This window comes from Bos javanicus, chromosome Y, assembly GCF_032452875.1.
Source record: "Bos javanicus breed banteng chromosome Y, ARS-OSU_banteng_1.0, whole genome shotgun sequence".
In the NCBI taxonomy this organism is placed as follows: domain Eukaryota; kingdom Metazoa; phylum Chordata; class Mammalia; order Artiodactyla; family Bovidae; genus Bos; species Bos javanicus.
Window position 1 is genome coordinate 2029354 of NC_083898.1, and position 68652 is coordinate 2098005.

Below are 68652 nucleotides of genomic sequence, written 5' to 3' on the forward strand. Positions count from 1 at the left end.
GTCCGCTGTCCCCAGACTGATTGTTCTTACATGTGGCTTTTTAAAGCAACCCTGCTCAAGAGTGAGTGTGGCTAAAGAGGAAACATCCAGGTCTTGGGGTTAGGGCTCTTAGTTAGTACTTCTGTCCCCCCATTTTGCATAAAAGACCAGGTTTTATCCAGTCTCAGAGTTTCAGAACATTCAGGGTTCCCCTTTCAGGTGTGGTCACATGCTCAAGGTTTTTGACTTACCTGTTCAATACCTTGAACAAGGATTGACTTCGTGTTTTCATTGACAGTGACTTCATACCTCAAGCGTGAAAATCACTTTATGTATGAAATAGAAAATTCCATATTTTGTGTAGGAAAATCGAGGCCAATTCTTTCAGTTGTTACATATACAGTGTTCTGTAACTCATAACGCAAGTCAGCACACAGATTTTCAAATGAGAAAGATGAAAAATTCCGTATTTCGTGTTACCTTGTTTATGCGCAATTCAACGTGAAATACCAGAATTTCATATTTCGCGGGGAAAAGCTCCGTGCCTGGAGTTTCAAATGCCGACGTAGAGAAACCCATATTCAAGGCAGGAAAATCGGTGCCCGGATGTTCATTCATTAAATACAGAGAACTGCATGTTTCATGTAGGAAAATCACGACCCAGATTCTCCTACATGAAATATAAACAGTTCATTAGCTCATGGACTAAGTCTCTGCCACGATTTTCTTACAGAGGAAAGATAAGGACATGTAAGGAAATCCGTACTCAACAGAGGAAAAATCAGTGCCCCGGATTACATACGTAAAGTCATCAAAATTCCGTATTTTGTGTGCTAAAATCAGTGGCCTGATGTTCCTAAGTTTAATACACGACATTCCAGATTTCATGTGCAAAAGTCAGCACCCAGGTTTTCATACGGGAAATACACAGAATTCCAAATTTCATGCCGGCAAATAACACGTGCACCCATGATTCATATAACATATAGAGAATTCCATTTCCCTTTTGGGAAGTTTGTGGTGAGATTTTCACAGGTGAAACAGAGAGAATGCCACATTTCTTGGCAGAAAACTTAATGCATGTATTCTTTCGGGAAATAACGAGTTCCGCGCTTCACGTAAAAGACTGTTGCCCACGTGTCCAAATGTGACACAAACCTGGACTTCTCTGTGTAGAGAGAGATTTAGAGACGAAACATCTCTCAATCCGGAGATGCTAAGAACAGTGTCCCGCTAAGAGCCATGACTCACCAGTGTCAGAGGAATTGAAGTCTGCGCATTTATTGTACAGAGGCGCTTTCAAAGTAGCTCTGTTCTCATCCAGCCCCCAGGTGAGAACACACGCCAGCCTACCCCATCAGCCCAGGCCTGTGGGACTGGGACAGGTGAGAGGATCAACCTAGGACACCCTTTTAAGGAGTGATGTTTCAAACTGGCAAAGGCTGCACGTAGCAGCGCTAAGTGCTGCTACAGTTCCCAAACCTTAGAGAAAAGGGCAAGCTGTGTTCATATGGCTGGTCATGTCGGGGAAAGAATGCTCCTTCACCTGAGGACAGAAAACCCTTTGTGGCCGGGTGTCCTAAGGGCTGTGCGTAGCCCCTCTTCTGTGCCGGGGAGTCTGGCCCACTCTGGCTCTGCTCCTTAGCATCCTCCCTGACTTGCCTCAGGTGCTTTTGGCCTGCCTCTCCTTTCTCCTCAGGGATCCGTGTTTACACTTACATGCCTGTTTACATGTACAGCTTGCTCCGTGGGTGAGATCCCTGGGCTTTTCTCCAGGGCTTTTCTCCAGTGTTTCTGCCGCCCCAAGATCGTCGTACTTTACACAAGCTCTTTCATGTTTTCAGTGTGCATTCTTCCATCCCCCAGCCAGGCCAGTTCAGAGAGTTCACACACACATTTTGCCCAGCGCACATGTGTTTGCACGCGCGTGCACGCACACACACACTCATACACACACTCACACACTCACACACCAACAATTCTGAAAAGCAACTTGCACACATGCGGAACTTTGGTTTACTGATCCAGGATAATGGACTTTGGTAAGCACCGCTCTTTTTTTTTTTTTTTTGCCCCGGTTGATGTTTTCACTCGCTAATTGATCAAGTCAGTGTCCTCTTCTACTTCTATGGTATATCGTGGAAGGTGAATGGGAATGGCTCATGAGTGGGACTGATATCCAAAGAGGTTGGCAGGGTTGGAAGTCCTCACTGTGGACAGCGGAGTGACCTGTGCCTGTGTTCTCTACTCCTGTTGCCTTGGACTGGTTCACCGTGCCAGTCGGGTTGGTGTGATTCCATTCCCTGGGCTTTCCTTCCAGAAACGACACAGAAATAGCAAGGGACTTTGAACTTGAAATTGATCTCGCACCGCCTTTTCCCTAGGCTATAGAAGGTCACTGAGGACAAGAACTCTTTCACAACTTTCTCTGTACAGAAAGGCAAGCCCCAATTCCTATCACCTGGGTGATGATTTACTTACAATCATGAAGAAATTCTGCATGGGCAATGCCAGTTGAATGATCAACACAAGGACACATGGGTAGGGGTAAACGTTAGTGTATTTCAACCGTGCGGTGCTGTTTACAGAACACTTAACAAGTCAACCCCAAACCGTTCCTGACAGAGAAAAAAAAAAATTTCCTGACATATGCATTCCTGCAACATCTTTGCCCTCTGTGATCCTAATCAATATTCTCCCTGCAATGAGTGATATTCCTGCACGTCGGGCATTACTGTAAGTGTGTGGGTATTCTTGTTTCCACATGTGGGTCACTGTTAACTATTCCTGTGATAAAGCATTTCTTGATGTGCACAAATATCATGGAAGTCTTTCAAAAAGTCACAATTCAAGATGTTGGAAGCATTTGATCCAGGAAGGAAAGAATAGGTCCAATTCACATGCAGTCTAACAAAGATACGCAAACTTAACCAAAGAAGGAGTGAATACGAGCAATACCACGCATGTAGGTTGAATAGGGACGTGCAAGAACTCAGACAGATATGGCAGCAGAGCTGTGCATAATGGCACAAGCATGGGTGCAACATGAAAGAGGACAGGAGGCATAGGCAGACCCACAGGAAGAAACATCAACTCACATTCATGGGCAAACACAATGGAGACACCCAGTCTTCATTCTAAACAGAGGAAAACATGAACACATCCAGGGCACAGGAAGCAAATGCAGCTCAGGCTGGTGGAGCCAGAATGCGCGTGAATTCATCACTAAACCGGCGAGTCTCACACGCATCGATATTCGGCGGAAGAAAACCTTACACGACACATCCAAGTGTGCAGTCAACTCTAAGAGCACCTAGCCTTTAGGGCCCAAATGAAAGCCCTAGAGAGCCTGGGACACAAGTCACGGCAAGTCTCCAGAGGATGACCATCCAGTCAACGAAGACTATCTCTGCACTCCACTCGAGGACAGGTCAGAGCTAATGCCAACCCTGGTCCTGAAGCACTGGCAGGAAATATTAGGCACTGGGGGACCCTGTCCTAAACTTTTCTTGTCTTTAACTTCTTTGCAATGCCTTACGGAAACTTCTGAATGTGGGTAAATGCCATGCAGTCCCTAGAATGAGCCCAGTCTAAGGTCCCGAAAACCATGCCCCAGTATGCCATCTCACACCCGCTGTCGAGTTATCACACCATAGTTTCTGCTTTGTTTTGTTTTGAACTAGGACTGGGAAAGACACGTACCAGCCTGCCGGAGCCCCACGGATTCTTGGACGTTGACAGATTCAGAAAGTAAGAAGACATGTTTCCAGTGTCTCCTGGGCTGCTTGTTCAGAAAGCACCCAGAGACGGCCAAGCCTTGCCTTCTAGCGCTGTAGATGCGTCTCTGGAGAAGGGGCAAAGCTGGGGTGTACATGGCCAAATGCAAAAGCTGGCCCTGGGCAGGAGATCTCATGCAGGGCACCGTGAAGAGGACATCCATAAAACCTGTGAACTTTACCCTTTGCCCTCAAAAGAGATGCTGCTTCAGGGAGAAAAGTTGTAGAGTGAGAACTTCATGCGAGACAGAACTTCATGTGCGACATCACCCTCAGGCATGCCCACGGTGGAGCCCTTCTATCTGGGATGAGAGGACAACAGTGGGGGGACAGACGTTGAACTCTGCCTGCTCCATTCGTGCCAGTCTGTCTTTTGCTCAATCCAGAGGTGGACGCGATTCCAGAAAGCAGTCATCTACTTCAGAAGGACCACCCTAAGTGCCGACCAGTCCCTCAGTGAGCTCCATATGCTCCAGCTGTTCCCACTGGCCCTTGGCCCACACAGTAGTGGCAAAGCCCTAGATGAAGGACAGCTCCTTTGTGGTTGAAAACATTCTGTGCTGAGCCATTCCACAAGGAAGAGAAACTGTCACCAGAGGGCTGGTGAGAAAAAATGCTTTTTCTACAGCTTGGCCTGACAGAGGGCCTTGGGCAAAGACCTTAAGCCTTCCTGGAAAAAGGGATATTGACCCCTGAGCTGCAGCAGCAGCAGCAGCAGCAGCAGCAGCATGGGACACAGACCACATGGCTGCATAGGCTCACCCTAACAGCCTCTTTCCCCTCACTTCTGCCCCTGGACACGCTATACCGAAGCTGAGTTCTTGGAAAAAATAACAGAGTTCACATGAGCTCTAACATCTACGATGGGATCTGTTTTCCTTTATCTGATTCCTTGCAATTTCTCTTTTCCCCTGGTCACCTTTGCCAGAAACTAGTATCCTCACTGCCTTCCCACCCCTCACTTTCTCCCTAGGCCACAGCCCCCTCCATATACCTTATACACAATGCCCTAAGATGTTACCTGGAACCCTAGCTCTGGGAAGCAGACTCTCAGCAAAGCTGACCGTGCACTCATATACACACTCATACACATGTGGCCTTCGAGGTTCATAGCGAGTTCAATGATAAGGCTTTTCCTTTGTTCTGTACCCTTATTAAAGTGTATGATGATAGGCAACAGAGAAGATACCTGGGCCACCACCTTCCAACAGAATTGCATTCCACTGTCTCAATCTCTGGCCCTTGTTCACCAGACCCTTTCCACGAACAGCCACATTTCCCTTGTAAAATTGCCAGACCCACAGTCAATAGGCCCCTCATCTTCCTTCTCCGTCCTCCCCGACCCCCACCCCACAGGAAGAACGTCACCCCCTGACACAACCCCAACATACGACTTAGCCCCCTCTATGAATCTCCACAGACTGGTAATTCCCACGCGGTGAACTGACACTCGTACATGCAGCTGAAGTGTTTGTCCTGAGGACCTGCCCAAACAATACACGCACACATGCAGCTGATGCTTTTTATTTTTCCTTTGCAATGAATTCAGGGTTACTGGTGTCTCACTGTCGATCCACTTCAGCACCAGACCACTCTTCACTACTTTCCCGTCCAAGAGAACTATGCTGGCCATTGGTCTTCACGTGAAGCAGCTTCTTCGGTTTTCTGTTTTAGGTGAAGGGGGGCACGCCATCGTTAAGTGTCTCAAAAGCTGGGGGGATCGGGTTCCTTTCAAAACAGAGAGACAGAGATATGTACACTTACCCTCCCCGGAAACTCTAAAGACAGCTTGATTCTTTCAAGTCAGTTCCCAGGGGTGTGTCTGTGAACGTTTACATGCCCTAGAAGCACAGAGTAAAAAACAGGTATCCCAGTCTTCAGCGTAGAACTATTTACAATAGCTAGGACGTGGAAGCAGCCTACGTGTCCATCAGCAGATGAAGGGATAAGGAAGTTGGAGTACACATACACAGCGGCGTCTTACACAGCACTAACATGGAACGCGTCCATGTCAGTTCTAATGAGATGGAATGAACGTGGAGCCTACTATACCGCGTGAAGTAAGTCAGAAAGAGAAAGACAAACCCTGTCCGTTCACACAAATATATGGAGTTGAGGACCTTGTACGTGGTGCTGAACATCCAACATGCAGGGCAGCAAAGAAGTAACAGACATATAAAGAACAGACTTTGGCCTCAGTGGGAGGTGGTGACGGTGGGTCAATGTGAGAGAGTAGCCCCAAAACGTTTACATTAGCTTATGCACAACAGATGACCAGTGCGAATTTGACGCGTGCAGCAAGGCAACCAAAGTCATGTTGTGGGGCAACCCAGACAGCCAGGCAGGGGAGGTCGGTGGGTGGCGGGTTCGGCATTTGGGGGGACACGTGTATCCCTATCGGTGATTCATGTTGGCCCATGTACAGCAAAACCTGTCACGGTATTGTAAAGTCATGATCCTCCAGTTAAAATAAATAAAAGAGGATTCTCCATAATCCTGCAGAGCGGTCAGTATGCTGAGAATGAGGGTGGCAGGAAAAAGATGCAAACGCAAATTAAAAACCAAAACGAGCGTGGTGATCAGAATCGAATCAAATGATGGGTCACTGGGGGAACCGCCTTGCACAAAGGAGACTCACAGGCCTTTTTGGAAATGGGACTTCATGAGGAAGAGCAGGTGGGTCCCAATTTAAGAGGAGCCTGAGGCTGGACTTGTTGGCCATGGAATGACGGTTCAGCGATGTGCAGCTGCCTCAGATATAAACTGCAGTGGCTTTGGCCTGTCCAGGCCACTTCATCCACCTCAAGCTTCTCTACTTAGAACCTGTTCTTCACCCCAGTTCTCTACCCTTGCTGTCCCTTGCTGATTCCCTCATGCCCTGGTGTCACTGTGTACTCCACGGAGTCTCAGTGTCTTCACAAGTGGAATAAATGACCCAAGTTTCTGGACAACACTTATGCCAGTGCTCGGCCGCTGGGTGCCTCACCTCTCGTTCTCCTGGTACCTTTCGTGGTGCAGCCTTCCTCCTCACATAGTACTGCAAAGGATTGGGCCACAGATCCCTTATGATGATCTGCCAGGGAAATGAGCAAGGTCAGCACAGGCCTGGCCAGACCATGAGCCCTCCCGTGCACGGCCAACAACTCCGACATAAGTCACCCGTTCTGGCCCAGTGGCCACGTGGGACCCCACCTCAGCAATCCAGTCAGATCCTGTGAAATTGTGGTCAAAGAACCAGTTGAAGAAGTTAACGCTGCTGTCGTGGTGCCTGCGCCTGTATGCCTTCTGTTCAAAGCCCTGGTGCCACTGAACTGGAGTGGAACGAGATGCGTGGTATCCTGCAGGAAAAGCAGTTTGGGAGAAAGACCTAAATCACTTTTCGATTCAACCTAGACTTTTCTGCCCCCAACCACCGGGCCACCGCCCGCCACCCCTACCCACCCCCGCCCCCACCCAAGATCCAGGGAGCAGCTTCTCACCAGTGACCTTCATCAGGTACTCCTTGACAATCACTTCATTCTGGAAATACCTATTCCTCCGAAAGGACAATGTGATCTTGCAGTGACGAGTGGGATGCCTGAATTCCTCCACCTGCCAGGACAAAGTGTGCGGGGTGGGGTGGGTGTGAAACCTCTTTACAGAAGAGCTGTCCTTTCCTGTGTTAGGGATAGACCATGCCCTCTCCCCTCCCCAGTCACCTCCCCTCCACAATCATCAGTGTCCCCTGCCTGACCTCCAAGTTGGTCATGAAGTGAAGCATGTCTGCATCTTGCTTGCTCATCAAAACTGACATTTGGGGGTGGTTCATAAACTGCTTTAGGTCAAGGAGCCTCTAGATGCTAGAGGTAAAAGTGCTGGAAGAACAAAGCTAGCCTAAAGACTAGAATGGCCCTCCCTGTTTGACTTCAACTTGCTACTGGTTAACTCGTCACATTTCGGTTCACGCGGGCTATATGAATGCCGCACAAGGTCCAAGGCTGTGCCCATGAATGCCCTACCACGAGGAGGTTCTCTTCCTAACCGGATAAGCTTCATCTCAGCCCCTTGAAAGTTAGCTTACTTCGGGAAAACAAGCACTCCTAGCTAGAACCCGTAGGACCGCTTACACTTCCCCACCCCTCCCCCATTCCAGACAAGCCTCTCCGAAGAGACCCTGGTGCTAATGACAATTCTGATTGGGACCTCTCAAAGTATAGCCTAACTATCAATTTGGGCTAGCCAGAACAGCAAGGACATCACACCTACGATCAGGAACAGATATGCAGGACGGTAACCAATACCCACCATCCAGAAAAGTAAATACGGTACCAGAACTGCCAGATCTGTAAACTGTTCCTGCCATAGCCCGGCTTAAACAAACAAACAAACACAAAACTCACAAGCACCACACCAAGGGATACAACTTCGACCCAGAAGCCACGGATGCCCTGGATGATGGCGCTTCTGTGTTCTAGATGCACCTTCCGCCGCTGACTGGTCTTATGTTTCAGGCGAGCATGCGCCCTTTGGGCTTTCTGATTCACGGGCTCCAGCTCCAGCTGCAGGGCCGCCAGCGCCTCCAGTGCAGGCCGGTCACTCAGGGCTCCGGGCCTTGGATGGTCGTGGACATGCTCCTCCGAGGACACCTGCTCCTGCTCCTCGTATGCCACCACCTCCACCTCCTCCATGACGTCCAACACCAGCAGCTGGAACTCCTGCCCGAGTCCCGCCACCTCTCCCTCCTCCACAGCCGCACCTTCCTCCACTGCCTCCACCCAGAAGAGGGCGGCCTCCTCGCCTGGCGCACCACCTGCGGCCTGCATCGCCTCTGCCGCCCCCACCGGACTGGAAGGCCCCAGGGCCCCTCCCTCATGAAGACCCGGGCTCACAACTAAGATCCAGGATCCCGGAGTGCTGCCGCCTTCCTCTGGCCCCGTCTCACTCTCCATGGTATTCTCGCCGAAGCCCGGAGCTGCAAACAAGCTGGACGCTAGAGCACGGCAGACGGCCCTCACGGGCCGCCCGCCGGCCGCAGTCTACGTGGTCCTATTACCGACGGGTTACTGGGCAAGAGCCAGGGAACGGCGAAAGGGAGAGACGCATGCGCAGAACCCTGTGCCACCAGGCCCGCCTACTATGGCGACGGGAAGGGGCTGAACTCTCCACCCTGACCTCCTGACCTCATCCCAGAACCAATCAAATGGAGTCTAAAGCGGTTCGCTCCTGGGACACGCCCCTTGGAATCCTGGGCCCTCTGCCAGCCTGTGACAGGCGGCCAATGTCGGCCCAGCGCAAAGTGGGCGTGTCCTGGCAAGCCTTTTGCCTGCCTAGCAGTGCAGCCGCGCCCGAGCAGCGACTGGGAGAGCCAGGACCACCTGAAGCTGCAACAGTCCTCAAGCTTGAAGTTGCCCCTGGGGCAGCGCGCCCGTGTGCTCAGGGACCCACTCAGGAAGACAGGGTTCCTGGGTACCTCAGGGACAGAGTTGCTCTCCTCCGATCCAAACCGCAAGCCACGGGGTGGGGGTGGGGGGAGTAGGAGGGAGGCGGGCAGGGTAGGGGGGTTTGGGGGAGGAGTGCGCGGTGGAGGGGGATGGGGAAGCGGGACGGGGGCCCGGGTGGGGGCGGGCTTACGCCGACCTCACCCATGTGCACCTGCTGCAGAGTCACGGCTAAACTTGTGCCTTAGGCTTGAGCAGTTGTCAGGAATGCAGCCCTCCTCTGAGGAAGAGGTAGAGCACTTTCCTCGGCTAGCTGTCCAAGCCCCACGATGCAGCCCCAAGCCCAACCAGCCTGGAGCCCCTGGCCTACGGTCTGTCAGCCCTCGGCCTTTCCCCCGGCCCGTGGCTTAGAGCAGGCGCCCACGTAGCTAAGGATGTGCGCCTGCAGATGCACTTGCCAGAGGCACAGAGCTGTTCCTGCAAGTGTTTCAAGTGGACCAAAGTGCTCCTCCTGACCATTAGTTACTCCTACGTCCGGGCCGCCTAGCTCAGGTGGGCACACTCAGGTTAAGTGCCTGGACAGTTTCCACTGCTCACGCTCTTTCTCCTAGGATGTCTGCTGTTTCACACTGAGCACCTACCTCCCTTAGTCCTGACACACGCACAGACCCACCACACCCCACCCCCCACAAACACACACAAACACGTGACACAAGTACACCCATGCGTGCAACACACAGAGCCACAAATGCCAACAGGTGTTTCAGAGACTGAAGAACCAGTGGATCGCATGAAATGCATAGATGTCTTTATTTCTAACGGGAAAATGTTCATTCTGATCTTCAGATGTGAAATATAGAGAAGTCCATCTTCCATGAGGGAGAATCATGCCTAGATTTGGATACAGGAAGTATAGAGAACTCCTTATTTCATGGTGGACAGTCCTTGATTTATACATGAGAAATACAAGGAGTTAAGTATTTCACGAAGAAACAGTGGTGCCCAGAATTTCATTTATGAAATAGAGATAATTCCAATTCCATATTGGTTTGCCAGACCTTAATTTCACACTTCATGTCAGTAAAATTTCATTGAGATCTTCATATCCGAAATGTATACAATTTCAGGATTCAAGAAGGCAATTGTAGGCTCAACTTTTCATCTCTAAAATATATAGAATTCCCCACTCATGTAGGAAAACGTGTGCACAGATATACGTCTGGGAGACACAAAGTTCCACATATGATGAAGAAAATGATGCAAGTCGATTTTCATACATGAAATACCGATTTCCTATTTCAGGTAGAAACCTCTGCACCCATGTTCTCACATGTGAAAGAAGGACAATTGCATATTTTATGCAGAAAATTCATCTTTCTGGTTTTCATCTGCATGAATCAGGGAATGCAGAGCAAGTGCTCTGGAGCAATCCCGAAGAATAGCGTAGGCAGGGATGTGGGAGCGGCTCCAGGATGGCTGGGACCCCTGTGTACTTATGGCTTATTAATGTTGATGCATGGCAGAAGCCATTACAATATTGTATCATAATTAACCCCCAGTTAAATTTAATAAAAAGAAAAAAGTACTATGTTTTGAGAAAAGTGAAAGAAGAAAGGGACTCGACTGCTCTGTGGTGGCCTAAATGGGAAGGAAATCCAAAATTGACGGGATACACGTACAGCTAAAACTTGATTCACGCACAGCAGAAACCAAAGAAACACTGTAACGTGACTATGGCCCCAAAATAATGGTTGGAAGTACATCACATGTCAAGTATAATTCCGGCAGTGAAAAAATAAATGGTAGCCCCGTTTGCAATACATGTTCTTGAGGAGAGTATGCTGAGTTAAATACTTGAGTTCGAGGAAGATGAAGGCTTTTACATCACACGACATTGTCACGTTGAAAGCCCTGCGTTTTAGAAAGAGAGTAGGATGTGGTCATCGGGCCAGTGGAAATGGCCCCCGATGGTCCACGTTACCATCTTTTAGTCACAGGTTGACTCAGCTCATCCAGGAAGACACTGTAAAAGAGGCAGGATGGAAAACGGAGCTGCAGGCCTCAGCCCAAGACCATTAGGGAAGTTCGCAAACCCAACACCACCAACAGAAAGCCTCTCAGCTGAATGCACTGAGAGAGATATCAAAGCCTTCCCACAGGGCCTTCCAGGCCCTTGGGCCTTGGGCTGGGTAATGAACTGTGGCGCTTGGACAAGCGTGAGGACAGGCTGTGTCTTGCAGAGTCCCGGAGCCCTTGCTGGAGCCACTCAGCGGCCTGGCCCAGGTTTCAAAGCAACGGCCACCGTGTCCCATGCCCACCTCCATGTCCGAATGGTTGTGGCAATGTCCATGGGTCACAGTCTACAGGACCGAGCTCCCCATTTGGGTAGACGGAGGAGGCTGAGGGTCAGCTGCGTGCTGGGTACCTGGCTCCCTCATGGCAGGTGGCCGGGCAGTGTGTGGGGGCCTTGGTAAGAGGAGGGCACAGAGAACTGAGACCTGCCTCTTCCAGCTGGGACTACCAGGCTATACGGGGACCCCCTTCTCGCAACCTGGACCTTGGAGGGTGAAAGTCAATCTGGGGAATCTCCTTTCAGGGGATAGGGAATCATACTTGTTTCCCTTGAGGATTGCAGGACACAGTTAGCTGGCCACCAGCTCACCTCAAGAACACAAGATGTGACCGCAAGAAGTTTGCACCGGCTTATCACACCCCTCCCTCACGTTTCCTGTGTGTGGCCTTTGCTGAAAGCCTTGACGGAGTTTGCCATTTCTCTTTCCACTGGCTTAGGCTTTTATTCTTTTCTAATACAAGCATTTAAAATTATAAGCACGTCTAGATCTGCATCTCACGAATTCTGATACGCTGTGTTTTTATTCTCACTCGTTTAAAGTATTTTCTGCTCGCTCTTTGTTATCCTGTACGTTTTTTAAAAAGTTTAGTTTAATTGGAGGTGAGTTACTTGATATTATTGTGGTGGTTTTTGCCATACGTTCACACGAATCAGCCGTGTACATGCGTTCCCCATCCTGATTCTCACTCCCCATCCCATCCCTGAGGGTCATCCCAGTGCACCAGCCCTGAGCTCCCTGTCTCGTGCATCGAACCTGGCCTGGCGATGTATTTCGTATGTGATAGTATACATGTTTCAATGCTATTCTCTCAAACCATCGCACCCTTGCCTTCTCCTACAGAGTCCCGAAATCTGTTCTTTACATCTGTGTCTCTTTTGCTGTCTCGCATATAGGGTCACTGTTAATTCCATCTGTCTCAATTCCATATATATGCGTGGGTTTTTCCTTCTGACTGACTTTTCTCTGCATAAGAGGCTCCACTTGCGTCCAGCTCATTAAAACTGATTCAAATGCATTCTTTTTAAGAGCTGAGTAATATTCTACTGTCTATATCTACCCCGGCTTTCGTCTCCAGTTCGTCTGCCCATGGACATCTAGGCTGCTTCCACGTCCTATCTGTTGTAAAGAGAGCCGCGACGAACACTGGGGCACGAGAGTCTTTTAATTCTGGTTTCTTCGGTGTGTATGCCCAGCAGAGGGATTGCTGGGTTGTATGGCAGTTCTAATTCCAGGTTTTTGAGCAGTCTGTACGTTGTTCCCATAGTGGCTGTGCTAGTTTGAAATTCACACAGACAGTGTGAGAGGGTTTCTTTTTCTCTGCCCCCTCTCAAACATTCATTGTCTGTAGATTTTGGACAGCAGCTATTCTGACCGGCCTGAGATGGTACCTCGTTGTGGTTTCGATTTGCGTTTCTCTGATAGTAAGGGATGTTGCGCATCTTTTCCTGTGTTTGATAGCCATCTGTATTTCTTTTGGAGAAATGTCTGTTTAGTTCTTTGGCCCATGATGATGATGATTATTTTTTTGGCCTGGGTCGCCTACTTTTCTGGAATTGAGTGCAGGAGTTGCTTGTATATTTTTTAGATTAATTCTGTACGAGTTGCTTCATTTGCTATTATTTGCCCCCATTCTGAATGCTGTCTTTCCACTTTGCTTGTAGTTTCCTTCGTTGAGCATAAGCTTTTCAATTTAAGTAGGTCCCATTTGTTTTAGTTTTGCTTTTATTCCCATTATTCTGGGAGGTTCGCCAGAGAGGATCCTACTGTGCTTTACACCAGAGAGTGTTTTGCCTATATTTTCCTCCAGCAGTGTAATCGTTTGCGGTCTCATGTTTAGATCTTCGATCCATTTTGAGTTTATATTTTGTGTGCGGTGTTAGCAAGTGTTGTAGTTTCATTCTTTTATGCGTGGTTGCCCAGTTTTCCCAGCGCCCCTTGCTGAAGAGATTGTCTTTTCTGCATTGTACATCCTCGTCTGCTTTGTCAAAGATAAGGTGTCCGTAGGTGTGGATATGTATCTCTGGGCTTTCTCTTTTGTTCCATTGACTTATGTTTCTGTCTTTGTGCCAGTACCATACTGCATTGATGACTGTGGCTTTGTAGTATAGCTTGAAGTTAGGCAGGCTGATTCCTGCAGTTCCATTCTTCTTTGTCAAGATTGCTTTGGCTCTTCCAGGTGTTTTGGATTTCCATACCAATTGTGAAATGACTGGTCCTAGTGCTCTGACAAATACTGCTCGTAGCTTTATAGGGACTACACTGACCCTATCGATTGCTTTGGATAGATTTTAGTCCTCTATTTACTATTGCAGGAGGGCCAAATGTCCAGCATGAACTGACACCAACACCAATGTGTACACAAGGAACTGGGGTTTTAAAGGGAGAATTTGGGAATAGGCAAGGGGAATCATGGGAAGTCTATAGAGTCAGAAAATGACAGTTTGACAGAACGTGCGCAGGGGGTGTTGGTCCATGCGGAATATCTGGGTTTGCTAACCCTGTTACCTCTTAAAGGCAGGCTTTCTGCCCTCCCGTAGAGACTGGGCAACGGGCCCTATCCTTAAGTGTTGAGTGGAGCACATAGTCACTTCTACTGGCAGCCTTGAGTTTTCGTAGGTGGGGACTTTAAAGGGGTGGGGGTCATCCAAGGCATGCAGCCTTGAGCTGTTGGAAACTTAAAGACCCAGGTGCAGGCCTTACTGAGAAAGGGCTCCGTGGAGCCTTGCTCAAATTTGGCTAAGGTGAGAGTCGTTTTCCCTTGAAAGCAGAGAAACTCGAAGAGTGTGGATTGGGCCCTGCTCCCACCGCCGCTTGGAGCTGGGACAGCCTTCCCCAGGCGGTGGGGAGACCAAGCACATTTGCTTTTTCAGGTGTCCAGCAGAACGAGATCACACAGAAGCCATCAACCTCCACCATCACCCTGGTGACCAACACGGATTCGTCGCCCCTGGTCCCCAGCTCAGGACCCACGAGCACCCTTGCATCTTCGGTCAGCCTGCCCATCGCCACCGCTTCAGCTGATGTCGCTGCAGGCACCGCCGAGTACGCTAGCAGAGTGAGTGCCCGTGGTTGGATTGGGGAAGCCCAGCTTTGGGTCTTTCCAGGAATTAAAGGGGACCAGGAAGTGGTGGAATCCCTCCCCAACTCGCCTGTTCTCTTGGCCTGGTCCTTGTTAGGGATGTGGTGGCCAGGCTTGCCTGCTCTGTGTTCACTTGTGGGCACACTCTCCATTTAGGTTCTGTCTTCTGTCTTTTAAAATTTATTTTATTGAAGTATAGGTGATGTAGAAGGGTGTATTAATTTCGACGGTACAAGACAATGATTCAGTTATATACACGCATACTTTTTCATATTCCTTTCCATTATGGCTTACCACAGGATATTGATTGTCGTTCCCTGTGCTACACAGGAGGACCTTGTTGTTTATTTTACGTATAAGAGTTTGCACCTGGTAATCCCAGATTCCCAAAGCGTCCCGTCCACCACCCCAGCCCTCCTCTCTACTTCTCTCTTAATTTGCCGAGTGCTTTCATGCTCACTGTCTAATCCGGGCAAGTAAAGCTTGCTGTCAGATGAGGGTGCTCTGGAGTGATGTGCAGGTTCATGTCTGGAGGACCCGGGGAGTGAAAATCACCACCAGAATTGCAGCTCTCTGGGGAGTCCCTTCTGCTCCCTGCTGGGGCCTAGAACAGGAGTTGCTACACAGCTGTAGAATGAAAGTGGGTTTTTGAGTGAACACCTAATGTCTTTTGAGAGAAAGCCTAATGTCTCATTGGGCTTCATATCAGTAACACTTTTGTTTAATGTGTACAATTTGTAAGGTCTTTATTGAATTTGTTGTAATATTGCTGTACTTTCCTTCTTTCAAAACGTTTTGGTGTCGTTGACTACAAGGCTTGGGGAATCTTATCTCCCTGAGTAGGGAATCAAAACCGTACCCCCCACATTGGAAGGCTAGGTCTCAACCAGTGGGGTTTCATGGACGTCCTCACACCCATGTTACAGATGAGCACACTGAGATCTGGCCAGGTCAAACAGGTTGTCCGGGGTCACATAATCCGTGAATGTCTAATTGGCATTTGAATGGTAGCAGCCAGGATCTAGAATCCCCGCTTGACCTGCCTTAGAGCTCGCTTGTGAATTCACACCAGGCCGGCTGACCACGGCTGTCCGCTGTCCCCAGACTGATTGTTCTTACATGTGGCTTTTTAAAGCAACCCTGCTCAAGAGTGAGTGTGGCTAAAGAGGAAACATCCAGGTCTTGGGGTTAGGGCTCTTAGTTAGTACTTCTGTCCCCCCATTTTGCATAAAAGACCAGGTTTTATCCAGTCTCAGAGTTTCAGAACATTCAGGGTTCCCCTTTCAGGTGTGGTCACATGCTCAAGGTTTTTGACTTACCTGTTCATCACCTTGAACAAGGATTGACTTCGTGTTTTCATTGACAGTGACTTCATACCTCAAGCGTGAAAATCACTTTATGTATGAAATAGAAAATTCCATATTTTGTGTAGGAAAATCGAGGCCAATTCTTTCAGTTGTTACATATACAGTGTTCTGTAACTCATAACGCAAGTCAGCACACAGATTTTCAAATGAGAAAGATGAAAAATTCCGTATTTCGTGTTACCTTGTTTATGCGCAATTCAACGTGAAATACCAGAATTTCATATTTCGCGGGGAAAAGCTCCGTGCCTGGAGTTTCAAATGCCGACGTAGAGAAACCCATATTCAAGGCAGGAAAATCGGTGCCCGGATGTTCATTCATTAAATACAGAGAACTGCATGTTTCATGTAGGAAAATCACGACCCAGATTCTCCTACATGAAATATAAACAGTTCATTAGCTCATGGACTAAGTCTCTGCCACGATTTTCTTACAGAGGAAAGATAAGGACATGTAAGGAAATCCGTACTCAACAGAGGAAAAATCAGTGCCCCGGATTACATACGTAAAGTCATCAAAATTCCGTATTTTGTGTGCTAAAATCAGTGGCCTGATGTTCCTAAGTTTAATACACGACATTCCAGATTTCATGTGCAAAAGTCAGCACCCAGGTTTTCATACGGGAAATACACAGAATTCCAAATTTCATGCCGGCAAATAACACGTGCACCCATGATTCATATAACATATAGAGAATTCCATTTCCCTTTTGGGAAGTTTGTGGTGAGATTTTCACAGGTGAAACAGAGAGAATGCCACATTTCTTGGCAGAAAACTTAATGCATGTATTCTTTCGGGAAATAACGAGTTCCGCGCTTCACGTAAAAGACTGTTGCCCACGTGTCCAAATGTGACACAAACCTGGACTTCTCTGTGTAGAGAGAGATTTAGAGACGAAACATCTCTCAATCCGGAGATGCTAAGAACAGTGTCCCGCTAAGAGCCATGACTCACCAGTGCCAGAGGAATTGAAGTCTGCGCATTTATTGTACAGAGGCGCTTTCAAAGTAGCTCTGTTCTCATCCAGCCCCCAGGTGAGAACACACGCCAGCCTACCCCATCAGCCCAGGCCTGTGGGACTGGGACAGGTGAGAGGATCAACCTAGGACACCCTTTTAAGGAGTGATGTTTCAAACTGGCAAAGGCTGCACGTAGCAGCGCTAAGTGCTGCTACAGTTCCCAAACCTTAGAGAAAAGGGCAAGCTGTGTTCATATGGCTGGTCATGTCGGGGAAAGAATGCTCCTTCACCTGAGGACAGAAAACCCTTTGTGGCCGGGTGTCCTAAGGGCTGTGCGCAGCCCCTCTTCTGTGCCGGGGAGTCTGGCCCACTCTGGCTCTGCTCCTTAGCATCCTCCCTGACTTGCCTCAGGTGCTTTTGGCCTGCCTCTCCTTTCTCCTCAGGGATCCGTGTTTACACTTACATGCCTGTTTACATGTACAGCTTGCTCCGTGGGTGAGATCCCTGGGCTTTTCTCCAGGGCTTTTCTCCAGTGTTTCTGCCGCCCCAAGATCGTCGTACTTTACACAAGCTCTTTCATGTTTTCAGTGTGCATTCTTCCATCCCCCAGCCAGGCCAGTTCAGAGAGTTCACACACACATTTTGCCCAGCGCACATGTGTTTGCACGCGCGTGCACGCACACACACACTCATACACACACTCACACACTCACACACCAACAATTCTGAAAAGCAACTTGCACACATGCGGAACTTTGGTTTACTGATCCAGGATAATGGACTTTGGTAAGCACCGCTCTTTTTTTTTTTTTTGCCCCGGTTGATGTTTTCACTCGCTAATTGATCAAGTCAGTGTCCTCTTCTACTTCTATGGTATATCGTGGAAGGTGAATGGGAATGGCTCATGAGTGGGACTGATATCCAAAGAGGTTGGCAGGGTTGGAAGTCCTCACTGTGGACAGCGGAGTGACCTGTGCCTGTGTTCTCTACTCCTGTTGCCTTGGACTGGTTCACCGTGCCAGTCGGGTTGGTGTGATTCCATTCCCTGGGCTTTCCTTCCAGAAACGACACAGAAATAGCAAGGGACTTTGAACTTGAAATTGATCTCGCACCGCCTTTTCCCTAGGCTATAGAAGGTCACTGAGGACAAGAACTCTTTCACAACTTTCTCTGTACAGAAAGGCAAGCCCCAATTCCTATCACCTGGGTGATGATTTACTTACAATCATGAAGAAATTCTGCATGGGCAATGCCAGTTGAATGATCAACACAAGGACACATGGGTAGGGGTAAACGTTAGTGTATTTCAACCGTGCGGTGCTGTTTACAGAACACTTAACAAGTCAACCCCAAACCGTTCCTGACAGAGAAAAAAAAAATTTCCTGACATATGCATTCCTGCAACATCTTTGCCCTCTGTGATCCTAATCAATATTCTCCCTGCAATGAGTGATATTCCTGCACGTCGGGCATTACTGTAAGTGTGTGGGTATTCTTGTTTCCACATGTGGGTCACTGTTAACTATTCCTGTGATAAAGCATTTCTTGATGTGCACAAATATCATGGAAGTCTTTCAAAAAGTCACAATTCAAGATGTTGGAAGCATTTGATCCAGGAAGGAAAGAATAGGTCCAATTCACATGCAGTCTAACAAAGATACGCAAACTTAACTAAAGAAGGAGTGAATACGAGCAATACCACGCATGTAGGTTGAATAGGGACGTGCAAGAACTCAGACAGATATGGCAGCAGAGCTGTGCATAATGGCACAAGCATGGGTGCAACATGAAAGAGGACAGGAGGCATAGGCAGACCCACAGGAAGAAACATCAACTCACATTCATGGGCAAACACAATGGAGACACCCAGTCTTCATTCTAAACAGAGGAAAACATGAACACATCCAGGGCACAGGAAGCAAATGCAGCTCAGGCTGGTGGAGCCAGAATGCGCGTGAATTCATCACTAAACCGGCGAGTCTCACACGCATCGATATTCGGCGGAAGAAAACCTTACACGACACATCCAAGTGTGCAGTCAACTCTAAGAGCACCTAGCCTTTAGGGCCCAAATGAAAGCCCTAGAGAGCCTGGGACACAAGTCACGGCAAGTCTCCAGAGGATGACCATCCAGTCAACGAAGACTATCTCTGCACTCCACTCGAGGACAGGTCAGAGCTAATGCCAACCCTGGTCCTGAAGCACTGGCAGGAAATATTAGGCACTGGGGGACCCTGTCCTAAACTTTTCTTGTCTTTAACTTCTTTGCAATGCCTTACGGAAACTTCTGAATGTGGGTAAATGCCATGCAGTCCCTAGAATGAGCCCAGTCTAAGGTCCCGAAAACCATGCCCCAGTATGCCATCTCACACCCGCTGTCGAGTTATCACACCATAGTTTCTGCTTTGTTTTGTTTTGAACTAGGACTGGGAAAGACACGTACCAGCCTGCCGGAGCCCCACGGATTCTTGGACGTTGACAGATTCAGAAAGTAAGAAGACATGTTTCCAGTGTCTCCTGGGCTGCTTGTTCAGAAAGCACCCAGAGACGGCCAAGCCTTGCCTTCTAGCGCTGTAGATGCGTCTCTGGAGAAGGGGCAAAGCTGGGGTGTACATGGCCAAATGCAAAAGCTGGCCCTGGGCAGGAGATCTCATGCAGGGCACCGTGAAGAGGACATCCATAAAACCTGTGAACTTTACCCTTTGCCCTCAAAAGAGATGCTGCTTCAGGGAGAAAAGTTGTAGAGTGAGAACTTCATGCGAGACAGAACTTCATGTGCGACATCACCCTCAGGCATGCCCACGGTGGAGCCCTTCTATCTGGGATGAGAGGACAACAGTGGGGGGACAGACGTTGAACTCTGCCTGCTCCATTCGTGCCAGTCTGTCTTTTGCTCAATCCAGAGGTGGACGCGATTCCAGAAAGCAGTCATCTACTTCAGAAGGACCACCCTAAGTGCCGACCAGTCCCTCAGTGAGCTCCATATGCTCCAGCTGTTCCCACTGGCCCTTGGCCCACACAGTAGTGGCAAAGCCCTAGATGAAGGACAGCTCCTTTGTGGTTGAAAACATTCTGTGCTGAGCCATTCCACAAGGAAGAGAAACTGTCACCAGAGGGCTGGTGAGAAAAATGCTTTTTCTACAGCTTGGCCTGACAGAGGGCCTTGGGCAAAGACCTTAAGCCTTCCTGGAAAAAGGGATATTGACCCCTGAGCTGCAGCAGCAGCAGCAGCAGCAGCAGCAGCATGGGACACAGACCACATGGCTGCATAGGCTCACCCTAACAGCCTCTTTCCCCTCACTTCTGCCCCTGGACACGCTATACCGAAGCTGAGTTCTTGGAAAAAATAACAGAGTTCACATGAGCTCTAACATCTACGATGGGATCTGTTTTCCTTTATCTGATTCCTTGCAATTTCTCTTTTCCCCTGGTCACCTTTGCCAGAAACTAGTATCCTCACTGCCTTCCCACCCCTCACTTTCTCCCTAGGCCACAGCCCCCCTCCATATACCTTATACACAATGCCCTAAGATGTTACCTGGAACCCTAGCTCTGGGAAGCAGACTCTCAGCAAAGCTGACCGTGCACTCATATACACACTCATACACATGTGGCCTTCGAGGTTCATAGCGAGTTCAATGATAAGGCTTTTCCTTTGTTCTGTACCCTTATTAAAGTGTATGATGATAGGCAACAGAGAAGATACCTGGGCCACCACCTTCCAACAGAATTGCATTCCACTGTCTCAATCTCTGGCCCTTGTTCACCAGACCCTTTCCACGAACAGCCACATTTCCCTTGTAAAATTGCCAGACCCACAGTCAATAGGCCCCTCATCTTCCTTCTCCGTCCTCCCCGACCCCCACCCCACAGGAAGAACGTCACCCCCTGACACAACCCCAACATACGACTTAGCCCCCTCTATGAATCTCCACAGACTGGTAATTCCCACGCGGTGAACTGACACTCGTACATGCAGCTGAAGTGTTTGTCCTGAGGACCTGCCCAAACAATACACGCACACATGCAGCTGATGCTTTTTATTTTTCCTTTGCAATGAATTCAGGGTTACTGGTGTCTCACTGTCGATCCACTTCAGCACCAGACCACTCTTCACTACTTTCCCGTCCAAGAGAACTATGCTGGCCATTGGTCTTCACGTGAAGCAGCTTCTTCGGTTTTCTGTTTTAGGTGAAGGGGGCACGCCATCGTTAAGTGTCTCAAAAGCTGGGGGGATCGGGTTCCTTTCAAAACAGAGAGACAGAGATATGTACACTTACCCTCCCCGGAAACTCTAAAGACAGCTTGATTCTTTCAAGTCAGTTCCCAGGGGTGTGTCTGTGAACGTTTACATGCCCTAGAAGCACAGAGTAAAAAACAGGTATCCCAGTCTTCAGCGTAGAACTATTTACAATAGCTAGGACGTGGAAGCAGCCTACGTGTCCATCAGCAGATGAAGGGATAAGGAAGTTGGAGTACACATACACAGCGGCGTCTTACACAGCACTAACATGGAACGCGTCCATGTCAGTTCTAATGAGATGGAATGAACGTGGAGCCTACTATACCGCGTGAAGTAAGTCAGAAAGAGAAAGACAAACCCTGTCCGTTCACACAAATATATGGAGTTGAGGACCTTGTACGTGGTGCTGAACATCCAACATGCAGGGCAGCAAAGAAGTAACAGACATATAAAGAACAGACTTTGGCCTCAGTGGGAGGTGGTGACGGTGGGTCAATGTGAGAGAGTAGCCCCAAAACGTTTACATTAGCTTATGCACAACAGATGACCAGTGCGAATTTGACGCGTGCAGCAAGGCAACCAAAGTCATGTTGTGGGGCAACCCAGACAGCCAGGCAGGGGAGGTCGGTGGGTGGCGGGTTCGGCATTTGGGGGGACACGTGTATCCCTATCGGTGATTCATGTTGGCCCATGTACAGCAAAACCTGTCACGGTATTGTAAAGTCATGATCCTCCAGTTAAAATAAATAAAAGAGGATTCTCCATAATCCTGCAGAGCGGTCAGTATGCTGAGAATGAGGGTGGCAGGAAAAAGATGCAAACGCAAATTAAAAACCAAAACGAGCGTGGTGATCAGAATCGAATCAAATGATGGGTCACTGGGGGAACCGCCTTGCACAAAGGAGACTCACAGGCCTTTTTGGAAATGGGACTTCATGAGGAAGAGCAGGTGGGTCCCAATTTAAGAGGAGCCTGAGGCTGGACTTGTTGGCCATGGAATGACGGTTCAGCGATGTGCAGCTGCCTCAGATATAAACTGCAGTGGCTTTGGCCTGTCCAGGCCACTTCATCCACCTCAAGCTTCTCTACTTAGAACCTGTTCTTCACCCCAGTTCTCTACCCTTGCTGTCCCTTGCTGATTCCCTCATGCCCTGGTGTCACTGTGTACTCCACGGAGTCTCAGTGTCTTCACAAGTGGAATAAATGACCCAAGTTTCTGGACAACACTTATGCCAGTGCTCGGCCGCTGGGTGCCTCACCTCTCGTTCTCCTGGTACCTTTCGTGGTGCAGCCTTCCTCCTCACATAGTACTGCAAAGGATTGGGCCACAGATCCCTTATGATGATCTGCCAGGGAAATGAGCAAGGTCAGCACAGGCCTGGCCAGACCATGAGCCCTCCCGTGCACGGCCAACAACTCCGACATAAGTCACCCGTTCTGGCCCAGTGGCCACGTGGGACCCCACCTCAGCAATCCAGTCAGATCCTGTGAAATTGTGGTCAAAGAACCAGTTGAAGAAGTTAACGCTGCTGTCGTGGTGCCTGCGCCTGTATGCCTTCTGTTCAAAGCCCTGGTGCCACTGAACTGGAGTGGAACGAGATGCGTGGTATCCTGCAGGAAAAGCAGTTTGGGAGAAAGACCTAAATCACTTTTCGATTCAACCTAGACTTTTCTGCCCCCAACCACCGGGCCACCGCCCGCCACCCCTACCCACCCCCGCCCCCACCCAAGATCCAGGGAGCAGCTTCTCACCAGTGACCTTCATCAGGTACTCCTTGACAATCACTTCATTCTGGAAATACCTATTCCTCCGAAAGGACAATGTGATCTTGCAGTGACGAGTGGGATGCCTGAATTCCTCCACCTGCCAGGACAAAGTGTGCGGGGTGGGGTGGGTGTGAAACCTCTTTACAGAAGAGCTGTCCTTTCCTGTGTTAGGGATAGACCATGCCCTCTCCCCTCCCCAGTCACCTCCCCTCCACAATCATCAGTGTCCCCTGCCTGACCTCCAAGTTGGTCATGAAGTGAAGCATGTCTGCATCTTGCTTGCTCATCAAAACTGACATTTGGGGGTGGTTCATAAACTGCTTTAGGTCAAGGAGCCTCTAGATGCTAGAGGTAAAAGTGCTGGAAGAACAAAGCTAGCCTAAAGACTAGAATGGCCCTCCCTGTTTGACTTCAACTTGCTACTGGTTAACTCGTCACATTTCGGTTCACGCGGGCTATATGAATGCCGCACAAGGTCCAAGGCTGTGCCCATGAATGCCCTACCACGAGGAGGTTCTCTTCCTAACCGGATAAGCTTCATCTCAGCCCCTTGAAAGTTAGCTTACTTCGGGAAAACAAGCACTCCTAGCTAGAACCCGTAGGACCGCTTACACTTCCCCACCCCTCCCCCATTCCAGACAAGCCTCTCCGAAGAGACCCTGGTGCTAATGACAATTCTGATTGGGACCTCTCAAAGTATAGCCTAACTATCAATTTGGGCTAGCCAGAACAGCAAGGACATCACACCTACGATCAGGAACAGATATGCAGGACGGTAACCAATACCCACCATCCAGAAAAGTAAATACGGTACCAGAACTGCCAGATCTGTAAACTGTTCCTGCCATAGCCCGGCTTAAACAAACAAACAAACACAAAACTCACAAGCACCACACCAAGGGATACAACTTCGACCCAGAAGCCACGGATGCCCTGGATGATGGCGCTTCTGTGTTCTAGATGCACCTTCCGCCGCTGACTGGTCTTATGTTTCAGGCGAGCATGCGCCCTTTGGGCTTTCTGATTCACGGGCTCCAGCTCCAGCTGCAGGGCCGCCAGCGCCTCCAGTGCAGGCCGGTCACTCAGGGCTCCGGGCCTTGGATGGTCGTGGACATGCTCCTCCGAGGACACCTGCTCCTGCTCCTCGTATGCCACCACCTCCACCTCCTCCATGACGTCCAACACCAGCAGCTGGAACTCCTGCCCGAGTCCCGCCACCTCTCCCTCCTCCACAGCCGCACCTTCCTCCACTGCCTCCACCCAGAAGAGGGCGGCCTCCTCGCCTGGCGCACCACCTGCGGCCTGCATCGCCTCTGCCGCCCCCACCGGACTGGAAGGCCCCAGGGCCCCTCCCTCATGAAGACCCGGGCTCACAACTAAGATCCAGGATCCCGGAGTGCTGCCGCCTTCCTCTGGCCCCGTCTCACTCTCCATGGTATTCTCGCCGAAGCCCGGAGCTGCAAACAAGCTGGACGCTAGAGCACGGCAGACGGCCCTCACGGGCCGCCCGCCGGCCGCAGTCTACGTGGTCCTATTACCGACGGGTTACTGGGCAAGAGCCAGGGAACGGCGAAAGGGAGAGACGCATGCGCAGAACCCTGTGCCACCAGGCCCGCCTACTATGGCGACGGGAAGGGGCTGAACTCTCCACCCTGACCTCCTGACCTCATCCCAGAACCAATCAAATGGAGTCTAAAGCGGTTCGCTCCTGGGACACGCCCCTTGGAATCCTGGGCCCTCTGCCAGCCTGTGACAGGCGGCCAATGTCGGCCCAGCGCAAAGTGGGCGTGTCCTGGCAAGCCTTTGCCTGCCTAGCAGTGCAGCCGCGCCCGAGCAGCGACTGGGAGAGCCAGGGCCACCTGAAGCTGCAACAGTCCTCAAGCTTGAAGTTGCCCCTGGGGCAGCGCGCCCGTGTGCTCAGGGACCCACTCAGGAAGACAGGGTTCCTGGGTACCTCAGGGACAGAGTTGCTCTCCTCCGATCCAAACCGCAAGCCACGGGGTGGGGGTGGGGGGAGTAGGAGGGAGGCGGGCAGGGTAGGGGGGTTTGGGGGAGGAGTGCGCGGTGGAGGGGGATGGGGAAGCGGGACGGGGGCCCGGGTGGGGGCGGGCTTACGCCGACCTCACCCATGTGCACCTGCTGCAGAGTCACGGCTAAACTTGTGCCTTAGGCTTGAGCAGTTGTCAGGAATGCAGCCCTCCTCTGAGGAAGAGGTAGAGCACTTTCCTCGGCTAGCTGTCCAAGCCCCACGATGCAGCCCCAAGCCCAACCAGCCTGGAGCCCCTGGCCTACGGTCTGTCAGCCCTCGGCCTTTCCCCCGGCCCGTGGCTTAGAGCAGGCGCCCACGTAGCTAAGGATGTGCGCCTGCAGATGCACTTGCCAGAGGCACAGAGCTGTTCCTGCAAGTGTTTCAAGTGGACCAAAGTGCTCCTCCTGACCATTAGTTACTCCTACGTCCGGGCCGCCTAGCTCAGGTGGGCACACTCAGGTTAAGTGCCTGGACAGTTTCCACTGCTCACGCTCTTTCTCCTAGGATGTCTGCTGTTTCACACTGAGCACCTACCTCCCTTAGTCCTGACACACGCACAGACCCACCACACCCCACCCCCCCACAAACACACACAAACACGTGACACAAGTACACCCATGCGTGCAACACACAGAGCCACAAATGCCAACAGGTGTTTCAGAGACTGAAGAACCAGTGGATCGCATGAAATGCATAGATGTCTTTATTTCTAACGGGAAAATGTTCATTCTGATCTTCAGATGTGAAATATAGAGAAGTCCATCTTCCATGAGGGAGAATCATGCCTAGATTTGGATACAGGAAGTATAGAGAACTCCTTATTTCATGGTGGACAGTCCTTGATTTATACATGAGAAATACAAGGAGTTAAGTATTTCACGAAGAAACAGTGGTGCCCAGAATTTCATTTATGAAATAGAGATAATTCCAATTCCATATTGGTTTGCCAGACCTTAATTTCACACTTCATGTCAGTAAAATTTCATTGAGATCTTCATATCCGAAATGTATACAATTTCAGGATTCAAGAAGGCAATTGTAGGCTCAACTTTTCATCTCTAAAATATATAGAATTCCCCACTCATGTAGGAAAACGTGTGCACAGATATACGTCTGGGAGACACAAAGTTCCACATATGATGAAGAAAATGATGCAAGTCGATTTTCATACATGAAATACCGATTTCCTATTTCAGGTAGAAACCTCTGCACCCATGTTCTCACATGTGAAAGAAGGACAATTGCATATTTTATGCAGAAAATTCATCTTTCTGGTTTTCATCTGCATGAATCAGGGAATGCAGAGCAAGTGCTCTGGAGCAATCCCGAAGAATAGCGTAGGCAGGGATGTGGGAGCGGCTCCAGGATGGCTGGGACCCCTGTGTACTTATGGCTTATTAATGTTGATGCATGGCAGAAGCCATTACAATATTGTATCATAATTAACCCCCAGTTAAATTTAATAAAAAGAAAAAAGTACTATGTTTTGAGAAAAGTGAAAGAAGAAAGGGACTCGACTGCTCTGTGGTGGCCTAAATGGGAAGGAAATCCAAAATTGACGGGATACACGTACAGCTAAAACTTGATTCACGCACAGCAGAAACCAAAGAAACACTGTAACGTGACTATGGCCCCAAAATAATGGTTGGAAGTACATCACATGTCAAGTATAATTCCGGCAGTGAAAAAATAAATGGTAGCCCCGTTTGCAATACATGTTCTTGAGGAGAGTATGCTGAGTTAAATACTTGAGTTCGAGGAAGATGAAGGCTTTTACATCACACGACATTGTCACGTTGAAAGCCCTGCGTTTTAGAAAGAGAGTAGGATGTGGTCATCGGGCCAGTGGAAATGGCCCCCGATGGTCCACGTTACCATCTTTTAGTCACAGGTTGACTCAGCTCATCCAGGAAGACACTGTAAAAGAGGCAGGATGGAAAACGGAGCTGCAGGCCTCAGCCCAAGACCATTAGGGAAGTTCGCAAACCCAACACCACCAACAGAAAGCCTCTCAGCTGAATGCACTGAGAGAGATATCAAAGCCTTCCCACAGGGCCTTCCAGGCCCTTGGGCCTTGGGCTGGGTAATGAACTGTGGCGCTTGGACAAGCGTGAGGACAGGCTGTGTCTTGCAGAGTCCCGGAGCCCTTGCTGGAGCCACTCAGCGGCCTGGCCCAGGTTTCAAAGCAACGGCCACCGTGTCCCATGCCCACCTCCATGTCCGAATGGTTGTGGCAATGTCCATGGGTCACAGTCTACAGGACCGAGCTCCCCATTTGGGTAGACGGAGGAGGCTGAGGGTCAGCTGCGTGCTGGGTACCTGGCTCCCTCATGGCAGGTGGCCGGGCAGTGTGTGGGGGCCTTGGTAAGAGGAGGGCACAGAGAACTGAGACCTGCCTCTTCCAGCTGGGACTACCAGGCTATACGGGGACCCCCTTCTCGCAACCAGGACCTTGGAGGGTGAAAGTCAATCTGGGGAATCTCCTTTCAGGGGATAGGGAATCATACTTGTTTCCCTTGAGGATTGCAGGACACAGTTAGCTGGCCACCAGCTCACCTCAAGAACACAAGATGTGACCGCAAGAAGTTTGCACCGGCTTATCACACCCCTCCCTCACGTTTCCTGTGTGTGGCCTTTGCTGAAAGCCTTGACGGAGTTTGCCATTTCTCTTTCCACTGGCTTAGGCTTTTATTCTTTTCTAATACAAGCATTTAAAATTATAAGCACGTCTAGATCTGCATCTCACGAATTCTGATACGCTGTGTTTTTATTCTCACTCGTTTAAAGTATTTTCTGCTCGCTCTTTGTTATCCTGTACGTTTTTTAAAAAGTTTAGTTTAATTGGAGGTGAGTTACTTGATATTATTGTGGTGGTTTTTGCCATACGTTCACACGAATCAGCCGTGTACATGCGTTCCCCATCCTGATTCTCACTCCCCATCCCATCCCTGAGGGTCATCCCAGTGCACCAGCCCTGAGCTCCCTGTCTCGTGCATCGAACCTGGCCTGGCGATGTATTTCGTATGTGATAGTATACATGTTTCAATGCTATTCTCTCAAACCATCGCACCCTTGCCTTCTCCTACAGAGTCCCGAAATCTGTTCTTTACATCTGTGTCTCTTTTGCTGTCTCGCATATAGGGTCACTGTTAATTCCATCTGTCTCAATTCCATATATATGCGTGGGTTTTTCCTTCTGACTGACTTTTCTCTGCATAAGAGGCTCCACTTGCGTCCAGCTCATTAAAACTGATTCAAATGCATTCTTTTTAAGAGCTGAGTAATATTCTACTGTCTATATCTACCCCGGCTTTCGTCTCCAGTTCGTCTGCCCATGGACATCTAGGCTGCTTCCACGTCCTATCTGTTGTAAAGAGAGCCGCGACGAACACTGGGGCACGAGAGTCTTTTAATTCTGGTTTCTTCGGTGTGTATGCCCAGCAGAGGGATTGCTGGGTTGTATGGCAGTTCTAATTCCAGGTTTTTGAGCAGTCTGTACGTTGTTCCCATAGTGGCTGTGCTAGTTTGAAATTCACACAGACAGTGTGAGAGGGTTTCTTTTTTCTCTGCCCCTCTCAAACATTCATTGTCTGTAGATTTTGGACAGCAGCTATTCTGACCGGCCTGAGATGGTACCTCGTTGTGGTTTCGATTTGCGTTTCTCTGATAGTAAGGGATGTTGCGCATCTTTTCCTGTGTTTGATAGCCATCTGTATTTCTTTTGGAGAAATGTCTGTTTAGTTCTTTGGCCCATGATGATGATGATTATTTTTTTTTGGCCTGGGTCGCCTACTTTTCTGGAATTGAGTGCAGGAGTTGCTTGTATATTTTTTAGATTAATTCTGTACGAGTTGCTTCATTTGCTATTATTTGCCCCCATTCTGAATGCTGTCTTTCCACTTTGCTTGTAGTTTCCTTCGTTGAGCATAAGCTTTTCAATTTAAGTAGGTCCCATTTGTTTTAGTTTTGCTTTTATTCCCATTATTCTGGGAGGTTCGCCAGAGAGGATCCTACTGTGCTTTACACCAGAGAGTGTTTTGCCTATATTTTCCTCCAGCAGTGTAATCGTTTGCGGTCTCATGTTTAGATCTTCGATCCATTTTGAGTTTATATTTTGTGTGCGGTGTTAGCAAGTGTTGTAGTTTCATTCTTTTATGCGTGGTTGCCCAGTTTTCCCAGCGCCCCTTGCTGAAGAGATTGTCTTTTCTGCATTGTACATCCTCGTCTGCTTTGTCAAAGATAAGGTGTCCGTAGGTGTGGATATGTATCTCTGGGCTTTCTCTTTTGTTCCATTGACTTATGTTTCTGTCTTTGTGCCAGTACCATACTGCATTGATGACTGTGGCTTTGTAGTATAGCTTGAAGTTAGGCAGGCTGATTCCTGCAGTTCCATTCTTCTTTGTCAAGATTGCTTTGGCTCTTCCAGGTGTTTTGGATTTCCATACCAATTGTGAAATGACTGGTCCTAGTGCTCTGACAAATACTGCTCGTAGCTTTATAGGGACTACACTGACCCTATCGACTGCTTTGGATAGATTTTAGTCCTCTATTTACTATTGCAGGAGGGCCAAATGTCCAGCATGAACTGACACCAACACCAATGTGTACACAAGGAACTGGGGTTTTAAAGGGAGAATTTGGGAATAGGCAAGGGGAATCATGGGAAGTCTATAGAGTCAGAAAATGACAGTTTGACAGAACGTGCGCAGGGGGTGTTGGTCCATGCGGAATATCTGGGTTTGCTAACCCTGTTACCTCTTAAAGGCAGGCTTTCTGCCCTCCCGTAGAGACTGGGCAACGGGCCCTATCCTTAAGTTTTGAGTGGAGCACATAGGCACTTCTATTGGCAGCCTTGAGTTTTCGTAGGTGGGGACTTTAAAGGGGTGGGGGTCATCCAAGGCATGCAGCCTTGAGCCGTTGGAAACTTAAAGACCCAGGTGCAGGCCTTACTGAGAAAGGGCTCCGTGGAGCCTTGCTCAAATTTGGCTAAGGTGAGAGTCGTTTTCCCTTGAAAGCAGAGAAACTCGAAGAGTGTGGATTGGGCCCTGCTCCCACCGCCGCTTGGAGCTGGGACAGCCTTCCCCAGGCGGTGGGGAGACCAAGCACATTTGCTTTTTCAGGTGTCCAGCAGAACGAGATCACACAGAAGCCATCAACCTCCACCATCACCCTGGTGACCAACACGGATTCGTCGCCCCTGGTCCCCAGCTCAGGACCCACGAGCACCCTTGCATCTTCGGTCAGCCCGCCCATCGCCACCGCTTCAGCTGATGTCGCTGCAGGCACCGCCGAGTACGCTAGCAGAGTGAGTGCCCGTGGTTGGATTGGGGAAGCCCAGCTTTGGGTCTTTCCAGGAATTAAAGGGGACCAGGAAGTGGTGGAATCCCTCCCCAACTCGCCTGTTCTCTTGGCCTGGTCCTTGTTAGGGATGTGGTGGCCAGGCTTGCCTGCTCTGTGTTCACTTGTGGGCACACTCTCCATTTAGGTTCTGTCTTCTGTCTTTTAAAATTTATTTTATTGAAGTATAGGTGATGTAGAAGGGTGTATTAATTTCGACGGTACAAGACAATGATTCAGTTATATACACGCATACTTTTTCATATTCCTTTCCATTATGGCTTACCACAGGATATTGATTGTCGTTCCCTGTGCTACACAGGAGGACCTTGTTGTTTATTTTACGTATAAGAGTTTGCACCTGGTAATCCCAGATTCCCAAAGCGTCCCGTCCACCACCCCAGCCCTCCTCTCTACTTCTCTCTTAATTTGCCGAGTGCTTTCATGCTCACTGTCTAATCCGGGCAAGTAAAGCTTGCTGTCAGATGAGGGTGCTCTGGAGTGATGTGCAGGTTCATGTCTGGAGGACCCGGGAGTGAAAATCACCACCAGAATTGCAGCTCTCTGGGGAGTCCCTTCTGCTCCCTGCTGGGGCCTAGAACAGGAGTTGCTACACAGCTGTAGAATGAAAGTGGGTTTTTGAGTGAACACCTAATGTCTTTTGAGAGAAAGCCTAATGTCTCATTGGGCTTCATATCAGTAACACTTTTGTTTAATGTGTACAATTTGTAAGGTCTTTATTGAATTTGTTGTAATATTGCTGTACTTTCCTTCTTTCAAAACGTTTTGGTGTCGTTGACTACAAGGCTTGGGGAATCTTATCTCCCTGAGTAGGGAATCAAAACCGTACCCCCCACATTGGAAGGCTAGGTCTCAACCAGTGGGGTTTCATGGACGTCCTCACACCCATGTTACAGATGAGCACACTGAGATCTGGCCAGGTCAAACAGGTTGTCCGGGGTCACATAATCCGTGAATGTCTAATTGGCATTTGAATGGTAGCAGCCAGGATCTAGAATCCCCGCTTGACCTGCCTTAGAGCTCGCTTGTGAATTCACACCAGGCCGGCTGACCACGGCTGTCCGCTGTCCCCAGACTGATTGTTCTTACATGTGGCTTTTTAAAGCAACCCTGCTCAAGAGTGAGTGTGGCTAAAGAGGAAACATCCAGGTCTTGGGGTTAGGGCTCTTAGTTAGTACTTCTGTCCCCCCATTTTGCATAAAAGACCAGGTTTTATCCAGTCTCAGAGTTTCAGAACATTCAGGGTTCCCCTTTCAGGTGTGGTCACATGCTCAAGGTTTTTGACTTACCTGTTCATCACCTTGAACAAGGATTGACTTCGTGTTTTCATTGACAGTGACTTCATACCTCAAGCGTGAAAATCACTTTATGTATGAAATAGAAAATTCCATATTTTGTGTAGGAAAATCGAGGCCAATTCTTTCAGTTGTTACATATACAGTGTTCTGTAACTCATAACGCAAGTCAGCACACAGATTTTCAAATGAGAAAGATGAAAAATTCCGTATTTCGTGTTACCTTGTTTATGCGCAATTCAACGTGAAATACCAGAATTTCATATTTCGCGGGGAAAAGCTCCGTGCCTGGAGTTTCAAATGCCGACGTAGAGAAACCCATATTCAAGGCAGGAAAATCGGTGCCCGGATGTTCATTCATTAAATACAGAGAACTGCATGTTTCATGTAGGAAAATCACGACCCAGATTCTCCTACATGAAATATAAACAGTTCATTAGCTCATGGACTAAGTCTCTGCCACGATTTTCTTACAGAGGAAAGATAAGGACATGTAAGGAAATCCGTACTCAACAGAGGAAAAATCAGTGCCCCGGATTACATACGTAAAGTCATCAAAATTCCGTATTTTGTGTGCTAAAATCAGTGGCCTGATGTTCCTAAGTTTAATACACGACATTCCAGATTTCATGTGCAAAAGTCAGCACCCAGGTTTTCATACGGGAAATACACAGAATTCCAAATTTCATGCCGGCAAATAACACGTGCACCCATGATTCATATAACATATAGAGAATTCCATTTCCCTTTTGGGAAGTTTGTGGTGAGATTTTCACAGGTGAAACAGAGAGAATGCCACATTTCTTGGCAGAAAACTTAATGCATGTATTCTTTCGGGAAATAACGAGTTCCGCGCTTCACGTAAAAGACTGTTGCCCACGTGTCCAAATGTGACACAAACCTGGACTTCTCTGTGTAGAGAGAGATTTAGAGACGAAACATCTCTCAATCCGGAGATGCTAAGAACAGTGTCCCGCTAAGAGCCATGACTCACCAGTGCCAGAGGAATTGAAGTCTGCGCATTTATTGTACAGAGGCGCTTTCAAAGTAGCTCTGTTCTCATCCAGCCCCCAGGTGAGAACACACGCCAGCCTACCCCATCAGCCCAGGCCTGTGGGACTGGGACAGGTGAGAGGATCAACCTAGGACACCCTTTTAAGGAGTGATGTTTCAAACTGGCAAAGGCTGCACGTAGCAGCGCTAAGTGCTGCTACAGTTCCCAAACCTTAGAGAAAAGGGCAAGCTGTGTTCATATGGCTGGTCATGTCGGGGAAAGAATGCTCCTTCACCTGAGGACAGAAAACCCTTTGTGGCCGGGTGTCCTAAGGGCTGTGCGTAGCCCCTCTTCTGTGCCGGGGAGTCTGGCCCACTCTGGCTCTGCTCCTTAGCATCCTCCCTGACTTGCCTCAGGTGCTTTTGGCCTGCCTCTCCTTTCTCCTCAGGGATCCGTGTTTACACTTACATGCCTGTTTACATGTACAGCTTGCTCCGTGGGTGAGATCCCTGGGCTTTTCTCCAGGGCTTTTCTCCAGTGTTTCTGCCGCCCCAAGATCGTCGTACTTTACACAAGCTCTTTCATGTTTTCAGTGTGCATTCTTCCATCCCCCAGCCAGGCCAGTTCAGAGAGTTCACACACACATTTTGCCCAGCGCACATGTGTTTGCACGCGCGTGCACGCACACACACACTCATACACACACTCACACACTCACACACCAACAATTCTGAAAAGCAACTTGCACACATGCGGAACTTTGGTTTACTGATCCAGGATAATGGACTTTGGTAAGCACCGCTCTTTTTTTTTTTTTTTGCCCCGGTTGATGTTTTCACTCGCTAATTGATCAAGTCAGTGTCCTCTTCTACTTCTATGGTATATCGTGGAAGGTGAATGGGAATGGCTCATGAGTGGGACTGATATCCAAAGAGGTTGGCAGGGTTGGAAGTCCTCACTGTGGACAGCGGAGTGACCTGTGCCTGTGTTCTCTACTCCTGTTGCCTTGGACTGGTTCACCGTGCCAGTCGGGTTGGTGTGATTCCATTCCCTGGGCTTTCCTTCCAGAAACGACACAGAAATAGCAAGGGACTTTGAACTTGAAATTGATCTCGCACCGCCTTTTCCCTAGGCTATAGAAGGTCACTGAGGACAAGAACTCTTTCACAACTTTCTCTGTACAGAAAGGCAAGCCCCAATTCCTATCACCTGGGTGATGATTTACTTACAATCATGAAGAAATTCTGCATGGGCAATGCCAGTTGAATGATCAACACAAGGACACATGGGTAGGGGTAAACGTTAGTGTATTTCAACCGTGCGGTGCTGTTTACAGAACACTTAACAAGTCAACCCCAAACCGTTCCTGACAGAGAAAAAAAAAAAAATTTCCTGACATATGCATTCCTGCAACATCTTTGCCCTCTGTGATCCTAATCAATATTCTCCCTGCAATGAGTGATATTCCTGCACGTCGGGCATTACTGTAAGTGTGTGGGTATTCTTGTTTCCACATGTGGGTCACTGTTAACTATTCCTGTGATAAAGCATTTCTTGATGTGCACAAATATCATGGAAGTCTTTCAAAAAGTCACAATTCAAGATGTTGGAAGCATTTGATCCAGGAAGGAAAGAATAGGTCCAATTCACATGCAGTCTAACAAAGATACGCAAACTTAACCAAAGAAGGAGTGAATACGAGCAATACCACGCATGTAGGTTGAATAGGGACGTGCAAGAACTCAGACAGATATGGCAGCAGAGCTGTGCATAATGGCACAAGCATGGGTGCAACATGAAAGAGGACAGGAGGCATAGGCAGACCCACAGGAAGAAACATCAACTCACATTCATGGGCAAACACAATGGAGACACCCAGTCTTCATTCTAAACAGAGGAAAACATGAACACATCCAGGGCACAGGAAGCAAATGCAGCTCAGGCTGGTGGAGCCAGAATGCGCGTGAATTCATCACTAAACCGGCGAGTCTCACACGCATCGATATTCGGCGGAAGAAAACCTTACACGACACATCCAAGTGTGCAGTCAACTCTAAGAGCACCTAGCCTTTAGGGCCCAAGTGAAAGCCCTAGAGAGCCTGGGACACAAGTCACGGCAAGTCTCCAGAGGATGACCATCCAGTCAACGAAGACTATCTCTGCACTCCACTCGAGGACAGGTCAGAGCTAATGCCAACCCTGGTCCTGAAGCACTGGCAGGAAATATTAGGCACTGGGGGACCCTGTCCTAAACTTTTCTTGTCTTTAACTTCTTTGCAATGCCTTACGGAAACTTCTGAATGTGGGTAAATGCCATGCAGTCCCTAGAATGAGCCCAGTCTAAGGTCCCGAAAACCATGCCCCAGTATGCCATCTCACACCCGCTGTCGAGTTATCACACCATAGTTTCTGCTTTGTTTTGTTTTGAACTAGGACTGGGAAAGACACGTACCAGCCTGCCGGAGCCCCACGGATTCTTGGACGTTGACAGATTCAGAAAGTAAGAAGACATGTTTCCAGTGTCTCCTGGGCTGCTTGTTCAGAAAGCACCCAGAGACGGCCAAGCCTTGCCTTCTAGCGCTGTAGATGCGTCTCTGGAGAAGGGGCAAAGCTGGGGTGTACATGGCCAAATGCAAAAGCTGGCCCTGGGCAGGAGATCTCATGCAGGGCACCGTGAAGAGGACATCCATGAAACCTGTGAACTTTACCCTTTGCCCTCAAAAGAGATGCTGCTTCAGGGAGAAAAGTTGTAGAGTGAGAACTTCATGCGAGACAGAACTTCATGTGCGACATCACCCTCAGGCATGCCCACGGTGGAGCCCTTCTATCTGGGATGAGAGGACAACAGTGGGGGGACAGACGTTGAACTCTGCCTGCTCCATTCGTGCCAGTCTGTCTTTTGCTCAATCCAGAGGTGGACGCGATTCCAGAAAGCAGTCATCTACTTCAGAAGGACCACCCTAAGTGCCGACCAGTCCCTCAGTGAGCTCCATATGCTCCAGCTGTTCCCACTGGCCCTTGGCCCACACAGTAGTGGCAAAGCCCTAGATGAAGGACAGCTCCTTTGTGGTTGAAAACATTCTGTGCTGAGCCATTCCACAAGGAAGAGAAACTGTCACCAGAGGGCTGGTGAGAAAAATGCTTTTTCTACAGCTTGGCCTGACAGAGGGCCTTGGGCAAAGACCTTAAGCCTTCCTGGAAAAAGGGATATTGACCCCTGAGCTGCAGCAGCAGCAGCAGCAGCAGCAGCAGCATGGGACACAGACCACATGGCTGCATAGGCTCACCCTAACAGCCTCTTTCCCCTCACTTCTGCCCCGGACACGCTATACCGAAGCTGAGTTCTTGGAAAAAATAACAGAGTTCACATGAGCTCTAACATCTACGATGGGATCTGTTTTCCTTTATCTGATTCCTTGCAATTTCTCTTTTCCCCTGGTCACCTTTGCCAGAAACTAGTATCCTCACTGCCTTCCCACCCCTCACTTTCTCCCTAGGCCACAGCCCCCTCCATATACCTTATACACAATGCCCTAAGATGTTACCTGGAACCCTAGCTCTGGGAAGCAGACTCTCAGCAAAGCTGACCGTGCACTCATATACACACTCATACACATGTGGCCTTCGAGGTTCATAGCGAGTTCAATGATAAGGCTTTTCCTTTGTTCTGTACCCTTATTCAAGTGTATGATGATAGGCAACAGAGAAGATACCTGGGCCACCACCTTCCAACAGAATTGCATTCCACTGTCTCAATCTCTGGCCCTTGTTCACCAGACCCTTTCCACGAACAGCCACATTTCCCTTGTAAAATTGCCAGACCCACAGTCAATAGGCCCCTCATCTTCCTTCTCCGTCCTCCCCGACCCCCACCCCACAGGAAGAACGTCACCCCCTGACACAACCCCAACATACGACTTAGCCCCCTCTATGAATCTCCACAGACTGGTAATTCCCACGCGGTGAACTGACACTCGTACATGCAGCTGAAGTGTTTGTCCTGAGGACCTGCCCAAACAATACACGCACACATGCAGCTGATGCTTTTTATTTTTCCTTTGCAATGAATTCAGGGTTACTGGTGTCTCACTGTCGATCCACTTCAGCACCAGACCACTCTTCACTACTTTCCCGTCCAAGAGAACTATGCTGGCCATTGGTCTTCACGTGAAGCAGCTTCTTCGGTTTTCTGTTTTAGGTGAAGGGGGGCACGCCATCGTTAAGTGTCTCAAAAGCTGGGGGGATCGGGTTCCTTTCAAAACAGAGAGACAGAGATATGTACACTTACCCTCCCCGGAAACTCTAAAGACAGCTTGATTCTTTCAAGTCAGTTCCCAGGGGGTGTGTCTGTGAACGTTTACATGCCCTAGAAGCACAGAGTAAAAAACAGGTATCCCAGTCTTCAGCGTAGAACTATTTACAATAGCTAGGACGTGGAAGCAGCCTACGTGTCCATCAGCAGATGAAGGGATAAGGAAGTTGGAGTACACATACACAGCGGCGTCTTACACAGCACTAACATGGAACGCGTCCATGTCAGTTCTAATGAGATGGAATGAACGTGGAGCCTACTATACCGCGTGAAGTAAGTCAGAAAGAGAAAGACAAACCCTGTCCGTTCACACAAATATATGGAGTTGAGGACCTTGTACGTGGTGCTGAACATCCAACATGCAGGGCAGCAAAGAAGTAACAGACATATAAAGAACAGACTTTGGCCTCAGTGGGAGGTGGTGACGGTGGGTCAATGTGAGAGAGTAGCCCCAAAACGTTTACATTAGCTTATGCACAACAGATGACCAGTGCGAATTTGACGCGTGCAGCAAGGCAACCAAAGTCATGTTGTGGGGCAACCCAGACAGCCAGGCAGGGGAGGTCGGTGGGTGGCGGGTTCGGCATTTGGGGGGACACGTGTATCCCTATCGGTGATTCATGTTGGCCCATGTACAGCAAAACCTGTCACGGTATTGTAAAGTCATGATCCTCCAGTTAAAATAAATAAAAGAGGATTCTCCATAATCCTGCAGAGCGGTCAGTATGCTGAGAATGAGGGTGGCAGGAAAAAGATGCAAACGCAAATTAAAAACCAAAACGAGCGTGGTGATCAGAATCGAATCAAATGATGGGTCACTGGGGGAACCGCCTTGCACAAAGGAGACTCACAGGCCTTTTTGGAAATGGGACTTCATGAGGAAGAGCAGGTGGGTCCCAATTTAAGAGGAGCCTGAGGCTGGACTTGTTGGCCATGGAATGACGGTTCAGCGATGTGCAGCTGCCTCAGATATAAACTGCAGTGGCTTTGGCCTGTCCAGGCCACTTCATCCACCTCAAGCTTCTCTACTTAGAACCTGTTCTTCACCCCAGTTCTCTACCCTTGCTGTCCCTTGCTGATTCCCTCATGCCCTGGTGTCACTGTGTACTCCACGGAGTCTCAGTGTCTTCACAAGTGGAATAAATGACCCAAGTTTCTGGACAACACTTATGCCAGTGCTCGGCCGCTGGGTGCCTCACCTCTCGTTCTCCTGGTACCTTTCGTGGTGCAGCCTTCCTCCTCACATAGTACTGCAAAGGATTGGGCCACAGATCCCTTATGATGATCTGCCAGGGAAATGAGCAAGGTCAGCACAGGCCTGGCCAGACCATGAGCCCTCCCGTGCACGGCCAACAACTCCGACATAAGTCACCCGTTCTGGCCCAGTGGCCACGTGGGACCCCACCTCAGCAATCCAGTCAGATCCTGTGAAATTGTGGTCAAAGAACCAGTTGAAGAAGTTAACGCTGCTGTCGTGGTGCCTGCGCCTGTATGCCTTCTGTTCAAAGCCCTGGTGCCACTGAACTGGAGTGGAACGAGATGCGTGGTATCCTGCAGGAAAAGCAGTTTGGGAGAAAGACCTAAATCACTTTTCGATTCAACCTAGACTTTTCTGCCCCCAACCACCGGGCCACCGCCCGCCACCCCTACCCACCCCCGCCCCCACCCAAGATCCAGGGAGCAGCTTCTCACCAGTGACCTTCATCAGGTACTCCTTGACAATCACTTCATTCTGGAAATACCTATTCCTCCGAAAGGACAATGTGATCTTGCAGTGACGAGTGGGATGCCTGAATTCCTCCACCTGCCAGGACAAAGTGTGCGGGGTGGGGTGGGTGTGAAACCTCTTTACAGAAGAGCTGTCCTTTCCTGTGTTAGGGATAGACCATGCCCTCTCCCCTCCCCAGTCACCTCCCCTCCACAATCATCAGTGTCCCCTGCCTGACCTCCAAGTTGGTCATGAAGTGAAGCATGTCTGCATCTTGCTTGCTCATCAAAACTGACATTTGGGGGTGGTTCATAAACTGCTTTAGGTCAAGGAGCCTCTAGATGCTAGAGGTAAAAGTGCTGGAAGAACAAAGCTAGCCTAAAGACTAGAATGGCCCTCCCTGTTTGACTTCAACTTGCTACTGGTTAACTCGTCACATTTCGGTTCACGCGGGCTATATGAATGCCGCACAAGGTCCAAGGCTGTGCCCATGAATGCCCTACCACGAGGAGGTTCTCTTCCTAACCGGATAAGCTTCATCTCAGCCCCTTGAAAGTTAGCTTACTTCGGGAAAACAAGCACTCCTAGCTAGAACCCGTAGGACCGCTTACACTTCCCCACCCCTCCCCCATTCCAGACAAGCCTTCTCTCCGAAGAGACCCTGGTGCTAATGACAATTCTGATTGGGACCTCTCAAAGTATAGCCTAACTATCAATTTGGGCTAGCCAGAACAGCAAGGACATCACACCTACGATCAGGAACAGATATGCAGGACGGTAACCAATACCCACCATCCAGAAAAGTAAATACGGTACCAGAACTGCCAGATCTGTAAACTGTTCCTGCCATAGCCCGGCTTAAACAAACAAACAAACACAAAACTCACAAGCACCACACCAAGGGATACAACTTCGACCCAGAAGCCACGGATGCCCTGGATGATGGCGCTTCTGTGTTCTAGATGCACCTTCCGCCGCTGACTGGTCTTATGTTTCAGGCGAGCATGCGCCCTTTGGGCTTTCTGATTCACGGGCTCCAGCTCCAGCTGCAGGGCCGCCAGCGCCTCCAGTGCAGGCCGGTCACTCAGGGCTCCGGGCCTTGGATGGTCGTGGACATGCTCCTCCGAGGACACCTGCTCCTGCTCCTCGTATGCCACCACCTCCACCTCCTCCATGACGTCCAACACCAGCAGCTGGAACTCCTGCCCGAGTCCCGCCACCTCTCCCTCCTCCACAGCCGCACCTTCCTCCACTGCCTCCACCCAGAAGAGGGCGGCCTCCTCGCCTGGCGCACCACCTGCGGCCTGCATCGCCTCTGCCGCCCCCACCGGACTGGAAGGCCCCAGGGCCCCTCCCTCATGAAGACCCGGGCTCACAACTAAGATCCAGGATCCCGGAGTGCTGCCGCCTTCCTCTGGCCCCGTCTCACTCTCCATGGTATTCTCGCCGAAGCCCGGAGCTGCAAACAAGCTGGACGCTAGAGCACGGCAGACGGCCCTCACGGGCCGCCCGCCGGCCGCAGTCTACGTGGTCCTATTACCGACGGGTTACTGGGCAAGAGCCAGGGAACGGCGAAAGGGAGAGACGCATGCGCAGAACCCTGTGCCACCAGGCCCGCCTACTATGGCGACGGGAAGGGGCTGAACTCTCCACCCTGACCTCCTGACCTCATCCCAGAACCAATCAAATGGAGTCTAAAGCGGTTCGCTCCTGGGACACGCCCCTTGGAATCCTGGGCCCTCTGCCAGCCTGTGACAGGCGGCCAATGTCGGCCCAGCGCAAAGTGGGCGTGTCCTGGCAAGCCTTTGCCTGCCTAGCAGTGCAGCCGCGCCCGAGCAGCGACTGGGAGAGCCAGGACCACCTGAAGCTGCAACAGTCCTCAAGCTTGAAGTTGCCCCTGGGGCAGCGCGCCCGTGTGCTCAGGGACCCACTCAGGAAGACAGGGTTCCTGGGTACCTCAGGGACAGAGTTGCTCTCCTCCGATCCAAACCGCAAGCCACGGGGTGGGGGTGGGGGGAGTAGGAGGGAGGCGGGCAGGGTAGGGGGGTTTGGGGGAGGAGTGCGCGGTGGAGGGGGATGGGGAAGCGGGACGGGGGCCCGGGTGGGGGCGGGCTTACGCCGACCTCACCCATGTGCACCTGCTGCAGAGTCACGGCTAAACTTGTGCCTTAGGCTTGAGCAGTTGTCAGGAATGCAGCCCTCCTCTGAGGAAGAGGTAGAGCACTTTCCTCGGCTAGCTGTCCAAGCCCCACGATGCAGCCCCAAGCCCAACCAGCCTGGAGCCCCTGGCCTACGGTCTGTCAGCCCTCGGCCTTTCCCCCGGCCCGTGGCTTAGAGCAGGCGCCCACGTAGCTAAGGATGTGCGCCTGCAGATGCACTTGCCAGAGGCACAGAGCTGTTCCTGCAAGTGTTTCAAGTGGACCAAAGTGCTCCTCCTGACCATTAGTTACTCCTACGTCCGGGCCGCCTAGCTCAGGTGGGCACACTCAGGTTAAGTGCCTGGACAGTTTCCACTGCTCACGCTCTTTCTCCTAGGATGTCTGCTGTTTCACACTGAGCACCTACCTCCCTTAGTCCTGACACACGCACAGACCCACCACACCCCACCCCCCCACAAACACACACAAACACGTGACACAAGTACACCCATGCGTGCAACACACAGAGCCACAAATGCCAACAGGTGTTTCAGAGACTGAAGAACCAGTGGATCGCATGAAATGCATAGATGTCTTTATTTCTAACGGGAAAATGTTCATTCTGATCTTCAGATGTGAAATATAGAGAAGTCCATCTTCCATGAGGGAGAATCATGCCTAGATTTGGATACAGGAAGTATAGAGAACTCCTTATTTCATGGTGGACAGTCCTTGATTTATACATGAGAAATACAAGGAGTTAAGTATTTCACGAAGAAACAGTGGTGCCCAGAATTTCATTTATGAAATAGAGATAATTCCAATTCCATATTGGTTTGCCAGACCTTAATTTCACACTTCATGTCAGTAAAATTTCATTGAGATCTTCATATCCGAAATGTATACAATTTCAGGATTCAAGAAGGCAATTGTAGGCTCAACTTTTCATCTCTAAAATATATAGAATTCCCCACTCATGTAGGAAAACGTGTGCACAGATATACGTCTGGGAGACACAAAGTTCCACATATGATGAAGAAAATGATGCAAGTCGATTTTCATACATGAAATACCGATTTCCTATTTCAGGTAGAAACCTCTGCACCCATGTTCTCACATGTGAAAGAAGGACAATTGCATATTTTATGCAGAAAATTCATCTTTCTGGTTTTCATCTGCATGAATCAGGGAATGCAGAGCAAGTGCTCTGGAGCAATCCCGAAGAATAGCGTAGGCAGGGATGTGGGAGCGGCTCCAGGATGGCTGGGACCCCTGTGTACTTATGGCTTATTAATGTTGATGCATGGCAGAAGCCATTACAATATTGTATCATAATTAACCCCCAGTTAAATTTAATAAAAAGAAAAAAGTACTATGTTTTGAGAAAAGTGAAAGAAGAAAGGGACTCGACTGCTCTGTGGTGGCCTAAATGGGAAGGAAATCCAAAATTGACGGGATACACGTACAGCTAAAACTTGATTCACGCACAGCAGAAACCAAAGAAACACTGTAACGTGACTATGGCCCCAAAATAATGGTTGGAAGTACATCACATGTCAAGTATAATTCCGGCAGTGAAAAAATAAATGGTAGCCCCGTTTGCAATACATGTTCTTGAGGAGAGTATGCTGAGTTAAATACTTGAGTTCGAGGAAGATGAAGGCTTTTACATCACACGACATTGTCACGTTGAAAGCCCTGCGTTTTAGAAAGAGAGTAGGATGTGGTCATCGGGCCAGTGGAAATGGCCCCCGATGGTCCACGTTACCATCTTTTAGTCACAGGTTGACTCAGCTCATCCAGGAAGACACTGTAAAAGAGGCAGGATGGAAAACGGAGCTGCAGGCCTCAGCCCAAGACCATTAGGGAAGTTCGCAAACCCAACACCACCAACAGAAAGCCTCTCAGCTGAATGCACTGAGAGAGATATCAAAGCCTTCCCACAGGGCCTTCCAGGCCCTTGGGCCTTGGGCTGGGTAATGAACTGTGGCGCTTGGACAAGCGTGAGGACAGGCTGTGTCTTGCAGAGTCCCGGAGCCCTTGCTGGAGCCACTCAGCGGCCTGGCCCAGGTTTCAAAGCAACGGCCACCGTGTCCCATGCCCACCTCCATGTCCGAATGGTTGTGGCAATGTCCATGGGTCACAGTCTACAGGACCGAGCTCCCCATTTGGGTAGACGGAGGAGGCTGAGGGTCAGCTGCGTGCTGGGTACCTGGCTCCCTCATGGCAGGTGGCCGGGCAGTGTGTGGGGGCCTTGGTAAGAGGAGGGCACAGAGAACTGAGACCTGCCTCTTCCAGCTGGGACTACCAGGCTATACGGGGACCCCCTTCTCGCAACCAGGACCTTGGAGGGTGAAAGTCAATCTGGGGAATCTCCTTTCAGGGGATAGGGAATCATACTTGTTTCCCTTGAGGATTGCAGGACACAGTTAGCTGGCCACCAGCTCACCTCAAGAACACAAGATGTGACCGCAAGAAGTTTGCACCGGCTTATCACACCCCTCCCTCACGTTTCCTGTGTGTGGCCTTTGCTGAAAGCCTTGACGGAGTTTGCCATTTCTCTTTCCACTGGCTTAGGCTTTTATTCTTTTCTAATACAAGCATTTAAAATTATAAGCACGTCTAGATCTGCATCTCACGAATTCTGATACGCTGTGTTTTTATTCTCACTCGTTTAAAGTATTTTCTGCTCGCTCTTTGTTATCCTGTACGTTTTTTAAAAAGTTTAGTTTAATTGGAGGTGAGTTACTTGATATTATTGTGGTGGTTTTTGCCATACGTTCACACGAATCAGCCGTGTACATGCGTTCCCCATCCTGATTCTCACTCCCCATCCCATCCCTGAGGGTCATCCCAGTGCACCAGCCCTGAGCTCCCTGTCTCGTGCATCGAACCTGGCCTGGCGATGTATTTCGTATGTGATAGTATACATGTTTCAATGCTATTCTCTCAAACCATCGCACCCTTGCCTTCTCCTACAGAGTCCCGAAATCTGTTCTTTACATCTGTGTCTCTTTTGCTGTCTCGCATATAGGGTCACTGTTAATTCCATCTGTCTCAATTCCATATATATGCGTGGGTTTTTCCTTCTGACTGACTTTTCTCTGCATAAGAGGCTCCACTTGCGTCCAGCTCATTAAAACTGATTCAAATGCATTCTTTTTAAGAGCTGAGTAATATTCTACTGTCTATATCTACCCCGGCTTTCGTCTCCAGTTCGTCTGCCCATGGACATCTAGGCTGCTTCCACGTCCTATCTGTTGTAAAGAGAGCCGCGACGAACACTGGGGCACGAGAGTCTTTTAATTCTGGTTTCTTCGGTGTGTATGCCCAGCAGAGGGATTGCTGGGTTGTATGGCAGTTCTAATTCCAGGTTTTTGAGCAGTCTGTACGTTGTTCCCATAGTGGCTGTGCTAGTTTGAAATTCACACAGACAGTGTGAGAGGGTTTCTTTTTTTCTCTGCCCCCTCTCAAACATTCATTGTCTGTAGATTTTGGACAGCAGCTATTCTGACCGGCCTGAGATGGTACCTCGTTGTGGTTTCGATTTGCGTTTCTCTGATAGTAAGGGATGTTGCGCATCTTTTCCTGTGTTTGATAGCCATCTGTATTTCTTTTTTGGAGAAATGTCTGTTTAGTTCTTTGGCCCATGATGATGATGATTATTTTTTTTTGGCCTGGGTCGCCTACTTTTCTGGAATTGAGTGCAGGAGTTGCTTGTATATTTTTTAGATTAATTCTGTACGAGTTGCTTCATTTGCTATTATTTGCCCCCATTCTGAATGCTGTCTTTCCACTTTGCTTGTAGTTTCCTTCGTTGAGCATAAGCTTTTCAATTTAAGTAGGTCCCATTTGTTTTAGTTTTGCTTTTATTCCCATTATTCTGGGAGGTTCGCCAGAGAGGATCCTACTGTGCTTTACACCAGAGAGTGTTTTGCCTATATTTTCCTCCAGCAGTGTAATCGTTTGCGGTCTCATGTTTAGATCTTCGATCCATTTTGAGTTTATATTTTGTGTGCGGTGTTAGCAAGTGTTGTAGTTTCATTCTTTTATGCGTGGTTGCCCAGTTTTCCCAGCGCCCCTTGCTGAAGAGATTGTCTTTTCTGCATTGTACATCCTCGTCTGCTTTGTCAAAGATAAGGTGTCCGTAGGTGTGGATATGTATCTCTGGGCTTTCTCTTTTGTTCCATTGACTTATGTTTCTGTCTTTGTGCCAGTACCATACTGCATTGATGACTGTGGCTTTGTAGTATAGCTTGAAGTTAGGCAGGCTGATTCCTGCAGTTCCATTCTTCTTTGTCAAGATTGCTTTGGCTCTTCCAGGTGTTTTGGATTTCCATACCAATTGTGAAATGACTGGTCCTAGTGCTCTGACAAATACTGCTCGTAGCTTTATAGGGACTACACTGACCCTATCGACTGCTTTGGATAGATTTTAGTCCTCTATTTACTATTGCAGGAGGGCCAAATGTCCAGCATGAACTGACACCAACACCAATGTGTACACAAGGAACTGGGGTTTTAAAGGGAGAATTTGGGAATAGGCAAGGGGAATCATGGGAAGTCTATAGAGTCAGAAAATGACAGTTTGACAGAACGTGCGCAGGGGGTGTTGGTCCATGCGGAATATCTGGGTTTGCTAACCCTGTTACCTCTTAAAGGCAGGCTTTCTGCCCTCCCGTAGAGACTGGGCAACGGGCCCTATCCTTAAGTTTTGAGTGGAGCACATAGGCACTTCTATTGGCAGCCTTGAGTTTTCGTAGGTGGGGACTTTAAAGGGGTGGGGGTCATCCAAGGCATGCAGCCTTGAGCCGTTGGAAACTTAAAGACCCAGGTGCAGGCCTTACTGAGAAAGGGCTCCGTGGAGCCTTGCTCAAATTTGGCTAAGGTGAGAGTCGTTTTCCCTTGAAAGCAGAGAAACTCGAAGAGTGTGGATTGGGCCCTGCTCCCACCGCCGCTTGGAGCTGGGACAGCCTTCCCCAGGCGGTGGGGAGACCAAGCACATTTGCTTTTTCAGGTGTCCAGCAGAACGAGATCACACAGAAGCCATCAACCTCCACCATCACCCTGGTGACCAACACGGATTCGTCGCCCCTGGTCCCCAGCTCAGGACCCACGAGCACCCTTGCATCTTCGGTCAGCCCGCCCATCGCCACCGCTTCAGCTGATGTCGCTGCAGGCACCGCCGAGTACGCTAGCAGAGTGAGTGCCCGTGGTTGGATTGGGGAAGCCCAGCTTTGGGTCTTTCCAGGAATTAAAGGGGACCAGGAAGTGGTGGAATCCCTCCCCAACTCGCCTGTTCTCTTGGCCTGGTCCTTGTTAGGGATGTGGTGGCCAGGCTTGCCTGCTCTGTGTTCACTTGTGGGCACACTCTCCATTTAGGTTCTGTCTTCTGTCTTTTAAAATTTATTTTATTGAAGTATAGGTGATGTAGAAGGGTGTATTAATTTCGACGGTACAAGACAATGATTCAGTTATATACACGCATACTTTTTCATATTCCTTTCCATTATGGCTTACCACAGGATATTGATTGTCGTTCCCTGTGCTACACAGGAGGACCTTGTTGTTTATTTTACGTATAAGAGTTTGCACCTGGTAATCCCAGATTCCCAAAGCGTCCCGTCCACCACCCCAGCCCTCCTCTCTACTTCTCTCTTAATTTGCCGAGTGCTTTCATGCTCACTGTCTAATCCGGGCAAGTAAAGCTTGCTGTCAGATGAGGGTGCTCTGGAGTGATGTGCAGGTTCATGTCTGGAGGACCCGGGAGTGAAAATCACCACCAGAATTGCAGCTGTCTGGGGAGTCCCTTCTGCTCCCTGCTGGGGCCTAGAACAGGAGTTGCTACACAGCTGTAGAATGAAAGCGGGTTTTTGAGTGAACACCTAATGTCTTTTGAGAGAAAGCCTAATGTCTCATTGGGCTTCATATCAGTAACACTTTTGTTTAATGTGTACAATTTGTAAGGTCTTTATTGAATTTGTTGTAATATTGCTGTACTTTCCTTCTTTCAAAACGTTTTGGTGTCGTTGACTACAAGGCTTGGGGAATCTTATCTCCCTGAGTAGGGAATCAAAACCGTACCCCCACATTGGAAGGCTAGGTCTCAACCAGTGGGGTTTCATGGACGTCCTCACACCCATGTTACAGATGAGCACACTGAGATCTGGCCAGGTCAAACAGGTTGTCCGGGGTCACATAATCCGTGAATGTCTAATTGGCATTTGAATGGTAGCAGCCAGGATCTAGAATCCCCGCTTGACCTGCCTTAGAGCTCGCTTGTGAATTCACACCAGGCCGGCTGACCACGGCTGTCCGCTGTCCCCAGACTGATTGTTCTTACATGTGGCTTTTTAAAGCAACCCTGCTCAAGAGTGAGTGTGGCTAAAGAGGAAACATCCAGGTCTTGGGGTTAGGGCTCTTAGTTAGTACTTCTGTCCCCCCATTTTGCATAAAAGACCAGGTTTTATCCAGTCTCAGAGTTTCAGAACATTCAGGGTTCCCCTTTCAGGTGTGGTCACATGCTCAAGGTTTTTGACTTACCTGTTCATCACCTTGAACAAGGATTGACTTCGTGTTTTCATTGACAGTGACTTCATACCTCAAGCGTGAAAATCACTTTATGTATGAAATAGAAAATTCCATATTTTGTGTAGGAAAATCGAGGCCAATTCTTTCAGTTGTTACATATACAGTGTTCTGTAACTCATAACGCAAGTCAGCACACAGATTTTCAAATGAGAAAGATGAAAAATTCCGTATTTCGTGTTACCTTGTTTATGCGCAATTCAACGTGAAATACCAGAATTTCATATTTCGCGGGGAAAAGCTCCGTGCCTGGAGTTTCAAATGCCGACGTAGAGAAACCCATATTCAAGGCAGGAAAATCGGTGCCCGGATGTTCATTCATTAAATACAGAGAACTGCATGTTTCATGTAGGAAAATCACGACCCAGATTCTCCTACATGAAATATAAACAGTTCATTAGCTCATGGACTAAGTCTCTGCCACGATTTTCTTACAGAGGAAAGATAAGGACATGTAAGGAAATCCGTACTCAACAGAGGAAAAATCAGTGCCCCGGATTACATACGTAAAGTCATCAAAATTCCGTATTTTGTGTGCTAAAATCAGTGGCCTGATGTTCCTAAGTTTAATACACGACATTCCAGATTTCATGTGCAAAAGTCAGCACCCAGGTTTTCATACGGGAAATACACAGAATTCCAAATTTCATGCCGGCAAATAACACGTGCACCCATGATTCATATAACATATAGAGAATTCCATTTCCCTTTTGGGAAGTTTGTGGTGAGATTTTCACAGGTGAAACAGAGAGAATGCCACATTTCTTGGCAGAAAACTTAATGCATGTATTCTTTCGGGAAATAACGAGTTCCGCGCTTCACGTAAAAGACTGTTGCCCACGTGTCCAAATGTGACACAAACCTGGACTTCTCTGTGTAGAGAGAGATTTAGAGACGAAACATCTCTCAATCCGGAGATGCTAAGAACAGTGTCCCGCTAAGAGCCATGACTCACCAGTGCCAGAGGAATTGAAGTCTGCGCATTTATTGTACAGAGGCGCTTTCAAAGTAGCTCTGTTCTCATCCAGCCCCCAGGTGAGAACACACGCCAGCCTACCCCATCAGCCCAGGCCTGTGGGACTGGGACAGGTGAGAGGATCAACCTAGGACACCCTTTTAAGGAGTGATGTTTCAAACTGGCAAAGGCTGCACGTAGCAGCGCTAAGTGCTGCTACAGTTCCCAAACCTTAGAGAAAAGGGCAAGCTGTGTTCATATGGCTGGTCATGTCGGGGAAAGAATGCTCCTTCACCTGAGGACAGAAAACCCTTTGTGGCCGGGTGTCCTAAGGGCTGTGCGTAGCCCCTCTTCTGTGCCGGGGAGTCTGGCCCACTCTGGCTCTGCTCCTTAGCATCCTCCCTGACTTGCCTCAGGTGCTTTTGGCCTGCCTCTCCTTTCTCCTCAGGGATCCGTGTTTACACTTACATGCCTGTTTACATGTACAGCTTGCTCCGTGGGTGAGATCCCTGGGCTTTTCTCCAGGGCTTTTCTCCAGTGTTTCTGCCGCCCCAAGATCGTCGTACTTTACACAAGCTCTTTCATGTTTTCAGTGTGCATTCTTCCATCCCCCAGCCAGGCCAGTTCAGAGAGTTCACACACACATTTTGCCCAGCGCACATGTGTTTGCACGCGCGTGCACGCACACACACACTCATACACACACTCACACACTCACACACCAACAATTCTGAAAAGCAACTTGCACACATGCGGAACTTTGGTTTACTGATCCAGGATAATGGACTTTGGTAAGCACCGCTCTTTTTTTTTTTTTTTTGCCCCGGTTGATGTTTTCACTCGCTAATTGATCAAGTCAGTGTCCTCTTCTACTTCTATGGTATATCGTGGAAGGTGAATGGGAATGGCTCATGAGTGGGACTGATATCCAAAGAGGTTGGCAGGGTTGGAAGTCCTCACTGTGGACAGCGGAGTGACCTGTGCCTGTGTTCTCTACTCCTGTTGCCTTGGACTGGTTCACCGTGCCAGTCGGGTTGGTGTGATTCCATTCCCTGGGCTTTCCTTCCAGAAACGACACAGAAATAGCAAGGGACTTTGAACTTGAAATTGATCTCGCACCGCCTTTTCCCTAGGCTATAGAAGGTCACTGAGGACAAGAACTCTTTCACAACTTTCTCTGTACAGAAAGGCAAGCCCCAATTCCTATCACCTGGGTGATGATTTACTTACAATCATGAAGAAATTCTGCATGGGCAATGCCAGTTGAATGATCAACACAAGGACACATGGGTAGGGGTAAACGTTAGTGTATTTCAACCGTGCGGTGCTGTTTACAGAACACTTAACAAGTCAACCCCAAACCGTTCCTGACAGAGAAAAAAAAAAAATTTCCTGACATATGCATTCCTGCAACATCTTTGCCCTCTGTGATCCTAATCAATATTCTCCCTGCAATGAGTGATATTCCTGCACGTCGGGCATTACTGTAAGTGTGTGGGTATTCTTGTTTCCACATGTGGGTCACTGTTAACTATTCCTGTGATAAAGCATTTCTTGATGTGCACAAATATCATGGAAGTCTTTCAAAAAGTCACAATTCAAGATGTTGGAAGCATTTGATCCAGGAAGGAAAGAATAGGTCCAATTCACATGCAGTCTAACAAAGATACGCAAACTTAACCAAAGAAGGAGTGAATACGAGCAATACCACGCATGTAGGTTGAATAGGGACGTGCAAGAACTCAGACAGATATGGCAGCAGAGCTGTGCATAATGGCACAAGCATGGGTGCAACATGAAAGAGGACAGGAGGCATAGGCAGACCCACAGGAAGAAACATCAACTCACATTCATGGGCAAACACAATGGAGACACCCAGTCTTCATTCTAAACAGAGGAAAACATGAACACATCCAGGGCACAGGAAGCAAATGCAGCTCAGGCTGGTGGAGCCAGAATGCGCGTGAATTCATCACTAAACCGGCGAGTCTCACACGCATCGATATTCGGCGGAAGAAAACCTTACACGACACATCCAAGTGTGCAGTCAACTCTAAGAGCACCTAGCCTTTAGGGCCCAAGTGAAAGCCCTAGAGAGCCTGGGACACAAGTCACGGCAAGTCTCCAGAGGATGACCATCCAGTCAACGAAGACTATCTCTGCACTCCACTCGAGGACAGGTCAGAGCTAATGCCAACCCTGGTCCTGAAGCACTGGCAGGAAATATTAGGCACTGGGGGACCCTGTCCTAAACTTTTCTTGTCTTTAACTTCTTTGCAATGCCTTACGGAAACTTCTGAATGTGGGTAAATGCCATGCAGTCCCTAGAATGAGCCCAGTCTAAGGTCCCGAAAACCATGCCCCAGTATGCCATCTCACACCCGCTGTCGAGTTATCACACCATAGTTTCTGCTTTGTTTTGTTTTGAACTAGGACTGGGAAAGACACGTACCAGCCTGCCGGAGCCCCACGGATTCTTGGACGTTGACAGATTCAGAAAGTAAGAAGACATGTTTCCAGTGTCTCCTGGGCTGCTTGTTCAGAAAGCACCCAGAGACGGCCAAGCCTTGCCTTCTAGCGCTGTAGATGCGTCTCTGGAGAAGGGGCAAAGCTGGGGTGTACATGGCCAAATGCAAAAGCTGGCCCTGGGCAGGAGATCTCATGCAGGGCACCGTGAAGAGGACATCCATGAAACCTGTGAACTTTACCCTTTGCCCTCAAAAGAGATGCTGCTTCAGGGAGAAAAGTTGTAGAGTGAGAACTTCATGCGAGACAGAACTTCATGTGCGACATCACCCTCAGGCATGCCCACGGTGGAGCCCTTCTATCTGGGATGAGAGGACAACAGTGGGGGGACAGACGTTGAACTCTGCCTGCTCCATTCGTGCCAGTCTGTCTTTTGCTCAATCCAGAGGTGGACGCGATTCCAGAAAGCAGTCATCTACTTCAGAAGGACCACCCTAAGTGCCGACCAGTCCCTCAGTGAGCTCCATATGCTCCAGCTGTTCCCACTGGCCCTTGGCCCACACAGTAGTGGCAAAGCCCTAGATGAAGGACAGCTCCTTTGTGGTTGAAAACATTCTGTGCTGAGCCATTCCACAAGGAAGAGAAACTGTCACCAGAGGGCTGGTGAGAAAAAATGCTTTTTCTACAGCTTGGCCTGACAGAGGGCCTTGGGCAAAGACCTTAAGCCTTCCTGGAAAAAGGGATATTGACCCCTGAGCTGCAGCAGCAGCAGCAGCAGCAGCAGCAGCATGGGACACAGACCACATGGCTGCATAGGCTCACCCTAACAGCCTCTTTCCCCTCACTTCTGCCCCGGACACGCTATACCGAAGCTGAGTTCTTGGAAAAAATAACAGAGTTCACATGAGCTCTAACATCTACGATGGGATCTGTTTTCCTTTATCTGATTCCTTGCAATTTCTCTTTTCCCCTGGTCACCTTTGCCAGAAACTAGTATCCTCACTGCCTTCCCACCCCTCACTTTCTCCCTAGGCCACAGCCCCCTCCATATACCTTATACACAATGCCCTAAGATGTTACCTGGAACCCTAGCTCTGGGAAGCAGACTCTCAGCAAAGCTGACCGTGCACTCATATACACACTCATACACATGTGGCCTTCGAGGTTCATAGCGAGTTCAATGATAAGGCTTTTCCTTTGTTCTGTACCCTTATTCAAGTGTATGATGATAGGCAACAGAGAAGATACCTGGGCCACCACCTTCCAACAGAATTGCATTCCACTGTCTCAATCTCTGGCCCTTGTTCACCAGACCCTTTCCACGAACAGCCACATTTCCCTTGTAAAATTGCCAGACCCACAGTCAATAGGCCCCTCATCTTCCTTCTCCGTCCTCCCCGACCCCCACCCCACAGGAAGAACGTCACCCCCTGACACAACCCCAACATACGACTTAGCCCCCTCTATGAATCTCCACAGACTGGTAATTCCCACGCGGTGAACTGACACTCGTACATGCAGCTGAAGTGTTTGTCCTGAGGACCTGCCCAAACAATACACGCACACATGCAGCTGATGCTTTTTATTTTTCCTTTGCAATGAATTCAGGGTTACTGGTGTCTCACTGTCGATCCACTTCAGCACCAGACCACTCTTCACTACTTTCCCGTCCAAGAGAACTATGCTGGCCATTGGTCTTCACGTGAAGCAGCTTCTTCGGTTTTCTGTTTTAGGTGAAGGGGGGCACGCCATCGTTAAGTGTCTCAAAAGCTGGGGGGATCGGGTTCCTTTCAAAACAGAGAGACAGAGATATGTACACTTACCCTCCCCGGAAACTCTAAAGACAGCTTGATTCTTTCAAGTCAGTTCCCAGGGGGTGTGTCTGTGAACGTTTACATGCCCTAGAAGCACAGAGTAAAAAACAGGTATCCCAGTCTTCAGCGTAGAACTATTTACAATAGCTAGGACGTGGAAGCAGCCTACGTGTCCATCAGCAGATGAAGGGATAAGGAAGTTGGAGTACACATACACAGCGGCGTCTTACACAGCACTAACATGGAACGCGTCCATGTCAGTTCTAATGAGATGGAATGAACGTGGAGCCTACTATACCGCGTGAAGTAAGTCAGAAAGAGAAAGACAAACCCTGTCCGTTCACACAAATATATGGAGTTGAGGACCTTGTACGTGGTGCTGAACATCCAACATGCAGGGCAGCAAAGAAGTAACAGACATATAAAGAACAGACTTTGGCCTCAGTGGGAGGTGGTGACGGTGGGTCAATGTGAGAGAGTAGCCCCAAAACGTTTACATTAGCTTATGCACAACAGATGACCAGTGCGAGTTTGACGCGTGCAGCAAGGCAACCAAAGTCATGTTGTGGGGCAACCCAGACAGCCAGGCAGGGGAGGTCGGTGGGTGGCGGGTTCGGCATTTGGGGGGACACGTGTATCCCTATCGGTGATTCATGTTGGCCCATGTACAGCAAAACCTGTCACGGTATTGTAAAGTCATGATCCTCCAGTTAAAATAAATAAAAGAGGATTCTCCATAATCCTGCAGAGCGGTCAGTATGCTGAGAATGAGGGTGGCAGGAAAAAGATGCAAACGCAAATTAAAAACCAAAACGAGCGTGGTGATCAGAATCGAATCAAATGATGGGTCACTGGGGGAACCGCCTTGCACAAAGGAGACTCACAGGCCTTTTTGGAAATGGGACTTCATGAGGAAGAGCAGGTGGGTCCCAATTTAAGAGGAGCCTGAGGCTGGACTTGTTGGCCATGGAATGACGGTTCAGCGATGTGCAGCTGCCTCAGATATAAACTGCAGTGGCTTTGGCCTGTCCAGGCCACTTCATCCACCTCAAGCTTCTCTACTTAGAACCTGTTCTTCACCCCAGTTCTCTACCCTTGCTGTCCCTTGCTGATTCCCTCATGCCCTGGTGTCACTGTGTACTCCACGGAGTCTCAGTGTCTTCACAAGTGGAATAAATGACCCAAGTTTCTGGACAACACTTATGCCAGTGCTCGGCCGCTGGGTGCCTCACCTCTCGTTCTCCTGGTACCTTTCGTGGTGCAGCCTTCCTCCTCACATAGTACTGCAAAGGATTGGGCCACAGATCCCTTATGATGATCTGCCAGGGAAATGAGCAAGGTCAGCACAGGCCTGGCCAGACCATGAGCCCTCCCGTGCACGGCCAACAACTCCGACATAAGTCACCCGTTCTGGCCCAGTGGCCACGTGGGACCCCACCTCAGCAATCCAGTCAGATCCTGTGAAATTGTGGTCAAAGAACCAGTTGAAGAAGTTAACGCTGCTGTCGTGGTGCCTGCGCCTGTATGCCTTCTGTTCAAAGCCCTGGTGCCACTGAACTGGAGTGGAACGAGATGCGTGGTATCCTGCAGGAAAAGCAGTTTGGGAGAAAGACCTAAATCACTTTTCGATTCAACCTAGACTTTTCTGCCCCCAACCACCGGGCCACCGCCCGCCACCCCTACCCACCCCCGCCCCCACCCAAGATCCAGGGAGCAGCTTCTCACCAGTGACCTTCATCAGGTACTCCTTGACAATCACTTCATTCTGGAAATACCTATTCCTCCGAAAGGACAATGTGATCTTGCAGTGACGAGTGGGATGCCTGAATTCCTCCACCTGCCAGGACAAAGTGTGCGGGGTGGGGTGGGTGTGAAACCTCTTTACAGAAGAGCTGTCCTTTCCTGTGTTAGGGATAGACCATGCCCTCTCCCCTCCCCAGTCACCTCCCCTCCACAATCATCAGTGTCCCCTGCCTGACCTCCAAGTTGGTCATGAAGTGAAGCATGTCTGCATCTTGCTTGCTCATCAAAACTGACATTTGGGGGTGGTTCATAAACTGCTTTAGGTCAAGGAGCCTCTAGATGCTAGAGGTAAAAGTGCTGGAAGAACAAAGCTAGCCTAAAGACTAGAATGGCCCTCCCTGTTTGACTTCAACTTGCTACTGGTTAACTCGTCACATTTCGGTTCACGCGGGCTATATGAATGCCGCACAAGGTCCAAGGCTGTGCCCATGAATGCCCTACCACGAGGAGGTTCTCTTCCTAACCGGATAAGCTTCATCTCAGCCCCTTGAAAGTTAGCTTACTTCGGGAAAACAAGCACTCCTAGCTAGAACCCGTAGGACCGCTTACACTTCCCCACCCCTCCCCCATTCCAGACAAGCCTTCTCTCCGAAGAGACCCTGGTGCTAATGACAATTCTGATTGGGACCTCTCAAAGTATAGCCTAACTATCAATTTGGGCTAGCCAGAACAGCAAGGACATCACACCTACGATCAGGAACAGATATGCAGGACGGTAACCAATACCCACCATCCAGAAAAGTAAATACGGTACCAGAACTGCCAGATCTGTAAACTGTTCCTGCCATAGCCCGGCTTAAACAAACAAACAAACACAAAACTCACAAGCACCACACCAAGGGATACAACTTCGACCCAGAAGCCACGGATGCCCTGGATGATGGCGCTTCTGTGTTCTAGATGCACCTTCCGCCGCTGACTGGTCTTATGTTTCAGGCGAGCATGCGCCCTTTGGGCTTTCTGATTCACGGGCTCCAGCTCCAGCTGCAGGGCCGCCAGCGCCTCCAGTGCAGGCCGGTCACTCAGGGCTCCGGGCCTTGGATGGTCGTGGACATGCTCCTCCGAGGACACCTGCTCCTGCTCCTCGTATGCCACCACCTCCACCTCCTCCATGACGTCCAACACCAGCAGCTGGAACTCCTGCCCGAGTCCCGCCACCTCTCCCTCCTCCACAGCCGCACCTTCCTCCACTGCCTCCACCCAGAAGAGGGCGGCCTCCTCGCCTGGCGCACCACCTGCGGCCTGCATCGCCTCTGCCGCCCCCACCGGACTGGAAGGCCCCAGGGCCCCTCCCTCATGAAGACCCGGGCTCACAACTAAGATCCAGGATCCCGGAGTGCTGCCGCCTTCCTCTGGCCCCGTCTCACTCTCCATGGTATTCTCGCCGAAGCCCGGAGCTGCAAACAAGCTGGACGCTAGAGCACGGCAGACGGCCCTCACGGGCCGCCCGCCGGCCGCAGTCTACGTGGTCCTATTACCGACGGGTTACTGGGCAAGAGCCAGGGAACGGCGAAAGGGAGAGACGCATGCGCAGAACCCTGTGCCACCAGGCCCGCCTACTATGGCGACGGGAAGGGGCTGAACTCTCCACCCTGACCTCCTGACCTCATCCCAGAACCAATCAAATGGAGTCTAAAGCGGTTCGCTCCTGGGACACGCCCCTTGGAATCCTGGGCCCTCTGCCAGCCTGTGACAGGCGGCCAATGTCGGCCCAGCGCAAAGTGGGCGTGTCCTGGCAAGCCTTTTGCCTGCCTAGCAGTGCAGCCGCGCCCGAGCAGCGACTGGGAGAGCCAGGACCACCTGAAGCTGCAACAGTCCTCAAGCTTGAAGTTGCCCCTGGGGCAGCGCGCCCGTGTGCTCAGGGACCCACTCAGGAAGACAGGGTTCCTGGGTACCTCAGGGACAGAGTTGCTCTCCTCCGATCCAAACCGCAAGCCACGGGGTGGGGGTGGGGGGAGTAGGAGGGAGGCGGGCAGGGTAGGGGGGTTTGGGGGAGGAGTGCGCGGTGGAGGGGGATGGGGAAGCGGGACGGGGGCCCGGGTGGGGGCGGGCTTACGCCGACCTCACCCATGTGCACCTGCTGCAGAGTCACGGCTAAACTTGTGCCTTAGGCTTGAGCAGTTGTCAGGAATGCAGCCCTCCTCTGAGGAAGAGGTAGAGCACTTTCCTCGGCTAGCTGTCCAAGCCCCACGATGCAGCCCCAAGCCCAACCAGCCTGGAGCCCCTGGCCTACGGTCTGTCAGCCCTCGGCCTTTCCCCCGGCCCGTGGCTTAGAGCAGGCGCCCACGTAGCTAAGGATGTGCGCCTGCAGATGCACTTGCCAGAGGCACAGAGCTGTTCCTGCAAGTGTTTCAAGTGGACCAAAGTGCTCCTCCTGACCATTAGTTACTCCTACGTCCGGGCCGCCTAGCTCAGGTGGGCACACTCAGGTTAAGTGCCTGGACAGTTTCCACTGCTCACGCTCTTTCTCCTAGGATGTCTGCTGTTTCACACTGAGCACCTACCTCCCTTAGTCCTGACACACGCACAGACCCACCACACCCCACCCCCCCACAAACACACACAAACACGTGACACAAGTACACCCATGCGTGCAACACACAGAGCCACAAATGCCAACAGGTGTTTCAGAGACTGAAGAACCAGTGGATCGCATGAAATGCATAGATGTCTTTATTTCTAACGGGAAAATGTTCATTCTGATCTTCAGATGTGAAATATAGAGAAGTCCATCTTCCATGAGGGAGAATCATGCCTAGATTTGGATACAGGAAGTATAGAGAACTCCTTATTTCATGGTGGACAGTCCTTGATTTATACATGAGAAATACAAGGAGTTAAGTATTTCACGAAGAAACAGTGGTGCCCAGAATTTCATTTATGAAATAGAGATAATTCCAATTCCATATTGGTTTGCCAGACCTTAATTTCACACTTCATGTCAGTAAAATTTCATTGAGATCTTCATATCCGAAATGTATACAATTTCAGGATTCAAGAAGGCAATTGTAGGCTCAACTTTTCATCTCTAAAATATATAGAATTCCCCACTCATGTAGGAAAACGTGTGCACAGATATACGTCTGGGAGACACAAAGTTCCACATATGATGAAGAAAATGATGCAAGTCGATTTTCATACATGAAATACCGATTTCCTATTTCAGGTAGAAACCTCTGCACCCATGTTCTCACATGTGAAAGAAGGACAATTGCATATTTTATGCAGAAAATTCATCTTTCTGGTTTTCATCTGCATGAATCAGGGAATGCAGAGCAAGTGCTCTGGAGCAATCCCGAAGAATAGCGTAGGCAGGGATGTGGGAGCGGCTCCAGGATGGCTGGGACCCCTGTGTACTTATGGCTTATTAATGTTGATGCATGGCAGAAGCCATTACAATATTGTATCATAATTAACCCCCAGTTAAATTTAATAAAAAGAAAAAAGTACTATGTTTTGAGAAAAGTGAAAGAAGAAAGGGACTCGACTGCTCTGTGGTGGCCTAAATGGGAAGGAAATCCAAAATTGACGGGATACACGTACAGCTAAAACTTGATTCACGCACAGCAGAAACCAAAGAAACACTGTAACGTGACTATGGCCCCAAAATAATGGTTGGAAGTACATCACATGTCAAGTATAATTCCGGCAGTGAAAAAATAAATGGTAGCCCCGTTTGCAATACATGTTCTTGAGGAGAGTATGCTGAGTTAAATACTTGAGTTCGAGGAAGATGAAGGCTTTTACATCACACGACATTGTCACGTTGAAAGCCCTGCGTTTTAGAAAGAGAGTAGGATGTGGTCATCGGGCCAGTGGAAATGGCCCCCGATGGTCCACGTTACCATCTTTTAGTCACAGGTTGACTCAGCTCATCCAGGAAGACACTGTAAAAGAGGCAGGATGGAAAACGGAGCTGCAGGCCTCAGCCCAAGACCATTAGGGAAGTTCGCAAACCCAACACCACCAACAGAAAGCCTCTCAGCTGAATGCACTGAGAGAGATATCAAAGCCTTCCCACAGGGCCTTCCAGGCCCTTGGGCCTTGGGCTGGGTAATGAACTGTGGCGCTTGGACAAGCGTGAGGACAGGCTGTGTCTTGCAGAGTCCCGGAGCCCTTGCTGGAGCCACTCAGCGGCCTGGCCCAGGTTTCAAAGCAACGGCCACCGTGTCCCATGCCCACCTCCATGTCCGAATGGTTGTGGCAATGTCCATGGGTCACAGTCTACAGGACCGAGCTCCCCATTTGGGTAGACGGAGGAGGCTGAGGGTCAGCTGCGTGCTGGGTACCTGGCTCCCTCATGGCAGGTGGCCGGGCAGTGTGTGGGGGCCTTGGTAAGAGGAGGGCACAGAGAACTGAGACCTGCCTCTTCCAGCTGGGACTACCAGGCTATACGGGGACCCCCTTCTCGCAACCAGGACCTTGGAGGGTGAAAGTCAATCTGGGGAATCTCCTTTCAGGGGATAGGGAATCATACTTGTTTCCCTTGAGGATTGCAGGACACAGTTAGCTGGCCACCAGCTCACCTCAAGAACACAAGATGTGACCGCAAGAAGTTTGCACCGGCTTATCACACCCCTCCCTCACGTTTCCTGTGTGTGGCCTTTGCTGAAAGCCTTGACGGAGTTTGCCATTTCTCTTTCCACTGGCTTAGGCTTTTATTCTTTTCTAATACAAGCATTTAAAATTATAAGCACGTCTAGATCTGCATCTCACGAATTCTGATACGCTGTGTTTTTATTCTCACTCGTTTAAAGTATTTTCTGCTCGCTCTTTGTTATCCTGTACGTTTTTTAAAAAGTTTAGTTTAATTGGAGGTGAGTTACTTGATATTATTGTGGTGGTTTTTGCCATACGTTCACACGAATCAGCCGTGTACATGCGTTCCCCATCCTGATTCTCACTCCCCATCCCATCCCTGAGGGTCATCCCAGTGCACCAGCCCTGAGCTCCCTGTCTCGTGCATCGAACCTGGCCTGGCGATGTATTTCGTATGTGATAGTATACATGTTTCAATGCTATTCTCTCAAACCATCGCACCCTTGCCTTCTCCTACAGAGTCCCGAAATCTGTTCTTTACATCTGTGTCTCTTTTGCTGTCTCGCATATAGGGTCACTGTTAATTCCATCTGTCTCAATTCCATATATATGCGTGGGTTTTTCCTTCTGACTGACTTTTCTCTGCATAAGAGGCTCCACTTGCGTCCAGCTCATTAAAACTGATTCAAATGCATTCTTTTTAAGAGCTGAGTAATATTCTACTGTCTATATCTACCCCGGCTTTCGTCTCCAGTTCGTCTGCCCATGGACATCTAGGCTGCTTCCACGTCCTATCTGTTGTAAAGAGAGCCGCGACGAACACTGGGGCACGAGAGTCTTTTAATTCTGGTTTCTTCGGTGTGTATGCCCAGCAGAGGGATTGCTGGGTTGTATGGCAGTTCTAATTCCAGGTTTTTGAGCAGTCTGTACGTTGTTCCCATAGTGGCTGTGCTAGTTTGAAATTCACACAGACAGTGTGAGAGGGTTTCTTTTTTCTCTGCCCCCTCTCAAACATTCATTGTCTGTAGATTTTGGACAGCAGCTATTCTGACCGGCCTGAGATGGTACCTCGTTGTGGTTTCGATTTGCGTTTCTCTGATAGTAAGGGATGTTGCGCATCTTTTCCTGTGTTTGATAGCCATCTGTATTTCTTTTGGAGAAATGTCTGTTTAGTTCTTTGGCCCATGATGATGATGATTATTTTTTTTTGGCCTGGGTCGCCTACTTTTCTGGAATTGAGTGCAGGAGTTGCTTGTATATTTTTTAGATTAATTCTGTACGAGTTGCTTCATTTGCTATTATTTGCCCCCATTCTGAATGCTGTCTTTCCACTTTGCTTGTAGTTTCCTTCGTTGAGCATAAGCTTTTCAATTTAAGTAGGTCCCATTTGTTTTAGTTTTGCTTTTATTCCCATTATTCTGGGAGGTTCGCCAGAGAGGATCCTACTGTGCTTTACACCAGAGAGTGTTTTGCCTATATTTTCCTCCAGCAGTGTAATCGTTTGCGGTCTCATGTTTAGATCTTCGATCCATTTTGAGTTTATATTTTGTGTGCGGTGTTAGCAAGTGTTGTAGTTTCATTCTTTTATGCGTGGTTGCCCAGTTTTCCCAGCGCCCCTTGCTGAAGAGATTGTCTTTTCTGCATTGTACATCCTCGTCTGCTTTGTCAAAGATAAGGTGTCCGTAGGTGTGGATATGTATCTCTGGGCTTTCTCTTTTGTTCCATTGACTTATGTTTCTGTCTTTGTGCCAGTACCATACTGCATTGATGACTGTGGCTTTGTAGTATAGCTTGAAGTTAGGCAGGCTGATTCCTGCAGTTCCATTCTTCTTTGTCAAGATTGCTTTGGCTCTTCCAGGTGTTTTGGATTTCCATACCAATTGTGAAATGACTGGTCCTAGTGCTCTGACAAATACTGCTCGTAGCTTTATAGGGACTACACTGACCCTATCGACTGCTTTGGATAGATTTTAGTCCTCTATTTACTATTGCAGGAGGGCCAAATGTCCAGCATGAACTGACACCAACACCAATGTGTACACAAGGAACTGGGGTTTTAAAGGGAGAATTTGGGAATAGGCAAGGGGAATCATGGGAAGTCTATAGAGTCAGAAAATGACAGTTTGACAGAACGTGCGCAGGGGGTGTTGGTCCATGCGGAATATCTGGGTTTGCTAACCCTGTTACCTCTTAAAGGCAGGCTTTCTGCCCTCCCGTAGAGACTGGGCAACGGGCCCTATCCTTAAGTTTTGAGTGGAGCACATAGGCACTTCTATTGGCAGCCTTGAGTTTTCGTAGGTGGGGACTTTAAAGGGGTGGGGGTCATCCAAGGCATGCAGCCTTGAGCCGTTGGAAACTTAAAGACCCAGGTGCAGGCCTTACTGAGAAAGGGCTCCGTGGAGCCTTGCTCAAATTTGGCTAAGGTGAGAGTCGTTTTCCCTTGAAAGCAGAGAAACTCGAAGAGTGTGGATTGGGCCCTGCTCCCACCGCCGCTTGGAGCTGGGACAGCCTTCCCCAGGCGGTGGGGAGACCAAGCACATTTGCTTTTTCAGGTGTCCAGCAGAACGAGATCACACAGAAGCCATCAACCTCCACCATCACCCTGGTGACCAACACGGATTCGTCGCCCCTGGTCCCCAGCTCAGGACCCACGAGCACCCTTGCATCTTCGGTCAGCCCGCCCATCGCCACCGCTTCAGCTGATGTCGCTGCAGGCACCGCCGAGTACGCTAGCAGAGTGAGTGCCCGTGGTTGGATTGGGGAAGCCCAGCTTTGGGTCTTTCCAGGAATTAAAGGGGACCAGGAAGTGGTGGAATCCCTCCCCAACTCGCCTGTTCTCTTGGCCTGGTCCTTGTTAGGGATGTGGTGGCCAGGCTTGCCTGCTCTGTGTTCACTTGTGGGCACACTCTCCATTTAGGTTCTGTCTTCTGTCTTTTAAAATTTATTTTATTGAAGTATAGGTGATGTAGAAGGGTGTATTAATTTCGACGGTACAAGACAATGATTCAGTTATATACACGCATACTTTTTCATATTCCTTTCCATTATGGCTTACCACAGGATATTGATTGTCGTTCCCTGTGCTACACAGGAGGACCTTGTTGTTTATTTTACGTATAAGAGTTTGCACCTGGTAATCCCAGATTCCCAAAGCGTCCCGTCCACCACCCCAGCCCTCCTCTCTACTTCTCTCTTAATTTGCCGAGTGCTTTCATGCTCACTGTCTAATCCGGGCAAGTAAAGCTTGCTGTCAGATGAGGGTGCTCTGGAGTGATGTGCAGGTTCATGTCTGGAGGACCCGGGGAGTGAAAATCACCACCAGAATTGCAGCTGTCTGGGGAGTCCCTTCTGCTCCCTGCTGGGGCCTAGAACAGGAGTTGCTACACAGCTGTAGAATGAAAGCGGGTTTTTGAGTGAACACCTAATGTCTTTTGAGAGAAAGCCTAATGTCTCATTGGGCTTCATATCAGTAACACTTTTGTTTAATGTGTACAATTTGTAAGGTCTTTATTGAATTTGTTGTAATATTGCTGTACTTTCCTTCTTTCAAAACGTTTTGGTGTCGTTGACTACAAGGCTTGGGGAATCTTATCTCCCTGAGTAGGGAATCAAAACCGTACCCCCCACATTGGAAGGCTAGGTCTCAACCAGTGGGGTTTCATGGACGTCCTCACACCCATGTTACAGATGAGCACACTGAGATCTGGCCAGGTCAAACAGGTTGTCCGGGGTCACATAATCCGTGAATGTCTAATTGGCATTTGAATGGTAGCAGCCAGGATCTAGAATCCCCGCTTGACCTGCCTTAGAGCTCGCTTGTGAATTCACACCAGGCCGGCTGACCACGGCTGTCCGCTGTCCCCAGACTGATTGTTCTTACATGTGGCTTTTTAAAGCAACCCTGCTCAAGAGTGAGTGTGGCTAAAGAGGAAACATCCAGGTCTTGGGGTTAGGGCTCTTAGTTAGTACTTCTGTCCCCCCATTTTGCATAAAAGACCAGGTTTTATCCAGTCTCAGAGTTTCAGAACATTCAGGGTTCCCCTTTCAGGTGTGGTCACATGCTCAAGGTTTTTGACTTACCTGTTCATCACCTTGAACAAGGATTGACTTCGTGTTTTCATTGACAGTGACTTCATACCTCAAGCGTGAAAATCACTTTATGTATGAAATAGAAAATTCCATATTTTGTGTAGGAAAATCGAGGCCAATTCTTTCAGTTGTTACATATACAGTGTTCTGTAACTCATAACGCAAGTCAGCACACAGATTTTCAAATGAGAAAGATGAAAAATTCCGTATTTCGTGTTACCTTGTTTATGCGCAATTCAACGTGAAATACCAGAATTTCATATTTCGCGGGGAAAAGCTCCGTGCCTGGAGTTTCAAATGCCGACGTAGAGAAACCCATATTCAAGGCAGGAAAATCGGTGCCCGGATGTTCATTCATTAAATACAGAGAACTGCATGTTTCATGTAGGAAAATCACGACCCAGATTCTCCTACATGAAATATAAACAGTTCATTAGCTCATGGACTAAGTCTCTGCCACGATTTTCTTACAGAGGAAAGATAAGGACATGTAAGGAAATCCGTACTCAACAGAGGAAAAATCAGTGCCCCGGATTACATACGTAAAGTCATCAAAATTCCGTATTTTGTGTGCTAAAATCAGTGGCCTGATGTTCCTAAGTTTAATACACGACATTCCAGATTTCATGTGCAAAAGTCAGCACCCAGGTTTTCATACGGGAAATACACAGAATTCCAAATTTCATGCCGGCAAATAACACGTGCACCCATGATTCATATAACATATAGAGAATTCCATTTCCCTTTTGGGAAGTTTGTGGTGAGATTTTCACAGGTGAAACAGAGAGAATGCCACATTTCTTGGCAGAAAACTTAATGCATGTATTCTTTCGGGAAATAACGAGTTCCGCGCTTCACGTAAAAGACTGTTGCCCACGTGTCCAAATGTGACACAAACCTGGACTTCTCTGTGTAGAGAGAGATTTAGAGACGAAACATCTCTCAATCCGGAGATGCTAAGAACAGTGTCCCGCTAAGAGCCATGACTCACCAGTGCCAGAGGAATTGAAGTCTGCGCATTTATTGTACAGAGGCGCTTTCAAAGTAGCTCTGTTCTCATCCAGCCCCCAGGTGAGAACACACGCCAGCCTACCCCATCAGCCCAGGCCTGTGGGACTGGGACAGGTGAGAGGATCAACCTAGGACACCCTTTTAAGGAGTGATGTTTCAAACTGGCAAAGGCTGCACGTAGCAGCGCTAAGTGCTGCTACAGTTCCCAAACCTTAGAGAAAAGGGCAAGCTGTGTTCATATGGCTGGTCATGTCGGGGAAAGAATGCTCCTTCACCTGAGGACAGAAAACCCTTTGTGGCCGGGTGTCCTAAGGGCTGTGCGTAGCCCCTCTTCTGTGCCGGGGAGTCTGGCCCACTCTGGCTCTGCTCCTTAGCATCCTCCCTGACTTGCCTCAGGTGCTTTTGGCCTGCCTCTCCTTTCTCCTCAGGGATCCGTGTTTACACTTACATGCCTGTTTACATGTACAGCTTGCTCCGTGGGTGAGATCCCTGGGCTTTTCTCCAGGGCTTTTCTCCAGTGTTTCTGCCGCCCCAAGATCGTCGTACTTTACACAAGCTCTTTCATGTTTTCAGTGTGCATTCTTCCATCCCCCAGCCAGGCCAGTTCAGAGAGTTCACACACACATTTTGCCCAGCGCACATGTGTTTGCACGCGCGTGCACGCACACACACACTCATACACACACTCACACACTCACACACCAACAATTCTGAAAAGCAACTTGCACACATGCGGAACTTTGGTTTACTGATCCAGGATAATGGACTTTGGTAAGCACCGCTCTTTTTTTTTTTTTTTGCCCCGGTTGATGTTTTCACTCGCTAATTGATCAAGTCAGTGTCCTCTTCTACTTCTATGGTATATCGTGGAAGGTGAATGGGAATGGCTCATGAGTGGGACTGATATCCAAAGAGGTTGGCAGGGTTGGAAGTCCTCACTGTGGACAGCGGAGTGACCTGTGCCTGTGTTCTCTACTCCTGTTGCCTTGGACTGGTTCACCGTGCCAGTCGGGTTGGTGTGATTCCATTCCCTGGGCTTTCCTTCCAGAAACGACACAGAAATAGCAAGGGACTTTGAACTTGAAATTGATCTCGCACCGCCTTTTCCCTAGGCTATAGAAGGTCACTGAGGACAAGAACTCTTTCACAACTTTCTCTGTACAGAAAGGCAAGCCCCAATTCCTATCACCTGGGTGATGATTTACTTACAATCATGAAGAAATTCTGCATGGGCAATGCCAGTTGAATGATCAACACAAGGACACATGGGTAGGGGTAAACGTTAGTGTATTTCAACCGTGCGGTGCTGTTTACAGAACACTTAACAAGTCAACCCCAAACCGTTCCTGACAGAGAAAAAAAAAAAATTTCCTGACATATGCATTCCTGCAACATCTTTGCCCTCTGTGATCCTAATCAATATTCTCCCTGCAATGAGTGATATTCCTGCACGTCGGGCATTACTGTAAGTGTGTGGGTATTCTTGTTTCCACATGTGGGTCACTGTTAACTATTCCTGTGATAAAGCATTTCTTGATGTGCACAAATATCATGGAAGTCTTTCAAAAAGTCACAATTCAAGATGTTGGAAGCATTTGATCCAGGAAGGAAAGAATAGGTCCAATTCACATGCAGTCTAACAAAGATACGCAAACTTAACCAAAGAAGGAGTGAATACGAGCAATACCACGCATGTAGGTTGAATAGGGACGTGCAAGAACTCAGACAGATATGGCAGCAGAGCTGTGCATAATGGCACAAGCATGGGTGCAACATGAAAGAGGACAGGAGGCATAGGCAGACCCACAGGAAGAAACATCAACTCACATTCATGGGCAAACACAATGGAGACACCCAGTCTTCATTCTAAACAGAGGAAAACATGAACACATCCAGGGCACAGGAAGCAAATGCAGCTCAGGCTGGTGGAGCCAGAATGCGCGTGAATTCATCACTAAACCGGCGAGTCTCACACGCATCGATATTCGGCGGAAGAAAACCTTACACGACACATCCAAGTGTGCAGTCAACTCTAAGAGCACCTAGCCTTTAGGGCCCAAGTGAAAGCCCTAGAGAGCCTGGGACACAAGTCACGGCAAGTCTCCAGAGGATGACCATCCAGTCAACGAAGACTATCTCTGCACTCCACTCGAGGACAGGTCAGAGCTAATGCCAACCCTGGTCCTGAAGCACTGGCAGGAAATATTAGGCACTGGGGGACCCTGTCCTAAACTTTTCTTGTCTTTAACTTCTTTGCAATGCCTTACGGAAACTTCTGAATGTGGGTAAATGCCATGCAGTCCCTAGAATGAGCCCAGTCTAAGGTCCCGAAAACCATGCCCCAGTATGCCATCTCACACCCGCTGTCGAGTTATCACACCATAGTTTCTGCTTTGTTTTGTTTTGAACTAGGACTGGGAAAGACACGTACCAGCCTGCCGGAGCCCCACGGATTCTTGGACGTTGACAGATTCAGAAAGTAAGAAGACATGTTTCCAGTGTCTCCTGGGCTGCTTGTTCAGAAAGCACCCAGAGACGGCCAAGCCTTGCCTTCTAGCGCTGTAGATGCGTCTCTGGAGAAGGGGCAAAGCTGGGGTGTACATGGCCAAATGCAAAAGCTGGCCCTGGGCAGGAGATCTCATGCAGGGCACCGTGAAGAGGACATCCATGAAACCTGTGAACTTTACCCTTTGCCCTCAAAAGAGATGCTGCTTCAGGGAGAAAAGTTGTAGGGTGAGAACTTCATGCGAGACAGAACTTCATGTGCGACATCACCCTCAGGCATGCCCACGGTGGAGCCCTTCTATCTGGGATGAGAGGACAACAGTGGGGGGACAGACGTTGAACTCTGCCTGCTCCATTCGTGCCAGTCTGTCTTTTGCTCAATCCAGAGGTGGACGCGATTCCAGAAAGCAGTCATCTACTTCAGAAGGACCACCCTAAGTGCCGACCAGTCCCTCAGTGAGCTCCATATGCTCCAGCTGTTCCCACTGGCCCTTGGCCCACACAGTAGTGGCAAAGCCCTAGATGAAGGACAGCTCCTTTGTGGTTGAAAACATTCTGTGCTGAGCCATTCCACAAGGAAGAGAAACTGTCACCAGAGGGCTGGTGAGAAAAAATGCTTTTTCTACAGCTTGGCCTGACAGAGGGCCTTGGGCAAAGACCTTAAGCCTTCCTGGAAAAAGGGATATTGACCCCTGAGCTGCAGCAGCAGCAGCAGCAGCAGCAGCAGCATGGGACACAGACCACATGGCTGCATAGGCTCACCCTAACAGCCTCTTTCCCCTCACTTCTGCCCCGGACACGCTATACCGAAGCTGAGTTCTTGGAAAAAATAACAGAGTTCACATGAGCTCTAACATCTACGATGGGATCTGTTTTCCTTTATCTGATTCCTTGCAATTTCTCTTTTCCCCTGGTCACCTTTGCCAGAAACTAGTATCCTCACTGCCTTCCCACCCCTCACTTTCTCCCTAGGCCACAGCCCCCCTCCATATACCTTATACACAATGCCCTAAGATGTTACCTGGAACCCTAGCTCTGGGAAGCAGACTCTCAGCAAAGCTGACCGTGCACTCATATACACACTCATACACATGTGGCCTTCGAGGTTCATAGCGAGTTCAATGATAAGGCTTTTCCTTTGTTCTGTACCCTTATTCAAGTGTATGATGATAGGCAACAGAGAAGATACCTGGGCCACCACCTTCCAACAGAATTGCATTCCACTGTTTCAATCTCTGGCCCTTGTTCACCAGGCCCTTTCCACGAACAGCCACATTTCCCTTGTAAAATTGCCAGACCCACAGTCAGTAGGCCCCTCATCTTCCTTCTCCGTCCTCCCCAACCCCCACCCCATAGGAAGAAAGTCACCCCCTGACACAACCCCAACATACGACTTAGCCCCCTCTATGAATCTCCACAGACTGGTAATTCCCACGCGGTGAACTGACACTCGTACATGCAGCTGAAGTGTTTGTCCTGAGGACCTGCCCAAACAATACACGCACACATGCAGCTGATGCTTTTTATTTTTCCTTTGCAATGAATTCAGGGTTACTGGTGTCTCACTGTCGATCCACTTCAGCACCAGACCACTCTTCACTACTTTCCCGTCCAAGAGAACTATGCTGGCCATTGGTCTTCACGTGAAGCAGCTTCTTCGGTTTTCTGTTTTAGGTGAAGGGGGGCACGCCATCGTTAAGTGTCTCAAAAGCTGGGGGGATCGGGTTCCTTTCAAAACAGAGAGACAGAGATATGTACACTTACCCTCCCCGGAAACTCTAAAGACAGCTTGATTCTTTCAAGTCAGTTCCCAGGGGGGTGTGTCTGTGAACGTTTACATGCCCTAGAAGCACAGAGTAAAAAACAGGTATCCCAGTCTTCAGCGTAGAACTATTTACAATAGCTAGGACGTGGAAGCAGCCTACGTGTCCATCAGCAGATGAAGGGATAAGGAAGTTGGAGTACACATACACAGCGGTGTCTTACACAGCACTAACGTGGAACGCGTCCATGTCAGTTCTAATGAGATGGAATGAACGTGGAGCCTACTATACCGCGTGAAGTAAGTCAGAAAGAGAAAGACAAACCCTGTCCGTTCACACAAATATA

General features: G+C 49.2%; 5 protein-coding genes across 10 annotated transcripts in view; all 5 read right to left on the bottom strand.

Moving 5' to 3' along the window:
• Positions 1–5263: 5263 nt before the first annotated feature.
• On the bottom strand, positions 5264–8892 carry LOC133243871 (testis-specific Y-encoded protein 3-like). 2 transcript variants are annotated; one of them, XM_061410599.1, is made up of 6 exons: positions 8156–8891; positions 7489–7566; positions 7235–7346; positions 6948–7093; positions 6742–6828; positions 5264–5483 (listed from the first exon to the last, which is right to left on the bottom strand). In XM_061410599.1, the coding sequence occupies exons 1-6, from the start codon at positions 8681–8683 to the stop codon at positions 5460–5462; spliced, it is 975 nt and encodes a 324-aa protein (XP_061266583.1). In that variant the 5' UTR covers positions 8684–8891; the 3' UTR covers positions 5264–5459. The 2 variants fall into 2 exon arrangements, with proteins under 2 accessions (XP_061266583.1, XP_061266584.1); XM_061410600.1 differs by lacking the exon at positions 7489–7566 and having other exon boundaries at positions 8135–8892.
• A 12062-nt stretch (positions 8893–20954) lies between these two features.
• LOC133243876 (testis-specific Y-encoded protein 3-like) lies at positions 20955–24584 on the bottom strand. 2 transcript variants are annotated; one of them, XM_061410607.1, is made up of 6 exons: positions 23846–24582; positions 23179–23256; positions 22925–23036; positions 22638–22783; positions 22432–22518; positions 20955–21173 (listed from the first exon to the last, which is right to left on the bottom strand). In XM_061410607.1, exons 1-6 carry the CDS (start codon positions 24371–24373, stop codon positions 21150–21152), a joined length of 975 nt encoding a protein of 324 aa, XP_061266591.1. In that variant the 5' UTR covers positions 24374–24582; the 3' UTR covers positions 20955–21149. The 2 variants fall into 2 exon arrangements, with proteins under 2 accessions (XP_061266591.1, XP_061266592.1); XM_061410608.1 differs by lacking the exon at positions 23179–23256 and having other exon boundaries at positions 23825–24584.
• A 12063-nt stretch (positions 24585–36647) lies between these two features.
• LOC133243874 (testis-specific Y-encoded protein 3-like) lies at positions 36648–40280 on the bottom strand. 2 transcript variants are annotated; one of them, XM_061410604.1, is made up of 6 exons: positions 39544–40279; positions 38874–38951; positions 38620–38731; positions 38333–38478; positions 38127–38213; positions 36648–36867 (listed from the first exon to the last, which is right to left on the bottom strand). In XM_061410604.1, the coding sequence occupies exons 1-6, from the start codon at positions 40069–40071 to the stop codon at positions 36844–36846; spliced, it is 975 nt and encodes a 324-aa protein (XP_061266588.1). In that variant the 5' UTR covers positions 40072–40279; the 3' UTR covers positions 36648–36843. The 2 variants fall into 2 exon arrangements, with proteins under 2 accessions (XP_061266588.1, XP_061266589.1); XM_061410605.1 differs by lacking the exon at positions 38874–38951 and having other exon boundaries at positions 39523–40280.
• Positions 40281–52349: 12069 nt separating this feature from the next.
• Positions 52350–55982, bottom strand: LOC133243869 (testis-specific Y-encoded protein 3-like). 2 transcript variants are annotated; one of them, XM_061410596.1, is made up of 6 exons: positions 55246–55981; positions 54576–54653; positions 54322–54433; positions 54035–54180; positions 53829–53915; positions 52350–52569 (listed from the first exon to the last, which is right to left on the bottom strand). In XM_061410596.1, exons 1-6 carry the CDS (start codon positions 55771–55773, stop codon positions 52546–52548), a joined length of 975 nt encoding a protein of 324 aa, XP_061266580.1. In that variant the 5' UTR covers positions 55774–55981; the 3' UTR covers positions 52350–52545. The 2 variants fall into 2 exon arrangements, with proteins under 2 accessions (XP_061266580.1, XP_061266581.1); XM_061410597.1 differs by lacking the exon at positions 54576–54653 and having other exon boundaries at positions 55225–55982.
• Positions 55983–68051: 12069 nt separating this feature from the next.
• Positions 68052–68652, bottom strand: part of LOC133243868 (testis-specific Y-encoded protein 3-like) — a 3634-nt gene continuing 3033 nt past the window's right edge. For both annotated transcript variants that reach the window (XM_061410595.1, XM_061410594.1), the window contains one exon: positions 68052–68271. In XM_061410595.1, coding sequence (XP_061266579.1) covers positions 68248–68271 — 24 coding nt within the window. In that variant the 3' untranslated portion in view covers positions 68052–68247. The remainder of the gene's footprint in view (positions 68272–68652) is intronic.

Bases quoted from the DNA above. Each gene is read 5' to 3' on its own strand.
- LOC133243869 (XM_061410596.1), bottom strand. From the start codon at position 55,773: ATGGAGAGTGAGACGGGGCCAGAGGAAGGCGGCAGCACTCCGGGATCC. The intron at 53,916-54,034 runs GTGGGGTCCCAC...TTTCCCTGGCAG, and splicing joins GATCTGACTGGATTGCTGAG to ATCATCATAAGGGATCTGTG. The intron at 52,570-53,828 runs GTGAGGCACCCA...CTGTTTTGAAAG, and splicing joins AGGTACCAGGAGAACGAGAG to GAACCCGATCCCCCCAGCTT.
- LOC133243876 (XM_061410607.1), bottom strand. From the start codon at position 24,373: ATGGAGAGTGAGACGGGGCCAGAGGAAGGCGGCAGCACTCCGGGATCC. The intron at 22,784-22,924 runs GTGAGAAGCTGC...CTTTTCCTGCAG, and splicing joins GTACCTGATGAAGGTCACTG to GATACCACGCATCTCGTTCC. The intron at 22,519-22,637 runs GTGGGGTCCCAC...TTTCCCTGGCAG, and splicing joins GATCTGACTGGATTGCTGAG to ATCATCATAAGGGATCTGTG.
- LOC133243871 (XM_061410599.1), bottom strand. From the start codon at position 8,683: ATGGAGAGTGAGACGGGGCCAGAGGAAGGCGGCAGCACTCCGGGATCC. The intron at 7,567-8,155 runs GTATCCCTTGGT...GACCTAAAGCAG, and splicing joins GTGGCTTCTGGGTCGAAGTT to TTTATGAACCACCCCCAAAT. The intron at 7,347-7,488 runs GTCAGGCAGGGG...TTGTCCTGGCAG, and splicing joins ACTTCATGACCAACTTGGAG to GTGGAGGAATTCAGGCATCC.
- LOC133243874 (XM_061410604.1), bottom strand. From the start codon at position 40,071: ATGGAGAGTGAGACGGGGCCAGAGGAAGGCGGCAGCACTCCGGGATCC. The intron at 38,952-39,543 runs GTATCCCTTGGT...GACCTAAAGCAG, and splicing joins GTGGCTTCTGGGTCGAAGTT to TTTATGAACCACCCCCAAAT. The intron at 38,732-38,873 runs GTCAGGCAGGGG...TTGTCCTGGCAG, and splicing joins ACTTCATGACCAACTTGGAG to GTGGAGGAATTCAGGCATCC.